General features: G+C 40.4%; 1 protein-coding gene across 1 annotated transcript; it reads right to left on the reverse strand.

Moving 5' to 3' along the window:
- Positions 1 to 13,989: 13,989 nt before the first annotated feature.
- Positions 13,990 to 22,905, reverse strand: PKIB (cAMP-dependent protein kinase inhibitor beta). Its single transcript, XM_052645592.1, has 3 exons — positions 22,860 to 22,905; positions 19,480 to 19,659; positions 13,990 to 14,057 (listed from the first exon to the last, which is right to left on the reverse strand). The coding sequence occupies exons 1-3, from the start codon at positions 22,903 to 22,905 to the stop codon at positions 13,990 to 13,992; spliced, it is 294 nt and encodes a 97-aa protein (XP_052501552.1).
- Positions 22,906 to 72,089: the final 49,184 nt, after the last annotated feature.

A 72,089-nucleotide genomic window follows, 5' to 3' on the forward strand; every position in this document is an offset into this window, starting at 1 on the left:
TTGTTAAGTTTCCTAGGAAACCATTTGGTGAAAAATCTGCAGTAACATGTTTTTTCTAATTTTGTATTTTTCTATAGCTGCTTATTTTGTTCCCCTTATTTTCCAATATCCATTCCTCCTCACATTTCTCTTTATTCATTATTTTTAGTATTTCTTCTCCTCTGGCTTTTCTCTTATCTCTTTTATTCTATTAATTAGCTAACTTTCTCTCCCTTAGGAAAGAGCTCAAAACAAATACTTGCCTTTAAAGTCGGCCTATTAACTAAATACCATCTGGTTAGTGTTTTGTTCCTCTGTAGAAAATCCACATAGGCCTTTCGTGGATCTAGAAATTCTACTCACTTTCGCTACCAGAGCATGGCTGTCTCCCCAACTAATTAAAATGCAGACTTAGTAACATAGACAAAACTGATTCAGACTCTAATTTCCACGTCCGCCTGCTTTCTCTGAAGACTGAGGGCATTTGAAATGAAATTTTTTAACACTGAAAAAACAAAGAGAAAGGGCAAAGAGGAGAGATTGCTTTTTTTGTTAGCAAGTTACCAGCTAAGATAAATTAGATATGGAAGAAACGCATCACCAGCGCTGGGAGGGGAGGTGTGAAGGCTGAAACGGTGTTTCTATGGACTGAAACTTCTGGCAGCATCTAGATCTGTTCTCTGACTTGGAGTTTTTTGGACCAATTTGGCTAGTTTGGGTTAGTTGTCACCCATTTCCCATTTGGCTTCCCAGGTGGCTCAGTGGTAAAGAATCTGCCTGCAATGCAGGAGACATGAGTTCCATCCCTGGGTTGGGAAGATCCTCTGGAAGAAGGCGTGGCAACCCACTCCAGTGTTCTTGCCTGAAATATTCCATGCACAGAGGTGCCTGGAAGGCTACAATCCATGGAGTCGCAAAAGAGTGGGACACAACTTAGTGACTAAACAACAACAAGGCAACTAAGAAGTTATTTTCCTGGGTCTACAACCCCTGACAGAATAATTTGCCCCCCTCACACCCCTCCCCACACCATCTCCTGGCCAAACACCTAAGCATCCATTCTGTAGGGAAGCAGGCATTCTCACAAGAAGAAGAGAACCATTCATTTAATTACCAGTAGGGGCTTCCCTGGTAGCTCAGCAGTAAAGAATCCATTTGCAATGCAGGAGACACAGGTTATATCCCTGGGTTGGGAAGATCCCTTGGAGAAGGAAATGGCAAACCACGCCTGGATTCTTGCCTGGGAAATGCCATGGACAGAGAAGCCTTGTGGGCAACATCCAAGATGTGGCAAAAGAGTCGGACAGGACTTAGCAACTAACCAACAGTCTTTAATGTATATTCAGTGTTAGCTGTTTTTGCCCCCCACACCCCTTCCCTCCACACCCCTTACACCATCACTGAGTGGGGAACTTTGTGTCCAGTGAAAGCACTCCAGAGGCATCAAATAGCTGTGTGTTGTGCCTCTTACCTCAGCAGGCTCCTTGTTAAGACAATTTGACTAGCATCTTCTTTGTGCACCCAACTTTCCCACACAACATAAAGCAGGATTTGTGGGGGAAATCCCCCCTATTTCCCTTCCTGCCCTTGGAAGACCAGGAATAATCACTTGGTTAACTCGAATTCGGTTTTCATGAGACCCACCTTTCTCCTAAGTGGAGGGGGAAGTTGTTAAGTGATAAAAGATATCTCAAATTAAATCAAGAATGAAACCACACATTCAAATACCATTTACTGCCAGAGGCTTTTCAAAGTTACAACTGAAAACAGTGCTTTTAACTCAAAAAAAAAAAAAAAGGTCAATTTTTAATCTAAGATTGCAGAGAACTGAGAACTGGTTTTAATTTTATTGTAATGAATAAAGCATTTGTGCATAGCTATCTTAGATTTTTAAAAGAAAGAAATCCAGTCAACGCTGTTAGACAGAAAGAAAGAACTTTTTGTTGCATAAAAGAAAAAGCTGGGGCTTTTTTATTCCTAAGAAGTGCATTTTTAAAATATATTAGAGCACCCTCTTTTGGTATCTAAGAGCATTGGTTGTTCAGTAGCTTAGTTGTGTCCAACTCTTTGAGACCCCATGGACTGCAGCAGGCCAAGCATCCCTGTCCTTCACTATCTCCCAGAGTGTGCCCAAACTCATGTCCCTTGAATCGGCGATGCCATCCAACCATCTCATCCTCTGTCCTCCCCTTCTCCTCCTGCCTTCAATCTAAACAGACATTAAATGCACACTTAATTTCCAATCTAAACTCAGAAAAAAATCGTGCTTAAAATACTGTGGGTTTTGCTTGCTGCTGTTGTTTTGTTTTTGCAATAATCCTTAAAATGTAAGTAGCAGAATTGGTAAAAAACATAACAACAAACCGGAAACCTGATTAAATCGGACTTAAAAGGAAAAAAACAATAGTGAGAAATGTGATGCTGGCTCCACCTAGTGTCTATTTTGAGTAATTCCCCAAAATGAAAATCAGTTCAGTTCAGTCGCTCAGTCCTGTCCTATTTGCGACCCCATGGACTGCAGCACGCCAGGCCTCCCTGTCCATCACCAACTTCCAGAGTTTACTCAGACTCATTTCCATCGAGTCGGTAATGCCATCCAACCATCTCATCCTCTGCCTTCCCCTTCTCCTCCTGCCTTCAATCCTTCCCAGCATCAGGGTCTTTTCAAATGAATCAGTTCTTCCCATCAGGTGGCCCAAAGTATTGGAGTTTCAGCTTCAGCATCAGTCCTTCCAATGAGTATTCAGGACTGATTTCCTTTAGGATGGACTGGTTGGATCTCCTTGCAGCCCAAGGGACTCTCAAGAGTCTTCAACACCACAGTTCAAAGGCATCAGTTCTCCAGCACTAGGCCTTCTTTAAAGTCCAACTCTCACATCCATACATGACCACTGGGAAAACCATAGCCTTGACTAGACGGACTTTTGCTGGCAAATGTCTCTGCTTTTCAATATGCTGTCTAGGTTGATCATAACTTTTCTTCCAAGGAGTAAGCGTCTTTTAATTTCATGGCTGCAGTTACCATTGCAGTGATTTTGGAGCCCCCCAAAATAAAGTCTGCCACTGTTTCCATTGTTTCCCATCTATTTGCCATGAAGTGATGGGACCAGATGACATGATCTTAGTTTTCTGAATGTTGAGTTTAAAGCCAACATTTTCACTCTCTGCTTTCACTTTCATCAAGAGGCTCTTTAGTTCTTCGCTTTCTGCCCTAAGGGTGGTGTCATTGCATATCTGAGGTTATTGATACTTCTCCCGGCAGTCTCGACTCCAGCTTGTGCTTCATCCAGCCCAGCATTTCTCATGATGTTAAATAGAAGTTAAGCATGGTGACAATATACAGCCTTGACGTACTCCTTTTCCTATTTGGAATCAGTCTGTTGTTCCATGTCCAGTTCTAACTGTTTCTTCTTGACCTGCATACAGATTTCTCAAGAGGCAGGTCAGGTGGTCTGGTATTCCCATCTCTTGAAGAATTTTCCACAGTTTGTAGTGATCCACACAGTCAAAGGCTTTGGCATAGTCAATAAAGCAGATGTTTTCTGAAACTCACTTGCTTTTTCAATGATCTAGCGGATGTTGGCAATTGATCTCTGGTTCCTCTGTCTTTTCTAAAACCAGCTTGAACATCTGGAAGTTCATTGTTCACATACTGTTAAAGCCTGGATTGGAGAATTTTGACATTACTTTACTAGTGTGTGAGATGATTGCAATTCTGCAGTAGTTTGAGCATTCTTCGGCATTGTCTTTCTTTAGGACTGGAATGAAAACCGACCTTTTCCAGTCCTGTGACCACTGCTGAGTTTTCCAAATTTGCTGACGTATTGAGTGCAGCACTTTCAAGCATTGTCTTTCAGGATTTGAAATAGCTCAACTGGAATTCCATCACCTCCATTAGCTTTGTTCGTAGTGATGCTTTTCTAGGGCCCACTTGACTTCATATTCCAAGATGTCTGGCTCTAGGTGAGTGATCACACCGTCGTGATTATCTGGATAGTGAAGCTCTTTTTTGTACAGTTCTTCTGTGTATTCTTGACACCTCTTCTTAATATCTTCTGCTTCTGTTAGGTCCATACCATTTCTGTCCTTTATCGAGCCCATCTTTGCATGAAATGTTCTCTTGGTATCTCTAATTTTCTTGAGGAGATCTCTAGTCTTTCCCATTCTGTTGTTTTCCTCTATTTCTTTGCACTGATCATCGAGGAAGGCTTTCTTATCTCTCCTTGCTATTCTTTGGAACTCTACATTCAGATGCTTATATCTTTCCTTTTCTCCTTTTTGCTTCTCTTCTTTTCACAGCTATTTGTAAGGCATCCCCAGACAGCCATTTTGCTTTTTTGCATTTCTTTTTCTTGGGGATGGTCTTGATCCCTGTCCTCTGTACAATGTCACGAACCTCCATCCATAGTTCATCAGGCACTCTTGTCTATCAGATTAGTCCCTTAAATCTATTTCTCATTTCCACTGTATAATCATAAGGTATTGGAGTTAGGTCATACCTGAATGGTCTAGTGGTTTTCCTTACTTTCTTCAATTTAAGTCTGAATTTGGCAATAAGGAGTTCATGAGCCACAGTCAACTCCCAGTCTTGTTTTTGCTGACTGTATAGAGCTTCTCCATCTTTGGCTGCAAAGTATATATAATCAATCCGATTTTGGTGTTGACCATCGGGTGGTGTCCATGTGTAGAGTCTTCTCTTGTGTTGTTGTAAGAGGGTGTCTGCTATGACCAGTGCATTCTCTTGGCAAAATATTAGCTTTTGCCCTGCTTCATTCTGTACTCCAAGGCCAAATTTGCCTGTTATTCCAGGTGTTTCTTGACTTCTTACTTTTTGCATTCCAGTCCCCTGTAATGAAAAGGACATCTTTTGGAGGGTGTTAGTTCTAAAAGGTATTGTAGGTCTTCATAGAACCGTTCAACTTCAGCTTCTTCAGCATTAGTGGTCGGGGCATAGAGTTGGATTACTGTGATGAATGGTTTGCCTCGGAGAAGAACAGAGATCATTCTGTCGTTTTTGAGATTGCATCCAAGTACTTCATTTCGGGCTCTTTTGTTGACTGGGATGGCTACTCCATTTCTTCTAAGGGATTCTTGCCCACAGTAGTAGATGTGATGGTCACCTGAGTTAAATTCACCTACTTGAGTCCATTTTAGCTCGCTGATTGCTAGAATGTCAGTGCTCACCCTTGCCATCTCCTGTTTGACCACTTCCAGTTTACCTTGACTTATGGACCCAACATTCCAGGTTCCTATGCAATATTGCTCTTTACAGCATCTGGCCTTGCTTCCATTACCAGTCACATCCACAGCTGGGTGATGTTTTGCTTTGGCTCCATCTCTTCAGTCTCTCTCGAGTTATTTCTCCACTGATCTCCAGTAGCATATTGGGAACCCATAGGCCTGGGGAGTTCATCTTTCAGTATCCTATCTTTTTGCCTTTTCACACTGTTCATGGGGTTCTCAAGGCAAGAATACTGACGTGGTTTGCCATTCCCTCTCCAGTGGACCACGTTTTGTCAGAACTCTCCACCATGACCCATCTGTCTTGGGTGGCCCTAACAGGGCATGGCTCATAGTTCCATTGAGTTAGACAAGGCTGTGGTCCATGTGATTAGATTGGTTAGTTTTTTGTGATTGTGGCTTTCAGTCTGTCTGCCCTCTGATGGAGAAAGATAAGAGGCTTATGGAAACTTCCTGATGGGAGAGACTGACTGAGGGGGAATCTGGGTCTCGTTCTGATGGGCAGGGCCATGCTCACTAAATCTTTAATCCAATTTTCTGTTGATGGGTGGAGCTGTGTTCCCTCCCTCCTATTTACCTGGGGCCTAACAATGGAAAAGACTGTTGAGAGTCCCTTGGACTGCAAGGAGATCCAACCAGTCCATTCTGAAGGAGATCAGTCCTGGGTATTCTTTGGAAGGACTGATGCTAAAGCTGAAACTCCAGTACTTTGGCCACCTCATGTGAAGAGTTGACTCATTGGAAAAGACTCTGATGCTGGGAAGGATTGGGGGCAGGAGCAGAAGGGGACAACAGAGGATGAGATGGCTGGTTGGCATCACCAACTCAATGGACGTGAGTTTGAGTGAACTCTGGGAGTTGGTGATGGACAGGGAGGCCTGGTGTGCTGCGATTCATGGGGTCGCAGAGTTGGACACGACTGAGTGGCTGAACTGAACTGAACTGAAACTGTGGTGGAGGTAATGGAGATAATGGCGCCTCCTTCAAAAGATCCCATGCATATACTGCTACATTCAGTGCCCCCAACCCTGCAGCAGACCACTGCCAACCCAAGCCTCCACTGGAGACTCCTGGACACTCGCAGGCAGGTCTGGGTCAGTCTCTTGTGGGGTCACTGCTCCTTTCTCCTGTGTGCTGGTGCACAAGGTTCTGTTGGTGCCATCCAAGAGTCTGTTTCCCAGTCCTGTGTAATGGCGGGGTTGATGGCCACCTCCTCCAAGAGCGCTTATGCCACACCCAGGTCTGCTGCGCCCTGAGCCCTGCCCCTGTGGCAGTCCACTGCTGACCTGCACCTCCACAGGAGACAAACACTGTACTGTACTGTCTCTGTGGGCTCCCTGGGTTCTGGTTGTGCACAAGGTTTGTTTGAGCCCTCTGAGCATCTCTGGGGGGAAGGGGGTTTCATTCTAACCGTGAATTCGCTGCTTCTACCATCTTGCTTGGGCTTCTCCTTTGCCCTTGGGCGTGGGGTATCTTCTCATGGCTGCTCCAGCACCACACCTCTCAGACCTCTCAGACCTCTCAGCCTCTCATGTAAGGTTAATGGGAAAATAAATGCAGACTTTGCCCTCTAGCAGGTCACCCAGCATCCAGTTCAGAGCAGGCTACAGCAGTGGCTCCCAAGTGGGCTCCGATTGGGTCAGGCATTGGTCATTTATTTAATTCTCTGGGTCAATGTGCAGCTAGAGGTGAGAAGCTCTGAAATCTTAGGGAGAAGATGCCGGGGTGGTGGGCACTGGGGAAGCTGACATCACTAGTAGAATAATGAGGCTCTAAGAAGAGGTTTGAAACTGCCAGTCTGGCACAGGCTCTCTTGTGGGTGGGCTTCCCTTGTGGCTCAGTTGGTAAAGAATCTGCCTGCAATGCGGGAGACCTGGGTTTGATCCCTGGGTTGGGAAGATACCTTGGAAAAGGGAGAGACTACCCACTCCAGTATTCTGGCCTGGAGAATTCCATGGACTCTATAGTAGTAAAACGAAAACAGTAGTGGAAAATTATTTACCTAAAGGCATGCAGTCAACTCAGGCTAAATTTAAGTCAAAATTCTGACATCAAACCCACATTTATTGATTGATATCCCTCTGTTTTTTTTCTATTGTTCTTGACAGTATTATAATATCAAGGAAAGATTTAAAAAGTAAACCCCCTCTACTAATAGAAAACCAATTTAGGTGAAAATTTTATCACGGACCAGGAATTTTGAATATCTAATATACCTAAAGCACTGTGAGAGCCTTCACAGAGCTGCTGAAGTCAATTCCATACACTCTGAGTTGGTGCAAAAGCTTTTTCCTAGCTTGTTGCTCTGAGAATGGTTGCCCAGACCTCTGTAGCCACCCCCACCGCCATCCAGCACATCGGGGCTTCTCTGCCTTCAGTGCTGCCAAACATTATTCAGACTCTGAACTACATCTGCAGGGAGCAAGGGAGATAATTTCATTTGCCTTTGTGGCCCTATTTTTAAGATATTTATATATCCTGGCACGTTATTTTTGTGTGTCCCACAGAATGTCAGTAAGCCCTTTCCATAATTGTTACCAGCCCCAGGACAAACCTGAAATGAGTAGACTGTGGGCGTGGTGCCTCTCGTTTTCAGTTTAGCTTTATCACCTTCGCTTCACTTCCAGGTACTACTTCCTACCCAACAGAGCCACAGGCTCCTCACCAATTGTCTGTTCCTTCAGGGTCTCAAAAGTTAATGGCAAATTAAATGGCAAGTGAGTTTGCCCTATAAAATCTTCTGGAATAAGGTAAAATATACATTAATGAAGGAGTGAATGAATGAATAAATGGAAAACAAATAAATAAAATTGCTCCTCTGCCCATGTACAGCTTTTCAGTTTTCTTAGGAATCCTGAGTGGAATTCAGACCCCAAATGTTTTTTTTGGTGGGGAGGATAATTGCTTTACAATGTTGCGCTCATTTCTGCCATTCAACAACATGAATCAGTCATAATTATATACGGCCCTCTTGAGTCTCCCTCCTGCCTCTCATCCCACCCTTCCAGGTCAGGGCCTCAGGCTGGGCTCCTTGTGTCATAAAGCAGCTTCTCACTATTATCTGTTTTATTTTACCCATGCTAGGGTATATGTCAATGCTACTTTCTCAGTTGGTCCTACCTTGTCCTTCCCCTGCTGTGCCAAGTCCATTTTCTATGTTTGCATGTCCATTTCTTCCCTGTAAGTTGGTTTATCAATACTATTCTTTTTCTAGATTCCATTTATATGTGTTACTACACAATGTTTTTCTCTTTCTGACTTTACTTTGTATAACAAGCTCTGTATAACAGATTCATCCACTTCACTATAACTGACTCAAATTCATTCCTTTTATGGCTGAGTAATATTCCATTGTATATATGTACCAACATCTAGGTGGCTTCCATATCCTGGCTATTGTAAACAGTGTTTCAATGCATACTGGAGTAAAGACCATATATGACAAACCCAGAACAAACATTTTTCTCAGTGGTGAAAAACTGAAAGCATTTTCCTCTAAGATCAGGAACAAAACAAGGGTGCCCACTCTTAACCACTACAATTCAATATAGTTTTGGAAGTCTTGGTCACAGCAATCAGAGACGAAAAGCAAATAAAAGGAATCCAGATTGGAAAAGAAGTAAAATTGCCACTGTTTGCAGATGACATGATACTATACACAGATAACCCTACAGATACCACCAGAAAACCACAAGAGTTAATCAATGAAATTAGAAAAGTTGAAGGATATAAAATTAAAACACAGAAATCCCTTGCATCCCTATACACTAACAATGAACATTTATTTAACTTATATGCAGAGTAGATGATGTGAAATGCTGGGCTGGATGAAGCAAAAGCTGGAATCAAGATTGCCAGGAAAAACATCAACAACCTCAGATATGCATATGACACCACCCTATGGCAGAAAGCGAAGAGGAACTAAAGTGCCTCTTGATGAAGGTGAAAGAGCAGCGTTAAAAAGTTGGCTTAAACATTGAAAAAAGTCAACATTCAAAAAACTTAGATCATGGCATCTGGTCCCAAACTCTGGGAAAGAGTGAAAGACGGAAGCCTGGCATGCTGCAGTCCATAAGGTCACAAAGAATCGGACATGACTGAGTGACTGAACAGCAACAGTGAGAAATCAGAAAGAGAAATTAAGGAAATAATCCCATCCATCGGTGCAACAGAAAGAATAAGATACCTACGAATAAGCCTACCTAAACCACGGGTCACAAAGAGTTGGACACAACTTAGCAACTGAACAATAACAACAGGGACCAAGGACTTGTATGCAGAAAACTTTAAGTCACTGATGAAACAAATCAAAGATGACTCAAACAGATGGAGAGATATCCCATGTTCTTGGATTAGAAGAATCAATACTGTGAAAATGACTCTATGGCCCAAATCAATCGACAGATTCTTTGCAATCCCTATCAAACTACCAATGACATTTTTCACAAATTTAATGAAACTTGTGGATGAGATGGTCTGAGGCAAAGGGGCCATTGAGAGCAGTATAGGAAAAGCACATGCTGGTCCTGAGAGCCCTATCCAAGGCCACAGTTGTCATTTTCTTACTTGAGTGAATTCCTGAGGGCCCTCTTGAATCCATTTTCTTCATCTGAAAATGAGAAACTTCATGAACCATTTTTGTATGACCATTATTATGAAGCTTCAAAAGGGTCGGCAAGGGTGCTTAGTAATCACCAGTCACTCAAAGGATGGCTATAATGATAATTTTTCCTATCACTGTGTGCTCAACGAGAAATCTGTTCTAGGCTTTTAACAGTAACAATACATTCTCTAGCCCTTTGTTTGAGTCAATGCTTCCATTTTTAATAAGCGGCAGATTTTGATGTTCTGAGAGTTATCATTAATAAGTCTGGAGAAAAAAATGGAGTGCATTCTAGTTAATCAGTCCTAGGTTTAGCTAACGAGGTACTGCTGGTGGACAGAAAAGAGAGTGAGGGATTAGCAGAAAAATCTACTTTGGTAAACAAAGAAAGAACCAATAAGACCTAGGGCATTTACCTTGAAGTCTCCATCACCCTTTATGCTCATGCAATTACTAATAGCAATTAAGAATAAGCTTTGGTATGTATCAGGCATTTTCCTTAGCAGTTTACCACTTAAATCTCATAATAATTTGCCATTTTATACAGTTAGGAAGTTGAAAGACAGAGAGGAAAATAACTAAAGTCGTGAGCACACGTGGCAGAACTGTGTAATTTGAACTGGAGGTGTCAGATTCCACAGATGAGGCAATAAGCCAATGTGCCTCAGTAATTCTTCCTCTCCTCTCTCTCTCTCTCCATCATCTGCCCAAGCCACCACAGCTAGTAACACTGAAAGTTAATGCTGTGTTGCCTTTCGCAAATAAGATACCTCCCCCTGCAGTCACTCTCATTCGGAGAAGGTTGAAACCTTTCCAGTCCAGATCACACACACACACACACACAAAATCTCTGGGCACATGACGCAGAATGGTTTTTGTTCTTTCTCCTCCTATGTACAGAGTCAAGTTTCCAGATAGTCTCTTTCTAGCTTTATTATCCCCTTTTGTCTTGGTTTCTCTGACAGTATTAATTAAAACTTTATACAGTTATTAGAGCAAGTGGCTTGTAAAGAGACAATAGCAAAAATGAGCTTGGAGACTTTCTTGAATGAGCCCCAACTAGGGGCTTTGTTTAATGTGACTTTGCTATGACAAAATACCATAGGCTCCCAGAAATAGTTTGATTTTTTTTTTCAGAAGATGGTTGGTAAATCCAATTTTGTCTTTAAATTACCACTGACCTCTTATTCTTTATCTGGATTCCTTCTCAGCCAGAAAATCCTTTCATTGGCAAATATTCAACAAGATTGATACTTCATGTAAGATAAAATATTATATGCATAAAATGAGAGATTTATATGTTTTGTAATGAAAAAGTGATTTAGGACACACATGATTAAGAATATGTGTCATTACTAGCAACAATGAGGGGGGACATGGCTTCATTTCTGGTCTTCTAAATGAAAAAAAAATCTTCTAAATGAGAGATAAATACTCTGACTCAAGATCTGTTACTTTTTCTCTTCTACATTTTCATGGAAAACTTACTCATTTAAATACTGACTCAAAACTCTGTTTTGTGTCAGTAACTATCATAAAACACTAGGGAGGTGACTCATTGTTAAAAGGTAATACTCATCACTTGTCAATGGTTCATTAGCATGACTGAATAGGCACTAATGTGGTAATTATCATGAATTGTCAATTTCCATCAGAGTGTCTTCTCCCAGTTCTAAGATTGAGAATGCTTGTGAAATCACAGAGAAAAGCAGAAGATAGCTAAGTTAACAAATCCACCTCCAATGCCAGAAAATAATGGCAAAAACATCTACAATAAAAATGATGATGGTGATAGCTAATATTTGCTGCTGCTGCTGCTAAGTCGCTTCAGTCGTGTCTGACTCTGTGCGACCCCATAAATGGCAGCCATCAGGCTCTCCTATCCCTGGGATTCTCCAAGCAAGAACACTGGAGTGGGTTTCCATTTCCTTCTCCAATGCATGCAAGTGAAAAGTGAAAGTGAAGTCTTCGAAACACCATGGACTGCAGCCCACTAGGCTCCTCCCACTCCAGTATTCTTGCCTGAAAAATCGCATGGACAGAGGAGCCTGGGAGGCTGTAGTTCACAGAGTCACAAAGAGTTGGACATGACTGAAGCAACTTAGCATATACCATATATATATATATATATATATATATAGCACCCTATACATTATGTACTATTACTAATGTCATTCCAAGAAGATAAAACTTAGAGACATGATGTAAATCATGCCCAAGATCATACAGCTAGAACTCAAACCCGGGTCATCTGAATCCAAATCCATGTACTTGACAGTTTTGTTTTTCAGCTTCAGTGCTCCTGACACCTGTGGTCAGATAATTCTTTGCTGTGAGGGTCTGCCCTGTAGGACTGAGCAGTTTAGCGGCATCGCTGGCTCTGCCCACTAGATGCCAGCAGAACATTCTCTCCCTGCCCCTTCCCCTACTAGTGGCAGCCAGAAACACTCCAGATGTTGCCAAAGATACTCAGGAGGCCAAACTGTCACTCCCCTAAAGCGCCACCCTAACCCCCGTTTGTGTGCAGGGCTTAGTCACACAGCCATGTCCAACTCTTCGAGACCCCATGGATTCTAGTCCACCAGGCTCCTTTGTCCACGGGATTTCCCAGGCAAGAATACTAGAGCGCATTGCCATCTCCTTCTCCAAACTCCTCTTTATACTGACAATATAATGTCACATCATTAAATAACTTCCAGAAACCTAATTTTTACGGCTCTAAGACATTTTATTGAATGTAAAATTAGCACTACACCTAAGATACTACTTTTGATTATTTCTTAAAGAAAAATTTATTGTTTAAGAACAACAATATTCTTTGAAATCTACCCCTTTGTTGTATTCTCAGATTTAAAGATGAACTTTGTCAATGAAATGAGGAGTGCGAGGTGTTTTATATTGCAAAGACTATTCACTTCGCTCATTAAAATGTCACCATATTCCATCTGTTACACTGTAGGAGATAAAATGAAGAAGACTTGGGTTGGTAATAAGTTTCTTTAATAGTGAAAGAGTTTATTTGATTACTGTATACAGACATGGCCTAAGTCAACAATCAAATAAAATACTGCATGCAGATAGATCTGAAAATAAAAATAAATCCATTAGTCAGATTTTCTTTAAAAATTCAGAATTCTATGATTCTCCTAAAATATCTAATAAATCAAAATTTACTAAAGCTTTGGCTTTGGTTTCATTCCTTTTAAAACATATAATTAAATATATGTTAAAAGCAAGTATTTTGCTATTTCTGCCTGTACCATTCACTAAACACTTAAGTGCTTACTATTATGTCAGCTAGTTTAGGAAAGATATAAAAATTAAGGTCTGCATTCCTGAGGAAATTATTTAAGAAACAAGTCATATACACAAAACCCTGAAAATAAGAAAATACAGTACAAAGCAACTAGTGAAGTGTTCTGTGTAATTCACATTAAAGAAAAATATACACACACACATATGCACACTGAAATTAAGGAAGATAGTGAGATTCATTTAATAGGCATATTTCATATAAACTATTCATCACAAATTTTCCATTTAAGAGTCCACATGAAAAATCACAGTATGCATAGACTAGAAGCAAAATACATCAGACAAAAATTTTCTAGAGATGTTTGAGCTGTCAAACTTACTACTATTTTTCCAAATCTGTTTAAGGTTTGGTGGGGGAAAGGTTCATTTTTGGATAAAAACATACTTTTATCTATCCTTTTTTGACTAATCCATCACTTTTCTCACCAAAAAACACAATTTCTTACAAATCCCATACAGTTTTAAATTAATAGTGTTTGGTTTATATTTACAAGAAATGATTTACCTGTTACCATAAAAATGGAATTTAAAATATATCTGGCTTAAGAAATCCAAAAGAGAACAGTGGATTTAGCTGGGTTTATAGACAAAAGATATGTATTTAAATGATCATACATCCTTAACCTCTCTCTTGGGTGCAGTTTGGAAGTTATCTGCCTTTTAATAACCTACATTGGACATCATGGTTGTAATCCAAGTGAGTAGCATCACAACAAAATTATCTAATACACACATGTTGCTTAGGGCTGCAATGTTACCATAGTTACTACCAGATCAAACATCTCAGGAAAGCAGGGCCACTAAGTCTTTCACTGTGCAGAAATTCAGCACTTTTGATGGGTAATGAGCCTTCATTTTCCTTCATCTTTGGGCTTTTCCAATTGATCTTGTGCTGTTTCTTCATCTTTCTTTTTCACATCTGAAAAACAGATAAATTTTCATCACATAGAGAATATATTGAAATCTACTTTGTATTATATTGGGGAAAAAAACCAGTTTTTCCTTCATGCACCCTAGTCACTTTCTACTTCATTAGGACATACTTCTTTGCCGTCCATGTAGATGTAGAAACAACACCAAGAAAAGATGTATGGGTCTGTCTCCTAGTTACCTTTCTCTCTTATTCTCCAGAATATTATATGCCAGGCAACCTTCAAAGGTATTATTATAATCTCCATTTACAGGCGATTCTCTTGAAGCATTAACAGGTTAAATGACTTGCCTAAAGTCACTGAGCTAGTGAGTGACAAAGCCACAGTTTGGATGCAGACTGATGGATCACCTTGCCCTTCCCCATCTCCCAATGCTGGATCACACTATCTCAGCTTCCTCACACTTTCCACCTCCTTTGCTGCTAAGAGTTAACCTCATTTTCTACTTCATAGGAAAAAAAAAAAAATCAAAACCATCAGATCAGACAAGCTCAACTTTCTGCCTCCAAACCTGTAAAATTACCCCTGCAGTCTAGACGTATTCCTTTTGCCCATATGACCATGGAAGACGTGGTCCTTGGGACTGGCTCTGGCTGTTGGAGCCCCGTGCAAAGTGAAAATACAGCACCCCTTATTCAAAAAATATGGAAAAATTTCAAGATGACAACCATAGAGCAAAACCAAGGATAAGCCTCACCTGAGCCCAGAGAGGGCCCTGAGCAGCTGCCAGGCCAGCTCACCCTTGGAGCTGGTGCTGCCTCCACTGATCAGATCTAGTTTCTTCATAATCCAGGATCCTATCCATTTCTGCCTCAACAGTATCCTCGTGATCATCTCTCAGCTCCTCATTTCATCTGACTTCCACTCTTTCTCCTGGCTCCTTCATTTCCTCAAGTCACTGCCATCTTCAAACTGACAACGGCCTCCACTTACTGGTTTTTCTTTTACCCTTCAAAATATATCTTTGGCTGTCACCAATTAAAATATGGGTCCTATCAAAATCATCAGGGGCATCTTTGAAAAGAAATCTGATAGACTATTCTGTTCTCCAACCTACATTCATCAAGTATTTATTAAGCACATGCTACTTCCCTGGTGGCTCAGATGGTAAAGAATCCACCTGCAAAGCAGGAGACCCAGGTTCGATCACTGGGTTGGGAAGATCCCCTGAGAAGGGAATGGGTTACCCACTCCAGTATTCTTGCCTGGAGAATTCCACAGACAGAGGAGCTGGGCAGGCTACAGTCCATGGGATCACAGTCAGACATGACTGAGCAATGAACACATGTACCAAGCAGTGAAGAAAAAACTATACGTTCCAACTCTCAAGGAAATTTTCATGAGAAATATGGACAATATCTAAAATGAGTAAAGTGTATGCATGTGGGAAGTGCTACAGTGGAAATTAAAGAACAGGAATTGTCAAGAAGTCTTGGGGCCTGGGTTGGCTGGGAATGTCTCGCTGAGAAGGGGCCGTGTGAGTCAAGACCTGAGCAGGTGAGGAAGTTAGCCGGGTGGGTAGCACGGAGAAGAGCATTCCAAGCAGAGAAAACATCAAGGTCAAAGGCGGGAAAGAACTACCATGGGGACTGTGCAGAGAAAGGCCAGAAAATGGGGTCACAGGAATACCAAGAGACTAGACCTCTAAGGGAGAAAATGGCATATTTCTGAACCAATTTTTGAAAGTAGAGCTGACGGCACTTGGATGTCTCATAGGCATCTCAAATGGAGGAAGCAGAAATCACTCCTCTAACCCTTCAAAACTGCTTTTCTTCCACGTTGGCCCTTCTCAGTATATGGCATCACCGTCTATCTGTTGCTCCAGGAATTATCCTCTATTTCTCTTCTTCATTACTTGTAGTCACCTCTACCACATCAGTTCATCATCAAGTACTATGAATTGTGCCTATAAAACATATCCCAAACCCACCCAATTCCATCCATCTTCACAACCTATTCAAAGCCATCATCTTTCACTAGATTTCTGCAACTGTTCCATGGGTAAAAGCTTAACAAACCCTTTCTCCTTCTCTAAGGGAAACTTTGATTTGAGATTAATTTTCTAGCTCTGTTATCCTGGAAACCAGATTATGTTGGAATGTCAGCATGGTTAGTAAGTATATGGTAGAAATGACCCAAATGGTAAAATACACCTGTACACTGAGAGACACTACATGCTAACTGGTAGGGGACCAGAGCACTGGGGTTCGATAAAGCTCATGACTCTGGTAACTGAGCATGTCTCTTGCGGGGTCCATGGACTTAACTGCAAAGTATTAACTCCCTGGGACACGAGGCTTCTAACCCACCATTGCTCCCATTGGTGCAAACCTTGTCACCTTGCGCCTGAGTTAGTGAGTGGTGGGGTGGGGAGGACAGAGACTAGCCCCCATGACTGCTTATACGGACTTCTGAGAGGACCCCACAGAAGGAGACGATGTCATGTGGCTCTTCTGGCCCACTGCGTTTCTAAACCTGTATACTTTTGAGCAGACTGGCACCAAATGTGGGCTTATGAGCCTGAATGTTTAGTTTGGCCCCCAAAGATATCCTAATGGGGAGTGCACCTCCTAACTCCACTATACCTGTTATTTCTCTCCTACAATCCATTCAAATATTTAAACATGGATATTCAAATATTTAAACATGAATATCATCTCCCTCACATTTAGAAGAAAATCCTCTTTATTCGCCCAGGTTTCTAAAGCCCTATTCCTTGCTCACTCTCCACTGTAATCTCTACTCTCCCTTCCCAGCTGCTGCCCTCCAGTTGCGGTGGCCAGATTTCATGCTTCTTGACATGTCCATCTCATTCCACTCTAAGAGCTTTATACAAGCTGCTCCTTCTGCAAAGAATGTCCTTCCCTCTTACTTTCCTGCTGGGACCATTCAGTTGTTATTCAAAATATTCCACTGCCATCAGATTTCAGTTAGGACTTCCTGAATTTCTCAGTCTAAAGGAGCCACCCAGTAACTCTCTACCCCAGCATCCTATTTTAATTCTCTGATAGAATGTATCTCCAGGCAAGAATACTGGAGTGGGTTGCCATTTCCTCCTCCAGGAGGAAGGGATCTTTCTGACCCAGGGATCGAACCCGGGTTTTCTGTATTGCCCCACACTTGGCACTAAGATAAATGATGGATCAAATGAGTAGTTAGAGACGGTGGAAGGTGAGAAAGGCCCTCTGTGACACTTAGTTTCCTAAGCTGCCATCCTCTGTCACCTCTTGCTGATATGTTATAAGGCATCCTTGTCCTCCCTACCATAGTTATAGGTATAGATATAGGGATAGATTAAGATATAAGATACAGGGATAGATTAAGACAAATTGTGAACTACGAAGATTTTAGGCAGGTTCATTTCATGTAAGATGCAGGATGTCTGACAACCTAGATTTCTTCCCATTTAAGAATAAAAAAAAAAAAAAAAAAAAAAACAGGACTGATCTGAGGGAAACTTGAAGATCTTTCCCAAAATTTCTATTTTTAAATGACTAAAACCATTGAAACCATAGTGTCTGAGACGGACCCCAGATTTTTGTTATTATCAGCAATTGAAAACTGCAACTGCTTTAAAAACAATTTTAAATCCTGAATGGCTGTATTTAGCTAAGAATAACAAAAGCGGACTTTAAAGCTATTTATACATAACTTTGTTAGTGACACACTGTCAATGCCATCTACATATATAAACTAACTTCCTTTTGTGTATTCTTTAACATCTGGTGTTATATGTTAATTCACTTTTAACATTTTGATTTTCTTAATACCTTCGACTTTACTTAAAAACGATTTAAAGGAAAGTATAAAAAAAGAAACAGTATTCTTTCAGATAACAGTCTCTCCCAGTGATCAATAAATGGAGACTCTACTAACCTTCGTACAGTATATTTGTTCTCTTTTGTTTAACTAAATAATGTCAATAAGCATTAAAGTTCTGTGCATGTGTTTAGGGGCTATCCACGTTAATTACACCCATTACACGAACACGTAGCTTATATTCTCTACCTCGCCAAGTTAAGGATGGTCCTTCATGCCCTGATAACCATAATCATATTACACTTTTGAACTTAAAAAGCCAGAAACACTACACATATTTTTTCTTCTTTAATTTCCTTCATCTTTTATCTTATAATTTATGGGTATGTATATACTTTTTTCTATTATTTACAGTGTCACTTAAGAGATGTAAAATGACTTTTAGAAAAAAGTGAGGTAACTCAACCAAAAAGGTGGGTCCAACCAGACTTCAGGGTCTGGCCACAGTCCCTGGCCTAACAAGGATAAAAGTATTTCATAGAGATCATACCAGAAACATTTGGGAAGTCTGTAACTTTACCAGGGAGAAAGTCACCTCCTGAGGCAAAGAATTAAGAGCCCTCCTTCTGGGGCTCATATGAATAGGGTAGAAGTACGGCATCTTCCATCTCTCTCTTGCCTTACTGCCACTAGGAATAAACATCTACACACAAACTGGAGACCACTATGAAGTCTAAAATGGTGTACAGTATTGTTATATTTATTTTCACAGAAGTAAACTCTAGAAGCTTTAAGAACTGTATATAAGCAATGGGAAAAGACTCAAGATTTTCCTACAGGGGTTTGATAGTTCTTGCTTTTTCTGAATCCCACTTTTTCTACTGGTTAGAGAAAGATCTGGAGAAGGCAATGGCACCCCACTCCAGTACTCTTGCCTGGAAAATCCAATGGACAGAGGAGCCTGGTAGGCTTCAGTCCATGGGGTTGCTAGGAGTCGGACACGACTGAACGACTTCACTTTCACTTTTCACTTTCATACTTTGGAGAAGGAAATGGCAACTCACTCCAGTGTTCTTGCCTGGAGAATCCCAGGGACGGGGGAGCCTGGTGGGCCGCCGTCTATGGGGTCGCACAGAGTCGGACACGACTGAAGTAACTTAGCAGCAGCAGCAGCAGAGAAAGATCAACCTTTATACAAACACCCACTTAAAGTTCTCATCTCTAATTGACAATAAATGTATTCTTAGATATTATAAATAGAAGAGCTTGTAGAATACCATGATGGAGCAGAAGCTTCCACAGTGACTTGCCAACGGATGGCAGAAGGAAAAATTATTTCTGAGAGCATCTCAAAAAATTTTGTAAGCTGGTTGAAAGAAGGGATTATAATTGTCTACCTTTGTATTCCCAAACACTAGCACTGTGCATAACTATATACGTATTCAACGAATAAATAAATGTTCAGTTTCCACATTTACACCAGGAGATTAAAGAGAGAAGTGCACTTTGTGAAACACTGAAAAGATCTACTTAGCTTAAAGCTGAGAGATCTTAGTGAACAAGTTTAATTAGTTAAAAGGGAGACTGTTCCCGAGGAAATGATGAGGAAGCGATAACTACCACTGATTCTAAGAGGACTTTGAGTGTTACCTTCCTTCACGGATAGGGCTTCCAGTTTGACGGGCAACTCCTCCAAGGTCCCGCCTGCAGCCGTTGAACCCTGGATGTCTGGGACAGCATTTCGGCGACCTGCCCGTGCTGATGATGCAAAATTGCTGACCACAGGCTCCACATCTGTCATTTTGGGTGAATCTGTCCTCATAGTAACATCTACAAATAGAATGTGCACATGAAGATGAAAATGAGCCTATTCCAAGATCCACATTCACACTAAAGGTTAAAAGGCATGGCTACATCAACAACACAGAAGCCTTGAGAATCTAATCACGGACTGCACCCTGCATCAAGGTCCTGGAGGTTCTATTTGCTCATTTGTACCATCACTGAATGGAACAGGAAGGCCTCAGAGGGAGCCAGATGGCTATAAATAACTGCGGAGCCCAAAGGAGCCACTTGGATGCTTTAGGGTGCAGTAATCTCTTGCCTTTTGTTCTGCTTTTCTATGGATGGATCAGCCAAATGAGGGCTTGGAAGGAAATGCAAACCGATTTGTTTGGCCACTCCCATGGAGACTCTGCCTGCCAGTATTTGCTTGTGGTGCTTGTTCAGGCTGAAACCAAATCACTATAATTTGTAAGGAGCAAACAAAACACACTGTTCTCCCTCTTTAGAAATAAGAAATTGAACTTTATCTCAAAGCCTTTTTACCCCAGTGGCAGCTGTTTGTCTATCTGCTCTAACTTCAGGCATAATTTTCAACAGTCTCATGTTTGTGTTTGGGAAGGTAGAACCTGTGTTACCTTTTCTTGCCTTCAAGTGGACATGGCAATTACTAGTACCTTCCTAAACATCTTTTATCATCCTAGTAATTGCCTCTACGAAAGAATTCTCAAGAGGCCATTCACTATAAAAGGAGGGAGGTAGCAGACATGGCTTATTCTAAAATGAGCCCTCTCTTTCATATGATGTTTTCTAATGAAAACTTTCCTAAGACGTCATCAATGAATAGTATCTCAAAAGCAGCAGCTGCAGCAGGAATTTTCTTTTTGAGAACCCATTAAATGCTAGGCTCTCAGCTGGGCCTTGAGAGAACAGAGAAATGATTTAGTCTCCATTTTTAGGGAACTTGCACAATCCAAGGGGAGAAGAACAGATATACATACTAGGATAGATAACATCCTAACACAGGATGGGCAGAGTATCAACCAAAGGATGAAGAAACTCATCTGTGGCACCTAATGGCTGAAATAGATGAACCTTGACCTACACGAAGCAAATCTAACCTTTCACTGTAGTTAGAAGGGAGTCTTTTCCAATCAGTTAACTGCAATTCAGGAAATGGTAAACATGAAGTGAAAAGAGTCACAAATTATGGTGCGTTTGATATCACTTTCTTTGGTTCAGAGCACCCCAAAAATGCACATGGAGCTTCATGTGGGCCCAGCTAGTCTCATCTCCAAAGGAATCATGGTAAAGCTGAGAACAATGCTAGATTTTCAGACATTATTTTGGACTTCTAACTGTTGGGTGTTTGCCAATTGTCTGGCATTGACAACATCAAGTAACTGGACTATTAGTCAAAAAGAACACTCCATGCTAGACTCTCAAGATGATATTGGGTAATTGAATTAACTTCTCTGAGTTGCAGTTCCTCACCTATATAATTAGCCTGACTGATTCACAGGATTCTAGTGAAGAACAAATGAGATAAAGAGCATGGAAATTCTTTCTAACTCTAAAACCATATGTCTGATTATTGGTATCATTATTCATCTCTCACTAAGTTTTATTTATACCACCACCTCTTATGTATCCCCTTTAGTCCTAACAAGAAACATCTTATTGAAAGACCTCTTGAGTTTTAAAAGAGGGAAACCAGAATTTATTCAATACTGCACAAACATTTTCACATGTATTATCTCAGATAAACCTCCCAATAACCCAATGAGGTAGTGAGGAATAACTCTCACTATATGAATGTGGAAACTGGGGCTCAGAAAAGTGACTTATTTTAAGTTGAACAACTGCTAACCTACCACACAAGGTTGCAAATTCAGTTTTGGTTCATTCTGAAAGCAAGATGACATGGATTACTACAAAACTATCCTTCTAAACTCTGGTGATATACACAGACAGCCATACAACAGCCAATTTTGATTCTGCCCTTCATTACTTTTTAAATAGAAAAAATTATATACAGTTGACCCTTGAATGACACAGGTTTAAACTGCACAAGACCATTTATATGTGGATTTTTTTTCAATTAATATGGTCTACAGTGCAAACTATAGTACTTTGGCCACCTCATGCGAAGAGTTGACTCTTTGGAAAAGACTCTGATTCTGGGAGGGATTGGGGGCAGGAGGAGAAGGGGACGACAGAGGATGAGATGGCTGGATGGCATCACCAACTCAATGGATGTGAGTTTGAGTGAACTCCAGGAGTTGGTGATGGACAGGGAGGCCTAGCGTGCTGCAATTCATGGGGTCGCAAAGAGTCGGACACCACTGAGCAACTGAACTGAACTGAACAGTGCTACACAATCCATGGTTGGTTGAATCCTGGGGTAGAGAACTGTTGATGCAGAGAGTCGACTGTAACATTATACACAGGTTTTTAGATGAATAGCGGTCGGTGCCCCTAACCTCCATGTTGTTCAAAGGTCAATTCTATATACATTTGTGTTGAAAGAGAAAGAGATTCCCTATTTTTGCATAGGTATTCCTTTCTGGCTTGAACTTTTGGTTATCCATGTGCCCCCCACCCTACCCTTATGATAGACAAATTTCAATTAGAGATCACTTCTCTACAGCTTGTGAGAAACACTTGACATTATTTAGGGAACAGACCCCATGTGCAGACCCCCATTCTGTCCTCAGCCAATTAACATCACACGAGAAGCCACGGCCACAATCAACTGTTTATTTCTAGGAAGCATCTTCATGCTAAATTCAAGGAATACCTTGATTCTCACTGTCCTGACAGTCCAAAATCTTAATGCTAAAGATAACAATAGATATAAGAATATTAAGATACACTCTTTAAAATACTTAAATGTTATATATTTTATGCTTAGCAAGATGGGATATGTCAAAGGAGTCTTGAGTTAGAATTTGCATATTGAAAGAAAACTTCCAAAATGTGGCCTGATGGATGGGTCATCAACATGAAAGAAAAAAATTCTGAGCTCCAAGATTTTTTGTTGCTATTGACTCCTATTTTGAAAGTTTTTGCTTTTTCCTTTATACTATTATTTCTGCATAGGCTTTCTAAATTAGTCCTTTTTTGCTGATTGGTGTTAGAAAACAAGACCGTCACAAAACTATCTAAGTTTGTCAATGTTATACTCATTAACTACCATTTTAAGTTAAAACTGGATATGCAGAAGGTCAAACAACAGGTAACTTTACTGCAGAACTTTCCTTGGTCTGTTTCCGAACTCTCACTGGGCACCATCTTCCCTTCAGAGCCTGTGACTGATGCTGAGTGACCAGGATGTTAGGCTCCACCACAAGACAAGCCCAGCCCCACAGGCTTTCTATAGTGAAGTCGTCTGATTTCGGTGACTTAGAGAGCACTGGGAAGAGCGTCTGAATACACAAGGTGATTCTTAACTGGGCTCTTTTAATTCCCTGGTAAGTTTGTTGCAGCATTAGATATAATCTGAAAGTACATCAAGAAAAGAAAGATTGAATAAATCATATCTATTATATTACTGGATATTATATGACTCTTAAAAAAAATGTGCAAGATCCAGTCAGATATACTTATGGAGAGATGTTCCTGATACAATGTGAAATAAAACAAGCTTAAAAATCAGTATTGACAGCATGGAATGAAGGGGAAAAAAAAGTAATGAATATAATGTCATTTGAACTTAAAAAAAGAAGAAAAGTTCTAGTTAGGAATTTAAGGGAGAATATTAACCACTTTTGGTATCTCCTTACATATTTTAACCTGTAATAAAGTGTTAAAATTAAATAATATGTAAAGGAATCAAAACACATTCACCTAGAAAAATTATGAAATACACAGATACTGTAACATACACAGGCTCTAAAAGTAATACTTTGACAATTTTACCCAAAATAGTGTATCTTCAAGTGAAAGTCTCTCCCTACCCCAATTAGTCATCTTACGTATCTATTGTTACTATCCTATGCAATACCAATTGGATATGCAATCAATATATATACACATATACACACGTTATATATGTGTGTGTGTGTGTGTGTGTGTGTGTGTGTGTGTCCGACTCTTTGCGACCCCATGAATCGCAGCAAGCCAGGCCTCCCTGTCCATCACCAACTCCTGCAGTTCACTCAGACTCGCATCCATCTAGTTAGTGATGCCATCCAGCCATCTCATCCTCGGTCGTCCCCTTCTCCTGCCCCCGATCCCTCCCAGCATCAAAGTCTTTTCCAATGAGTCAACTCTTTGCATGAGGTGGCCAAAGTATGGGAGTTTCAGCTTTAGCATCATTCCTTCCAAAGAAATCCCAGGGTTGATCTCCTTCAGAATGGACTGGTTGGATCTCCTTGCAGTCCAAGGGACTCTCAAGAGTCTTCTCCAACACCACAGTTCAAACGCATCAATTCTTCAGCGCTCAGCCTTCTTCACAGTCCAACTCTCACATCCATACATGACCACAGGAAAAACCATAGCCTTGACTAGACGGACCTTAGTCGGCAAAGCAATGTCTCTGTTTTTGAATATGCTATCTAGGTTGGTCATAACTTTCCTTCCAAGGAGTAACCATCTTTTAATTTCATGGCTGCAATTACCATCTGCAGTGATTTTGGAGCCCAAAAAAACAAAGTCTGACCCTGCCTCCACTGTTTCCCCATCTATTTCCCATGGAGTGATGGGACTGGATGCCATGATCTTCGTTTTCTGAATGTTGAGCTTTAAGCCAACTTTTTCACTCTCCTCTTTTACTCTCATCAAGAGGCTTTTGAGTTCCTCTTCCCTTTCTGCCATAAGGGTGGTGTTATCTGCATATTTGAGGTTATTGATATTTCTTCCGGCAATCTTGATTTCAGCTTGTGTTTCTTCCAGTCCAGCGTTTCTCATGATGTACTCTGCATAGAAGTTAAATAAGCAGGGTGACAATATACAGCCTTGACGTACTCCTTTTCCTATTTGGAACCAGTCTGTTGTTCCATGTCCAGTTCTAACTGTTGCTTCCTGGCCTGCATACAGACGTCTCAGGAGGCAGGTTACATATATATTTATACAGGGCTTTCCAGGTGGTGCTGTGGTAAAGAATCCACCTACCAATGCAGGAGATGCAGGTTTGATCCTTGGGTCAGGAAGATCCCCTGGAGGAGGAAATGGCAACCCACTACAGTGTAGAGGAGCCTGGCAACTACAGTCCAGAGTTGGACATGACTTAGCAACTGAGCATATATACATATATGAGCATATATACATATATACAAAGTAGAGAGAATTGCTCTCTTCAATGCTTTGTGATGTTTAAGAAATATATAACCCACAGAAAGATGAGGAAACACTACTAAGAAAAATAAGAGATTAACTTCTAGGTTCTTTTAGTTTGCTGGGCTTAAAGCTAATTGTGTTTACGCTTGCTAACCAAGGCAGCTGACTCACTAGCAACTCTTCCGCTTTTTCTTCTACAGAATTAGCAGTGGAACCTGTATGAGTTCTGCTTTGTCAACTGTGGCTGTTCACAGGAGCTGAAACCATTTGGACGTTGGGAAGTTTCATAGAAGTCCTTGCACAGCCCACCGCAAGATAATGCGATTTATAAACTCTTGGGACACAATTCTTCTCCACTGAAAATACACAATTTCCCAGATGCCTTAACAAAAGACCATTACACAAGCACATATACACAGGTCAGGATCTTTGCAGTCTCCAAAATATGAAAACGCAACACCACACAGCTGAAGAAGACAAAGACAGCTAAGCTTATAAATGGAACACTGGAAAAAATATATATATGTGTGTACTTATATATAAACCACTAGTCAGCTCCCAGTGAGCTCAAAATTGCCTGCTAAGGGTATGTTAGTATGTTATAAACATAATGTAAACCAGTAGAAATTTTTACAATCTCTTTCCCTTTCAACTGATATGGTCCATCTTCTTAGCTCACATTCATTCTTTTCTCAAGCTTCATTATTTGATGCCAAGGCCACAAGGAGGTGGATAGCTTTTTTTTTCCTAATCTCTGCATCCATATCAGTCACCTCATCTCTTACAGTGAAACCACCACTCATTCTGCATGTAGGACTTGAAATAAACTCCTCAACCACTAAATCAGTTCTCTGGAAGTATGAATCAGACTATCTGAAAAAAACACTTGAACAAACAGAGGAAGAACATGTATTTTGGAAAGCCGGTGCTTTTCTGGCCAAAAAAGACAGAAAGAGGGAGACACACGCACACACAGGTCTCAGCTAATAACCAAATCCCTCATGTCTCTTTCTTCTGCTTTCAATGTTTTAATGTCTTATGCTAAATTTTTTTTGGTTTGATTTTCTGTCTTGGAACATACTAATCTCTTCCAAACAAGGTAAAAGAACAATAACAATTGTCTCTTAATGTGGACCGATGAACACAATTATTCATCCCGTCAACATTTAGCAAGCTCTTACTATATCATAAGTGCCAGGCCCTGCACTAAGTTCACAGCATACAAATGGGAACCCATAGTCTGGTAAGATCAAACACACTCTGACCTTTTCAGTTTACTTCTTGATCTTAAATCTTACTCTTTGGAAATTAAGTAAAAGAATCTGCCTCTAAAAAGTCCTTTAATATGTGCTGCTGTGCTGTGCTTAGTCGCTCAGTCATGTCTGACTCTTTGAAACCCCATGGGCTGTAGCCCTCCAGGATCCTCTGTCCATGGGATTCTCCAGGCAAGAATACTGGAGCGGTTGCCATGCCCTCCCCCAGGGGATCTTCCCAACCCAGGGATCGAACCCAGGTCTCTCTCATTGCAGGTGGATTCTTTACCAGCTAAGCTACCAGGGAAGCCCATACTTTAACATATCTCTTATTAAGCTAAATATCAAGACCATCTGAGGCTGAACAGAGCTTACATGGAATGTATACATGTATAAAAATTATTTTTTTTAACTTAGAGACCTTTCTCTCTTTGTAATTCCTCCACATATGCCATTTCCATGCTTCCAGTACAAGGGAAAGTGAATTCTATCTTTTGTCTACTGACACACACATTTTCCCCCTTGTGCTTAGGTTCTTCCCAATGATAAGAACAGACTCTTCAATATATATTTGTAGGTGTGTGCGTAGCCGCTCAGTTGTGTCCAACTCTTTGTGACCCTCTGGACTGTAGCCCACCAGGCTCCTCTGTCTGTGTGGACTCTCTAGGCAAGAATACTGGAGTCGGTTGCCATGCCCTTCTCCAGGAGATCTTCTCAACCCAGGGATCAAACCCAGGTCTCCTGCATTGCAGGCAGATTCTTTACCATCTGAGCCACCAGGAAAGATCATATTTGTAGGTACATAGAAGGTATTCTTATCACAGAAAATTTTTGACAGCTTTTAAGCCTATAGAATTCAAAATGCACATTTTCCCATAATCTTGCAAATAAAGTAGTAAACAAAACTGAGTACCTTTCCTGCACAATGACACTTGCTATACTAAGCTAGGGCCACTTAGGATAATAATATAGACGGATGTGGACACAGTTAGAAAAGAGTAACTGCACCAAACCATGGGACTCCCTTGAGCGTGGGGGTCACAGTTAATAAGAGATTTGCCACGATCAGTGAGGAGGAATTCCCCTGCCTCACCTGGAGACCTGGAAAAGTTACATGGCAGGCGGCTCCCCTATGTGCATGGAGGAGGAGTGTTTCACTCCAAAAGAGAAAAGAGGACCAGACTTCACAGGGAAAACAGTCTCTGAGAAGGGCCCCAGAGAACGAGCAAGCAAGTTCCAGCAAGAGGCTGCCCTCAAACCATCCACTTCGCATCCTGACCCCTTCCAACCACACTTGGACACAAAATGTTCTTAGATTTCAAGGGGCACAAAGACTCTCCAAACTCACAGAAGCCCAATTTTGCACTAGTGAGAAAATCATACAATTTTGAGATACATATGGTTTGTCTACACCCTTCCTGTCTCAGAGTGAACACAGTGGCCTGAGAAGTCAGTTCCCCTTTTAATGAGATGGTGGTTTTTAAATGTCTAGTGACTTTTGATGACGTCAGTAGGAAGGAGAGAAAGGGAAGCTGACTCTGACCAATGTGGTCACAGTAGAGGTGGCTTGCTATCCCTCTGCCTGGTACATGGACTACAACACAGATGCCCAATAAATTCACTAAATGTTGAATTAATAGCTGACACCTATACCTTATGAGCAGGCAAACATAGTCAGTGAAGGTGTTTTTAATTATTAATACCATTAACAAAAGCTGAAAGTTCAATTATGAAATATTACAATGCAATTTGTTGCATTAACATTAAAATAGCTTTGGAGGTAGGCTGTGGACAATGGCAAATACAATGCCTTGCAGGTATAAGTAATGCTGTTTGTCAAATGCAGAGCAGTAGCTAATGCACAAACTCTTACCGAAGCACCCTCATCCAGGGCATCTGAGAGTTATACACTCCAGATACCAACGCTCTAGAAAAAATCCATATACATTAAACTGTGAACAGTCTTGCAGGACCATTCAATCCTGTCTGAAACATCTGTAAGACATCTGTTCTATACCAAAAGGTCCTTGATATTTGTTCATATTTCATCCGTTCCAAAACTTCCATGGAGACATTTACTTGGTCCATACAAAAGGTCCATATTTGGTCATGTCCAAAACCATTTGGCATCCACCAAATATGCTCACAGGTGCTTCCCAGGTGGCAAAGTGGTAAAGAATCCTCCTGCTAATGCAGGAGACCTGGTGTCAATCCCTGGGTCAGGAAGATCCCCTGGAGGAGAAAATGGCAACTCACTCCACTATTCTTGCCTGGAGAATCCCATGGACAGAGAAGCCTGGTGGGCTACAGTCTATGGGGTCACAAAGAGTTGGACATGACTGAGCACACACAGAAATTTCAAAGACCTTTAGAGGTGGACCAAATGTCTCATGGAGTTTTGGACAGGACCAAATGTCTGCTAACCATGAATAGACTTGTCAACAAAGTCAGTTACATCCAATCCATCAGCTTTCCCTTGTACAAACATGAAATCCTCTAACACCTTGAAAGATCGAATTTTATAGTTTTAACTTACCCAGCTAATTCTCCTTTACCGTTTTCATTCTCAACAAGAGGAAAAATAAAGCCCTTTTATCTTCTGCATTTATTTTCTTTGCCTACGATTACTATCGAGAGTGAAACAGTGATGATGAAAAAGAGCCTTGTAATGACTCTTCCAATTTAAAGGTAATTTAAAGTAATAACTTAAGCACAGACACTTTCAACTGCATACTTTTATTTCAGAAAACTTCATAACATATATGTATATGCTTATCTGTCTTCCAAAGGAAAAATGCATTGTGATACAGAAAAACAGTACTCTTTTTACAAAAATACATACATACTAATGCGCATCATAGCTATCAAAGTAATTACTTTCAGAAGCTACATATTTATTCCACCTCCCAAAATATTTTTGTGACTTCATACGTGCAACTCATTTTATATTCATAGAAAATGTAATGATAAAATAATACAGTATTTAAAATACAGTATGTTTTATATTTTAAACCATTAATATCACCTGCATGTCCCATTTGTTCATCCATTTCTTTCACTGCACTTCAGGTTCTTTTCAAGCCTCCTTAAGTAGTTTAGACCTGCATATATTCAGAAGAAAACTACTGCACATGAAGGTTTCAAAGCGGAGTTGTGAGCAGTGACAGCATTACTGAATGGCATTAGGACATCCTTGGAATGAGTGCCCTTAAATTAGCTCTCATGATTGTTGAGAAGTCCATATGGTGCAATGAAATGTCTGTTCACCTGAAAGTGAACAACCCTGATGCTGAATCCTGCTCTGCCTTCCAACAGACTTGTGACTTCCAACAAGGCTTCCCAGTTAATTAAGTCTCCACATTTATCTGAAGTAGGATTAAAAGTATCTAGTCTGCCACCTTGAACCAAACTAATGAATATAAATGATAAATGTGCCTAGTTAACAACTACCCAAATGAAATTTGTTTAGAAATCAGTCATATTAATTTATAGGCACTATAACAGATAATCATTAGGAACATCAATTACCCTGTTAAACCATGGTGTGGATGTGGCTCTAGAGACAGTGTCTGAGGTTGTGAGTTATAAAGACAAAAAGGAATTGACTCTGAGATACTGCCGGAAACTTGGTGTTTAAAAAAAAGAAAGAGCATAAAAAAAAAAGTTATTTACAATCTCCCTTTCTCCATCTTATTGTGCCACACACACACACACACACACACACACACACACACACACCTCAAAGTTGGCTACCTTTGTGCCACATCTATACCACATTAAGCCACCTGTCAGGGAAAGTCATATCTCCCTTATTCTGTTCATTAAGACAGTTTCTCCCAGAAGGTGAACTCTCCATACACTTGACGCAACAAGCCCTGTTTAGGTGCTTCCTTAACAGGTAATGTAGGATTGAAATTCTCAATTTCTTCAAGATTTCTGAAAAAGAATTCTTCACCTGAGTAATAACATGATGACATAATATGGTTAGGAAAAAAGGATCACAGATCATATATGAGAGGGGTCTGCCTTCGCAGAGAGACTTGTCCTGACCACACCGTTCAGTGGCATCTCCTCCCTGGAGCGCCTAGGCTTCCCTGCCTTGCTCTCCTTTCCCTGTGTCCTTAGTAGCTTCCAACATTATTACCATTCATTAGGACTGTACTTGTTGTTTACTGTCTGTCTCCCTCTACTCGGATGTAAGCTCTACAAAGGCAGAGGTTTTTGTAGATTTTTTTCACTGATAAATACACTAAAACTATGCCTGGCACTTAGTAGGTACTCCATAAAATGTGTTTATCAAGTGAAACAATTATCTTTCTACTTTTCTTTTTCAAAATGAGTTATTTTCTTTATGCATATGAAAATAATGTATGTTCATTATTGGGGGAAAATGACAATTTTGAAAAGCATCAAACAGGAAATACATCGCCTTATACCCCACTATGACAGCACTGTTAAAATTCTGGTGACTATCTTTCCAGAATTTTTTCATTGCCCACGTACACAAGCATATGATATACATATCTTATATGTATTTCAAAGTTAGATTATACTTATTTTGTATCATGTTGCTACTATAGCTTAGAACTACAATCTTATCCAGGCCAAAATAATTCTAAATTTTTAACAAAAGTTTTGAAAAAAGAAAAATTCTTAGTAACCTAAATTTTCAGAGTGTATACCAACTATGTAAAATATGCATAGCCAAAAGTCAAATACAATAGGAAAAGTAAGAATTAATAACTGAAATAATTCACAAACTTCCTAATGAAATTGAATAAATAATGTTAATATACAGGTAAGAGACTTTAAGTGCACAACTTTAAAAGTTCCAATATGATTTTTTTCTTCTATTTCCTCAAGTCAAAGAAAAATTCTCTGGGACATCTCTTAATGTCTTTTTGAATGAATTTAATCTTCATCTTTCTTCATCCTTCCAACTGAGAAAAGCAAGGAAATGATTGAACCTTTTCAAGTTCTGATTTGTTCTCTGAGTTCTCTTCAGTTTTTATTTTTCTTTACAGGAGAAGAAATCACTGTAGTTTCATCAAGACCAATATTCAGTTAAGATCACAGTGAGAAAAACTTTAAAATTGTTTTGAGAATTTTTCTGGGTCATACAGGCAAAAGAAATTCCCCATAAAATAGCAAGAAATCATACTATTGAAATATTTTTTTCATCAAATTATGTATATTTGCATCAACCTACAATTAATAGAAGGAAAATTATTTATATGAATGCATTTAGGTTTTACAAATAACTTTTTAAAAATAAAAAATTTTGTTATTTTTATGTTATATAAGCTCAACAGAAAAAAGTCCTCATGAAAAAACTGTACTAAAATATATTCAACTGACATAACAAAAATGTCCAAAATGTATACATAAATGTATATATATATATATATACACACACAAATTAATTTTAAAACATATGCACAGAAAAACATGGCAAGGGAAATATACCAAAATTTTAGCAGTAGGTTCTTTCCTAGTACTATTATTATAAATGTTTTATATTTTTTTCTTTGAACTTTGTGTTTTTCAAATTTTCTGTAATGAAGATTTTCATAATATGAAAAATGGCATAAGCATATGTTGAGTACACACTCTTTCAAAGCCTTTTAATGAGAATAAGCTCATGCAGTTCTGTGCTGTGGGGAAGTCATCACTGCCTTCATTGTAAAGGAAAGGAAACTGAGCATCATGGAAGTAAAACGGTTTGGCTACAAGCAACCCAGCTAGCAAGTGACAGAGGCAAGACCAGAACTCATTTTATCTGACACCTCATCCCTTGCTCCTTCTATCACATCTCACCAAATATTTGTTGAACAAAGCTTCAGTATTCATTCAACAAACTGTTAATATGCATCTAATATCTTCTAAACTCAGTGCAGAATTCTGGGTAAATAGTGCCAAATAAGACTAAAGACTGATAATCACAGTGGGGATGCACAAAAGAAGCATAATACAAAGTTCTCACTCTAGAAGAAAGAGTCTATGACCTAATGTACAAATAAAAAACATGCATATTAAAAGAAAGGGCTTCCCTGGTGGCTCAGCAGTAAAGAATCCACATGCCAATGCAGGAGGCAGGGGATCGATTCCTGGGTCAGGAAGATTCCCTGGAGAAGGAAATGGCAATCCACTCCAGTATTCTTGCCTGGGAAATCCCACGGACAGAGGAACCTGGCAGGCTTCAGTCCATGAGTTCACAACAGAGTCAGAACACAACTTACAGCCTAAACAACAATATTAAAAGAAATATAAAAATAGAAGTCAATGTGTGATATATTTAAATAAGTGGTATAAATGGAAAATACTATAACCAACATAGAAATGTTCTTGAATTTGTGGGGGTATTCAGAAAGACTTCACAGAAGCTGTAGAACACATACTGGGCCTTAATATTTGGGAGGATAGAAAGAAAATAAAAAGGTTTCACCAAGCCAAAGAAATATCTTTAGCTAAATCATGAAGGTGGGAGTGTAGAAGGCAAGTTACAAATAAAGGAAAAGGAAACACTGGCTATAATAGAGTATTATGCCACAAAGATATGGGAAAACAAGTTGGACCATGGTCAAAACTAGAACCCAAGTTGCGATGAATTTCACTATGAAGGAGACTGCATTTATTCCTGTGAGCCCTAGGGCACCATGAAAACTTTCAAGTCACATAATAAAGATGTGTACAAGGTGCACTGTCTGAAAATTGAGACTGATGTGAAGGAGATTAGAAGGCTATTAAAAAGAAACATTTGTAAGGAAACCCACCATAATAGAAGGAATAAGTTTTAAAAAAAGTGTTTCAAATGCAACAAACCAAGAATAGTTTCTTTTTTTTTTAATTTTTTTTTTTTTTTTTTACTTTACAATACTGTATTGGTTTCTTAAAAGGAAGAAAAAAAGACAACACCATCTTTCCTGAAGATTCATTACAAGGTTTGAGAATTTGATACTTTCAGATATGAAAATTCATTACAGAGTATGAGTTATTAAAATAGTGTAATATTCTTCAAGAACAGACAAATAGAAATATATACTAAAATAGATTCCAGAAATAGACACATATACATATGGTCCCTTGATTTGTGACAAAGGATGTAACCACTAATGTGGTGTCTGTTAACTACTGTAAGGATTTAAACTATTGCTGATGATCTCGGAGGATTCACAGAAAGATACCATCAACATTTTAGGTTTCTGTCAATCATGGAAAAAATGATTTTTAAAATAATATATGACTATATACAAATACAGTAAAATTCTAGGATTAGTTTAAAAATGGCTTCAAGTTATAGTGTCTTCCTGTGAATCTTGTCAAAGGAACTTGGTATAACCTTCACTTGATTTCAACAATTATTAACAGTTTGCTATTTTTAATCTCTTTCTCTAAGCATATACACATACACACACAGAATTTCGTTCAACCACCTGAAAGCAAGCTGCTAATAACCCAACACTTTTATATCTAAATATTTTAGCACATATCTCAAGAATTACATTTCCTCTATATTGGTGGCTGAGACTGTAAGAATCTGCCCGCAATGCGGGAGACCCAGGTTCTGTCCCCAGGTTGAGAAGATCCCCTGAAGAAGAACATGGCAACCCACTCCAGTATTCTTGCCTGAAGAATTCCATGGACAGAGGAGCCTGGTGGGCTACAGTCTATGGGGTTTCAAAGAATTGGACACAACAGAGTGACTAACACTTTCACTTCACTTCACTTCACTTTATATATCTATCAGTTCAGTTCAGTTGCTCCAGTCATGTCCGACTCTGCGACCTCATGGACTGCAGCACGCCAGGCCTCCCTATCCATCGCCAACTCTCGGAGCTTGCTCAAACTCATGTCCATCGAGTCGGTGATGCCATCCAACCATCTCATCCTCTGTCGTCCCCTTCTCCTCCTGCCTTCAATCCTTCCCAGCATCAGGGTCCTTTCCAGTGAGTCAGTTCTTCGCATCAGGTGGCCAGAGTATTGGAGCTTCAGCTTCAGCATCAGTCCTTCCAATGAATATTCAAGACTGATTTCCTTTAGGACGGACTGGTTGGATCTCCTTGAAGTCCAAGGGACTCTCAAGAGTCTTCTCCAACACCACAGTTCAAAAGCATCAATTCATACTATTATATTTCCACAATGTTCTTTATTGTACACTGCAATTATGGCACACATGCGTGCTAAGTCACTTCAGTTGTGTCCAGCTGAATTAAGACATAAAGTCTCCCCTTTTGCCTGGATATAATCCAGCCTTTAGGAATTTCTGCATGGGGACAGTTACTGGTTTTTGCATATCTGAAAAAAATCTATTTCATTTTCATTCTTTCAAGGTAAGCCACTCTAGGTTGAAGCTGCCTTCTACAAGCACTTCACAGTACTAGCCCACTTTAGTTCATTTTTGCTGTTAAGAACTTTTCGGATTGTAATGATTAATTATGGTCAATTTGAAATCGGCTACAGGGTACTGAGATATTTGCTTAATCATTATTCTGGGTGTGCCTATGAGGTATTTCTGGATGAGATTAACATTTGAATCGACAGAATGAGCAGAGCAGATTGCGTGCCCCAATGTAATCTAATCCACTGAAGGCCTTACTGGAACAAAAGGCTGAGTAAGAGAGAATGTGCTCTTTGCGTCTGTATTCTGCTAAGGTATATATCCATGTCCCCCTACCTTCAGATTCAGACTTGACTGGAACTTAACACTATCAGCTCTCCTGCTTCTCAGGCCTTATATGCAGAGCAGAACAACACTATCAGCTCCTGGGTCTCCAGCCTGCTGACTGCAGGGGGTGGGATTTTTCAGTCTCGATAATAACATGAGTCTATTATAATAAATAGTCACAAATAACTTAAAGGGCTTCCCTCATAGATCAGTCAGTAGAGAATCTGCCTGCAATGCAGGAGTGAAAGTGAAAGTGAAGTTGCTCAGTCGTGTCCAACTCTTTGCGACCCCATGGACTATAGCCCACCAGGTTCCTCCGTCCATGGGATTCTCCAGGCAAGAATACTGGAGTGGGTTGCCATTTCCTTCTCCAGGGGAATTTTCCCGACCCAGGGATCGAACCCAGGTCTCCCACATTGCAGGCAGACGCTTTAACCTCTGAGCCACCAGGGAAGCCCGCAATGCAGGAGACCCATGTTCAGTTCCTGGGTTGGGAAGATTCCCCTGGAGAAGGAAATGGCAACCCACTCCAGTATTCTTGCCTGGAGAAGCCCATGGACAGAGGAGCCTGGCAGGCTGCAGTTCATAGGGTTGCAAGAGTCAGACACGACTTTAGCAACTAAACCACCACCATTAAAATAAATAGATATATATTTACATCTAATACATACATATATTAGGTCTTCATCTGTGCCTAATCTGTTGTATAAGCTATATATCGTTTTAATTTCTAATTATTATATTTTTCATGTTAGACAATGTGTTTTTCAACTCTGCTTTGTTGTATTATAGTATCTTATTCCTTAGTCACAAATAATTTAAATATACTCACTTCTCTTCAAATATACTAAACATTTTTTTTGATGCTATAAAAATAATTCCAATGTCAGAATTCTTTATAGTCTGATTGTTGTTTATCGTTTATGTAGACTCTCTCATGGTGAATCTCCTTTCCTTGCATGTTTTACGATTTTGGGTTGTGATCTCACGTCTTTTTTTTTTTTTTTTTTAAGAGTTTTCTTTGAAATTACATAAGACCTGAGTTAAAGTATTTTTTTCTACACAGGCTCTGAATTTGCTGCCACTGGGTATCTGGGGCACTACCAAATTGGTTTGCTTTAAATTCTCAGCATGGAATTTTTCACATTATACAGACTGCTGCTGCTACTGCTGCTGCTAAGTTGCTTCAGTCATGTCCAACTCTGTGCGACCCCATAGACAGCAGCCCATGAGGCTCCCCCGTCCCTGGGATTCTCCAGGCAAGAACACTGGAGTGGGTTGCCATTTCCTTCTCCAATGCATGAAAGTGAAAAGACTACAGAGCTGTAAACCTGAGTGAGGTTCCACTTTTGGTCATAAATGATGCAGATATCCCTATTTCCCTTTGCCAACTGAGGCAAGGCCAAGACTGGCAGGTATTCTTCCTGCTTTCCTCTGAAGGTTAAGGGTTTCGATATTACTCTTTGAGCAGATTAAACCTTTATCTCAATCTGATTTCTCAGCTTGAGTGAGTCCAAAGTTTCTTTCCTTTTCCCCAGATCACAGCTCTTTAAAATAGAAGCTGTGAATCACTAGGAAACCCAGGGAAGCCTCTGGGTACAGGACTAACCTGCCTCTAGACCTGTGATTTCTTATTGTTCTGGGTTCATGAAGTATTCTCTTATTTGCCAATATAAACAGTCACTTAGAAAGACTTTCAAAAATATTTTATCCTACATTTTAGGGTGCTGCATCCTAAGATTTTTTAAAAGGACATTAAGCCTTTGAAAGTGTCAGTAAAGGGAGTTCTAAGTTTCAATAATTTTTGATCCAAGTAATAGCAAGATATTCATTTCATTCAGTCATAAAAAAATGTATAATAATACAATGGCATTCTTTAACAGAACTTATTTTAACTTGCAGATCCCTACTCTTCCTTCATAGCATAAAACAGTCTTGTGATTCAAAGTAAAATCATTACTTCCACATTAAAATTTCTTCTCTCTGGTGTACATTTCCAACCACTTCACGATCATCCACAAGATTCATTTTTCCAGGAGATGTAAGGCCTAAAATTAAGCCTCAGTATTACAAGCTGACTTGATATCTACAAAAACTAGAAGGGCTTCAAATGGCTGAATCCTAAGTTTCCCTCCACACTCTGCTCCTGTGGATAATGTACCTTAGCTAAATAACCCTCTTTATCAGAGGCACCACGCACAGTTCCTGCTTATCCCTGAGTGGTGGTTTGTGGTTTCCTATCAGCCTACAGAATTATTCAAACAAGTCAATCACAGCCTCTTGTGAGAACCAGAAGGCACCACACCCTCTCGTTACTATAAAGTCTGCCTCCCACAGTCCTTGGTTTTTCACTCTGCTACTAAGTACAGTGCCCATAAGGCTCTGCACAGCATACAGTGTCCTCCCTGGGCTGTGAATATATGTGACTAATTGTGTGCTGTTAAGTGTTGTGTGTTTAGCCATCCCCATATCCTTGAGACACTAATCTTTCCCTAATCAGTGACGTGAATAAGAGGCAGTAAAAACCCTGCTTTCGACACAGAGAACAGACCTATGGACACAGGGGATGGGGGAGGAAGGAGAGGGTGGGATGTACGGAGAAAGTAACATGGGAACACATACATTACCATATGTAAAATAGATAGCCAATGGGAATTTGCTGTATGACTCAGAGAACTCAAACCAAGGCTGTGTAACAACCTTGGGGTGGGATGGGGAGGGAGGTGGGAGGGAGGTTTAAGAGGGAGGGGACATAGGTATATCTATGGCTGATTCATGTTGATGTTTGGCAGAAGACAACACAATATTGTAAGGCAATTATCCTTCAATTAAAAAGAAATAAATTTAATTGAAAAAAAAAACACCTCTGCTGTCATGAACCACACAACATACCCAACCGAGGACACCTAGTCAGTTTTAATTAACTGTTCTCGGTCAACTTATCTGCTTCCATGAGACGATGCAGATGGCCTGAGATGGAACCAGCGGTTTCTGGCAGGTTTGAACCCTGTCCTGTGCTGGCACCTTGCTGTGTTTGTCAGTCGCTGCCCTCTTTTGGCCCCTATATGCTCTGTCTCCTAGGTGAGAACTGTTAACTGACTATACCCAGCACAGACACGAATGAGCGACGGAACTGAACTGAACTGGGCTCAATGGTGCTGGCAGGTTTAGTCCATACTTGGCAGGTGGTCTCTGAGGCTCCCACCTGTAAAGGCATGAAAACACAGTTGGTTCTTCAGTCTTGTTTACCAAGGTCTGCCTAGGTCACTGAGTCTAGCCTGGTGACTGTCACCGGCTGCCTGGAGAAGCTATACAGACACTGTAACTGTGCGCCTGTGAGACAGGCCCAGAGACAACATTTTGTGAGGTTTGTGAAAAGAAAGGAGCCCGACACAGAGTTGAGCATGGTATCCCAGTGATGCTGTTCATCAAAGGGTAGTGACCTTGCTGGTTTCCTGTGCAGTCACGTCCCTTGCTGCAGTTGCTTGTGCTCTCCTGAAACCCAGGGTTATCGAGGTGTACACGGTGGCCTGTGACCCAGGGGCTGGTGAAATAAAAAAAAGGGTGGGAGGGAGGAAGGAGCCCTTGGTACCCAACTGCTGTGCTGTGCTTAGTCGCTCAGTTATGTCTGACTCTTTGCGACTCCACAGACTACAACTTGCCAGGCTCCTCTCTCCATGGGGATCTCCAATACTGGAGTGGGTTGCCATGCCCTCCTCCAGGGGATCCTCCCAACCCAGAGATCGAACCCAAGTGTCCCGCACTGCAGGTGGATTCTTTACAGTCTGAGCCACCAGGGAAGCCCAAGAATACTGGAGTGGGTAGCCTATCCCTTCTCCAAGGGGCCTTCCCCACCCAGGATTTGATCTTGGGATTCACATTGCAGGCAGAGTCTTTACCAGCTGAGCTACCAGGGAAGCCCCACTCAACTGCTGTCCTGAAGTAAAACCCACAGCCAGTGCACCTAGGCTTTGCTTAGTACTGCTGCTTTCCAGAACACCAGAGAGCGGAGCTTGCAGTCAGGGGCCTTACGGCCTCCATCCGAGTCATGGATAAAATGACTCTACTTGATGTGGACCCTTACCCAAGGGGTACTGACATTCCCTGGAGGAAGAGGTGCCCACTGATGAGGAAGGCCATTCGGCTCCTGTTTCCCCATAACCCCCCAGAAGGTCTGTACCTCCGGTGAATGTGCAGACACAAACTGAAAACTGCAAATTTACAAGGCTAGAAAATGAAAATATTTCCAGGAAATTGGTACAGAGGAAAAGAGAAAAGAAAAACAAGACAGGAAGCCCACGCGCTAGGAAAGGGACCATAGCAGAGGGTGATTTTGATCCATCATGCTTGGGCTGAAGGCCCAGCACTCTTTCCCTGTACCACTCTGCTGCCTATGTCTATTGCAACAAAGTTCCTGACTCTTGGGATTATAGGGAAACCCTTGTGGTATCAGGAAAAGGTTAATTCAAACCCAGTCTAAGCCCAGGGTCTTAAAACCATATAAATCAACCATTTCAACTCTGATATTACTAATTTGAAGGTCTCTGGCGAAAGTAACTTACAAATGTAATCAAGGTAGAGAGGATCATCCCTCACTCCCAAGTATATCCAGTGAGCAAAAACAATATAAACAAAATAAGGAAAGAAAGAAGCCTTGATACAAAAACAACCTAAAACAAAAGTCCACAATTTGACCCAGCTGAAAATTCAAAATTTACTGACTGAATTTACATAGCAATTGATGAGAGTTCATTCATCATTCAAAGGCTCCTGTGCCTTTCCAAATAGGCTTAAATTAACTCTAATATCTGCTGAAATTCACCAAGTGACAAACCTTTATGGTTTTAACCAATACTAGGGCTACAATTACAATTATACCTGAGAATCCCATTAATTTAAACATCATATCTCCCATAATGGGGTATTTACTTAGGAGAGTCACTGAACGTAAAAGAGAGGACAAATAGGTATGCCTCACCTTAAACTTCAGAAATTTTTGTCTTGCTTAAATTCCCCACGGTTATAGCACTCATTGCTCTAAAATATCTCATGGGCATGGACATGGACACTCTGACCCAATGAAAAATAAATGAAAATCAAATTAAGGCTTTGACACTTATAAATTGGCTTGACAAAATAAGAACCCATGACTTCCCCCACCCCTTCCCCCAGTTAAAATAGTTAACATGACTCAAGGTAATTTAAAACAAGGTCTACAGGGATTAACATTTGTTATATAAGAAGAACTGAGTGAAGGGTTGTTATCCCCACTGCTTCTCCATTTAACAGTCCTATCTGGCCTGTTCTTGAATGTTGAATAGAAAAATGGTACCCCAAAGTGGATTGCAGCACCAGTAAAACCATGGTCCCACCCCAATAAGGCCTCTACACCTAATAACTTGATTATTTAAATTGCTGACTTGTCCAATCAGCAACTGGTAAATATTTTTGCTCCTATAAATTTGGCTAAGAGAATATGTTCTGTACAGTGCCTAGTTCAATAGCCTCTCAGCCATGGTTTGCCTTGACCACTGAAGGAACCCAAGCCACCATATATACCCATGCAATACTTCAGCATCCTTACATTGCACCCAGTCTCTACAGGCAAGATCTTAGCTACTCACCTTTCTCCAGCTATGACATAATATCAGTGACATCCTCCAAGGAGATTTGCTTGAGATACTCACCAAGGACATACAAATGCTCACAAAAAGGGGATGAACCATTGTCCCACACACAGTGTAAGGCACTGCCACTGCCATTAAATTCCTGAAAGGTATTAGGTACACGGAAGGTTCCCAACCAGACCTCAAGTACAGCTGCCTTCTCGTGGTCTCACCTCAGGATATTTAGGGTCCATGCCTATTTAAACCACATTGTGTCCTTCTTGAGGTTATTTCAGTCACTCCTACCCTCTCTACTACTACGTCACTTCAGTCGTGTTCAACTCTGTGCGACCCCATAGCCAGCAGCCCACCAGGCTCCCCCATCCCTGGGATTCTCCAGGCAAGAACACTGGAGTGGGTTGCCATTTCCTTCTCCAATGCATGCAAGTGAAAAGTGAAAGGGAAGCCGCTCAGTCGTGTCCGACTCTTAGCGACCCCATGGACTGCAGCCCACCAGGCTCCTCCGTCCATGGGATTTTCCAGGCAAGAGTCCTGGAGTGGGTCGCTAGTGCCTTCTCCATACACCTCTCTAGGGCTTGGGAACTCCATGAAGCAGCGCTCAGCCCCATCTGCTGCAGCTCACCACTGCTTCTCTGTCTCTCTAAGGTTATAGAAGGTAAGAAACCTTGTTAAGATGCTCAGTTTCCCTGGGAATCAAGACCTAGCTCTTTCTACACTTGGATTTCCTAGCCCCATTCAAATTTCTACTGCTTCATCCTCCTTTGGCTCAACTCAGGGCATCCTGGGCACCACCCCGAAGAATCAGACAATGCCAAGAGCCTCCTCGCATCTTGAACTCTTCTCCTACCAGACAGTCAATGATTCAATTCCCTCGCAGAAACAGGAACTCTTATGTCATCCAATACTCTCTCCCATTCTAAGGTCTGTTCTCACTTCTCTAGTCTCACACAACTCAAAAAAGATTTTTCTCCCCAAAAGTCAAATTATTTGCAAATAACAATTTGTTTTCATTTTTAAAAGGTAATAAGAAAGTTAGTGACCTTTTAATCTAGATAATACCACTCCTCAGGGAGCAGTGTCTATAGAAGGCATAAAAAGAAGTGTAAAGAAGTAAAAAAAAATACTAGTTGATAATTAACATAATTATCATCTATATGCATTTAAAAGAGCTACTCTTAATAGAGACTTTACTTAACAAGGTAGAAAACTGCCGCATATACGTTATTTTATTTAATCCTTATAACAAATGTCAGAGATACAGAGGTGGGGATTATCTCAATGATGTAACTGAAATTCTGTCTTCCAAATATTAGGAACATTCTTTAAATCAGGATTTAAAGCCCCATTATGTGTGATTCCAAAACATGGGCTTTTAATTATTTCATTACATTACCTCCTTTTTAGAATCCTAGGCACTTATAAAGTGAGAAGAGATTACAATAGAATAGTAGGGCTTCCCAGGTGGCGCACGTGGTCATGAATCCGCCTGGCAATGCAGGAGACACAGATGTGGGTTCGATCGCTGGGTTGGCAAGATTCCCTGGGGAAGGAAAGGGCAACCCACTCTAGCATTCTTGCCTGGGAAATCCCACAGACATTGAGAATACATGACAATAGAATAAAAGTAATTAGAGTAGTGAAACTAGGAACCTAGAAGTCACATAAAACTCACCTACTATGCCACTTCCCATACACGTATTTTCTCTCAGAACAACATATTTTCCATAATGTTAAACCAAACTCAAAACAGTATTCAAGCAATTCATCTGATATAAAAACTTTAATAATTCAATTTTGAATCTTAAAAATGAAGATCATATGATTGAAATAATATGAGTAAGTTTGAATAAAAATTGTTCTTTGTACTTATTAACTATTATATAATATACCTATTCAGTATAATTATATAATTTGTGAACACACGCATTCAGATGCCTTTAAATCTTTTTATAGAATAAAATGGAAGCAAATTCCTATGGCACGTGGTATGATTTTATCTTTAATTACTGTTATTTTTAGTTGTGTCACAACAATTAGCAGAATTCACTGAAAATAGAAGTATAAATGTTTCTTTAAATATTCCAAGATTTTTTTGGTTTGAAGACTTTATTAATTTTTTGCTGTACTTTTTCTTTGTCTTTGTTTTGGTTAAAATACAAAAATAAGTTTGTACTACACACAGACATTTTCTGATTACCAAGTAGAGAAGATCCCAAAGGATACAGCAAAAAAAACCCACTATTAGATTCCCTAGGAGTAACTGACAGTTGACTGCACTGTATTCACCAGATCTTTTAGTCATTTTTATACAGCAAGACAGATAAAAAAAGCATCTTACTATAGAATTCTGAACTCTCCCTTTGAAAGCTATAATTATGATTTGGTGACTTTCTCCAAGCTGTCCTAGCTATACATACGTTGGCCCGAATGTCCTTTTATTCAATAACACTAAATGATCAAGCATTTGCGTTATCCATCTGATCTAACAGTGACCACTTTTGAATTTTTTTTATGAGCTTTAGCTACTGCTTTTTATAGCTTTGCCAACATAATCATATTACATCCTGACACCAGGCAGTGTAAATTAATTCCTCTTCTTTGTTATGAGCCACTCCACAAAGAAGAACTAGATTTTTCACCTTAACACTTGATTAAATTGTGGGAAAAGAAGACCAAAAAAAAAAAAAGAAATGAGGTCTCTGGGAAAACTGTATCTCACCTACACCAGCCTGGAGACTAACACAGTGAATTTAAAACAAATTAGCTCTTCTTAAGATTTTTTTAAAAAAATTCTAATGAGGGAAAGCAGGAGAAATATAGAGGAAAGACGGTGGGTAAAAAGTCTATTTACCTAGAATTAATCTATGCCAGATGAACTAGAGCAGTATTTCCCAAATGCTCAGAAGACTCACATGGGAAGTTTGTTAACAATACAGACCTCCCAGCGGCCTCCCTTAGAGCCTCAGATCCTGGGTGTTTGACACCATATGTATTGCAAATACCCTAGGAGATTCTTACTATTATACAAGCCTGAGAACAACTGAACTGGAGTAAAAGTTAAGTCAGAGTCGCCTCCATCTTTCTTTAATAATACACAGAAAAAAAAATCCATAAATGATGTTGCTTCAAGGTCTAACAGTATGTGTCACCCAAACGAACAGACTGTTTACTGGTGGTTTTAGCAAAGTATACCAACACATACACATAGCCTTGGAGATCTACTTATCCAATTGCAGACCCTGTTAAAATCACCCTGTAGTATATTAAAAATCAAAATTATAAAACTAACTTTGTCCAGACCTGCTCTATCAGGTGATGGCCCTGGCTATACAGGTCATCCTCTGGACTGGCTCTTTTACCTTTTACTCTGATAACCAACCCTAAAATTAACCACTAAATCCATTTAATATGTTTTCAGTATATGTTCTATGTTGGTGAATTGTTTTACCTCCAGAAGATCATACCTCCTGGTAGGCAGGAACAATAGGGTCTAAGTATGGACAGTGGATGGAGAAGGCAATGGCATCCCACCCCAGTACTCTTGCCTGGAAAATCCCATGGATGGAGGAGCCTGGTGGGCTGCAGTCCATGGGGTCGCTAAGAGTCAGACGCGACTGAGCGACTTCACTTTCACTTTTCATTTGCATGCACTGGAGAAGGAAATGACAACCCACTCCAGTACTCTTGCCTGGAGAATCCCAGGGATGGGGGAGCCTGGTGGGCTGCCATCTATGGGGTCGCACAGAGTCGGACACGACTGAAGCAACTTTGCAGCAGCAGCAGCAGCAGCATGATCAGTGGATAGTAAATCTTCAATGAGTGCTTTTTGGGTGAACTTCTCATGGATCTGACCATGCAGTCCCCGTTATATGCAGATCCTATCTGTGCAGATAGGAAGCTCATGTTATAGAATTTGGTTAAAAAAAACCAAACACTCTGTATTGGCATTTTAAGCATTGCTGCTTTAAACCCTATGCTGGCAGTGTTCCTGAGCCAAGCAAGACCTTTCAAGTCATCCTGTCACTCTGATCCATTTCACATCAAACTTTTACTGTTATTCTTTGAGATTTGATTAAAGATAATGATTAATTTTAGTATGCAAAAATTCCCCCAATTCCATTGTAATTTAAAATAACTGAAGAAAGTACTAAAGAGCTGACTTTTTCATATATTTCAGTTTGCAATAAACTGAAGAGAACTGTCATTACAGAAAACTCAAAGAGCCTCATTAGCAGGGAAAGGAAGCATGGATAGATATACGGATACAATAAAAATAGCTGGAACAATTACTCACTAAAGCTTGTTGACCCTGGAGAGTCATTCTGAGAGGCCAGAAGATCCTAGATGTATTGACTATGATATCTCTAAGTCACTCAAAGAGATTATAAAAACAAAAAAAATGAACTAAGAGAAAGGCCAAGTTTGAAGATCTCATTTGATTCAACTCTGTAATTTGGGGGAGCATCACTTACTGACGTGCATCTCTTGAACAAAAAATATCAAAAGTAATCTTTTGAAATGTGGTCAACATAAAACAGCTGTTTATAACAAGGCAAACACTGAGAAAGAATGTGTGTGTGCTCAGTCGCTCAGTCACGTCCGACTCTTTGTGACCCCATGAACTGTAGCCCGCCAGGTTCCTCTGATCATGAGATTTTCCAGGCAAAATTACTGGATTGGGCTGTCATTTCCTTCTCCAGGGGATCTTCCTGACCCAGCGATAGAACTCACATCTCCTGAATCTCGGGCACTGGCAGGCAGATTCTTTACCACTGAGCCACCTGGGAAGCCCCAGGAAAGAAAGTAAAAGTGAAAGTCGCTCAGTCAGGTCCGACTCTTTGCGAACTCATGGACTACATGGTCCATGGAATTCTCCAGGGCAGAATACTGGAGCGGGTAGCCTTTCCCTTCTCCAGGGATAGAGCCTTTCCCTTCTCCCTATCCCAACCCAGGGATAGAACCCAGGTCTCCCACCTGCAGGCAGATTCTTTAACAGCTGAACCACAAGGGAAGCCCAGGAATGCTGGAGTGGGTAGCCTATCCCTTCTCCAATGGATCTTCTTGACCCGGGAATCAAACCGGGGTCTCCTATATTGCAGACGGATTCTTTACCAACTGAGCTATCAGGGAAGCCCGAAGCCCCAAGAATGAATACTTGAAGGCAGAGAGTAAGGGAGACACGGAATGAACAAATTCTGGAGAACAATTTCATTACAACAGTAAGTCCAGCCTCTGGTCAACTGCAGATTCTCCCAGACCGAATGCTTTGCACCTTTCACCATCTTCCCTCATCAGTTTCCTCTTGTTCTCCTCCGCAGGCCCTGCTTCTGCCATAGACCTTCCCATGCCCTCTTTGCTTTCATCCTACTCAAACTAGCGTTTGGAAAATATTTACTTAATTCATTCACAGGCATATGATCTGTGTAAGGTTCCCTGCAAGGATAATGCCAGACAAAGTCTCAGACCAAAGAAGCAAATTGTTAATGGTGGCACTTCCACAAATTAGCTAATGGATAAGGAGTGGCATTTGGGAATGATGTGGAAAGATTTTACTGAATTATCAGCATTTTACCTTCTGCATATTTGTAAGGTTGGTTGGGGGTATTGGAGTCAAACCTACGTTCTTGATACCACGATTTGCATGACATCGGCCAGATTCTTTAACTTCTTTGAAGCTTAGTTTCTCTAATTGATGCCACGCAACATTTCTTCAATGACTAAACTGAACTGAAATCGCTCAGTCGTGTCCGACTCTTTGCGACCCCATGGACTGTAGCCTACCAGGCTCCTCTGTCCATGAGATTTTCCAGGCGATAGTACTGGAGTGGATTGCCATTTCCTTCTCAATGACTAAAGTGTCCCCTTATTTTTTGTTTGCAGTGTAGGCAGGAGAAACTAGATCCTACAGTTTTATTTCTAGTAATTAAGTAGCTTTCAGTTGTTACTTGTTTCACTCTTCTTACCTTACATGCTTAAGGCTATCTAAATGCCCCAATTATTTGTTAAAAATAGCCAGGAACGAAAGGGGAAAGCAGTGATTAAAGCATATTCTAATTCATTCATAAGCCAATTTGATTCAACTGTTAAGAACCTAGAATCTCTTATACAGAGTGAAGCAAGTCAGAAAGAGAAAAACAAATTACCGTATATTAACGTGCGTGTATGGAAACCAGAGAAATGGCACTGATGAACCTAGACGCAGGGAAGAAACGGAGACTCAGATGCAGAGAGCGGACTTGTGGACACAGCGGGGGAGGGAGAGAGTGGGACGAGTGGGGACAGTAGCACCGACATAAATACACTGCCGCGGCTGCGGCTAAGTGGCTTCAGTAGTGCCCGACTCTGCGACCCCAGAGATGGCAGCCCACCAGACTCCTCTGTCCACAGGATTCTCCAGGCATGAACACTGGAGTGGGTTGCCATTTCCTTCTCTGATATATATACTATCATGCGTAAAATAGATAGTTGGTGAGAAGCTGCTGTTAATACTCAGGGAGTCCAGCCTGGCGCTCTGTGATGACCTAGAGGGGTGGGATGGGGGATGGGAGGGAGGCTCAAGAGGGAGCTGATAATATGTCTCATTATGGCTGATTTGCATTGCTGTGCAGCAGAAACCAATACAACATTGTAGAGCAATTTTCCTCCAATGGAAAAAAAATTAAATACCTGTGGACAAGGTGTATTTGTTGCAACAACCTCAAAACTTGGAATTTTCTGAGCTGGATGGATACATTTTACTAAAAACATTTCACTTGTACCAAAAAGTGTGAGCTTAAAGAAAAACCAAATCAGTATGTGTATGATAGCTCTTGTTTCACTTGCATGATGAGGACTCTGGTTCACGTTACTCTCCTGTCACCAGGCAACTGTCCCAAGTCTTGGAGATGCTGACTCAAATTCCAAGCTACCTACTCCACCTTACAGTACTGAGGTTTCTGAAAACCTCAAAACCCTGCATGCTGGCCTCTGCAGGACAGTGACGATACATAATCAATCACACATCAGAGGGTACAGAGAAGTGTTCTGGCATTTTCAGAAGGCTTTAATGCACGTGTGGAAATGATGAAAACAATACATGTGTTCACAGATTTGGGGATTTTTTTTTTGTTTGTTTGCTTGTTTGTTCTTTACCTATGTCACTTTGCCCAGCAAAACGTCTCTTGAAGCCTGCATAGAAAGCAGAAATACCAGTCTTCTATTAAGTTGAATAGTCTCCATATTTTAAAGCATTTTAACTGCCAAGATTAAAATTCAAAACCAGTAAATTCTAAGTCAGAAGGCTTTCTGAAACACCATGTTTCCTTGAAGTATTTTTCATTTAAGATAAGCTAACCCAGTCGAAGCAGAATGTTTTTGCTATTTTCCCCCCACAGGCATTTGTTCAGCTGAGGCCAAGCAGAATGGCCACTTTGGTGCTGTGTTCTATACACGAGGTAAAATGTTTTGAGCTTAAGAATGTTCTCTTTCTTTTAATCCTTTCTATAACCTGACTCCAAATTTATCTGAGAAACATATGTTGAGTCATTCTCATCTCTATTTTTCATATCCACTGTAGTAATTATAACTGTAAATAGAATTTTAAGTCTTCTCAAAACTGCATTTTTAAAATATTAGCTGCACTCTGGCAGTCTCTCCCTTTAGTTTATTCCAGTGGTAACTTCCATTTTTAAAATTAAGGGTGGTATGGAAACATATGATTCATTTCCTAATTTTATCACCATCTATAACTGGGGCAAGTGCCTAACTTCTCATAACACATTTTTAATGACCTGTGAAGTTCAGTAGCTGGGTGAAGATTAATAAGTGTGTTTTCTACACTTAAAAATATATAGAAATATTTCAATAGGCTAATTTTAAAAACTGAAATGTAACATTCTGCACGAGACTCAAATGCCTATCTGCCCTTCACCTAGTCAAGTTTCTTCTTCCTATTTTACAATTTAATGGAATTAATAGAAAGTCAAATTAATCAATGCTATTAAAAACTGTCAAAAGAAACACAAACAATGACAATCTACAAATAACTTTGAGATATCTGAGAATTTGGGGGCTGGAACTCTGGTCATCGGCAAATTAATAAATGAAAATTAAACAAACAAACAAAAAGCAACCTTGAATTCAAAGAGGAAGAAACCAGATTATTGGTATGATAGAGATCCTGTTAATTTCAGAATCAAGTCTAGATATCACATCACTGGACATCTGGGCCAGTACTTATCCCACGGTAATCACGGTTTCTTTTTTTCAACAATAAAAACTACTTTTTAATATCAGACCACTAGTGGATATTGCTATTGCTAAGTCACTTCAGTCGTGTCCGACTCTGTAAGACCCCATAGACGGCAGCCCACCAGGCTCCCCCATCCCTGGAATCCTCCAGGCAAGAACACTGGAGTAGGTTGCCATTTCCTTCTCCAATGCATGAAAGTGAAATGTGAAAGCGAAGTTGCTCAGTCATGTCCGACTTAGCGACCCCATGGACTGCAGCCTTCCAGGCTCCTCCATCCATGGGATTTTCCAGGCAAGAGTACTGGAGTGGGTTGCCATTGCTGATATGGCAGTTGTAATTTGTAAGCAGAAAAAAGACCCAGCCTCTGAGGTATATGAGAGAGAGAAAGGCACCTCTTCTGTTACCCTAGTCTATGGTGGTCAGGGCTTCATGTGCTTAGAGGAAAGTTTCTGATAATAAAGGCTAATAGGGAAACACACGTCCATATCTTGACCTTCAGCCTTGCTTAGAAGTGATCCCTCTTCTTCTTCTTAGAAGTGTGTTCTTCTAAGGCTTCATGAAAAGAAAAGCATTCACCCCTTAGACTGGAAAGTCCTCTTGCTTAGGAGTATACTGTTGGAGTGGAAGGAGGCTTATTTAAGTGAGAGTTTCACTTTGGAATGAAGAGATTCAGATCCTTCCAGTTACTTACTGTTGTAACTTAAAAGTTGTATTTATTGGGGTATAAATGCCAAAAAATAACAATCGTAACATAAACTGATCTATGCATAGAGAGATTCTAGCCTAGATTCCAGAGAGGCAGAATAAGACTGAAGTAACCTTGCCTGCAGAACTTGGGCAGACACCTGAAACAAAGGAGTAGGCTGGCACTAAAGAGAGAGCCAGCCAGTAGGGGACCCCTGTGAATGGGCACATTTAATGGACTCATGTAGTAATGATGCTGAATATCTAACTCCAGGCGTCCTTTTTCTACATAATGATTTTCCCCTGTTACCCTCAAGTCTTTGGTAAAGTTTACTTCCCAGGGGGCACAGTTGGTAAAGATTCTACCTGCTGACTCAAGAGGCACAGGTTTGAAACCTGGGTGGGGAAGATCCCCTGGAAAAGGAAATGGCAACCCACTCCAGTATTCTCGCCTGGAGACAACCATCTTAGTAATATCTCAGCTTTCGGCAACAAAAGGAGTACCCTGAGGACAACCTAAGATGACAGAGACTAGAAAGAGTTGCAGCAGCATCAAAAAGCTTCTGGAGACATCAGGAAACAGTGAAGAGGGAGACCAGAGCACCAGATCAGAAAAAGTGACAACTAGCACCCAAAACAGACTCACAGAATCTAAGGATTCTCAGCAATGCTAGGCGTGGGGAAAACAAACAAACAAAAACGACTGTACATCCTGGAGTGTGGGAGCTACAAGTATGCTTATTGAGGCAAGATGACTCCTCAAAGATGACTCCTCAACAGCCTATATGTTTCAGGTATCTGTTGATTGAGAAAATATTTAACAGTTGGAAAGGTACTATGAAATAAATATTTTAAGGAAATTAACTCATTTTTGTAATAGTAATCTATGTACATTTGAAAATTGTAGTATATATGATTGGAGATGAAAATGGTAACCCATTCCAGTATTCTTGCCTGGGAAATCCCATGGACAGAGGAGCCTAGAGGGCTGCAGTCCATGGGGTCCCAAAGAGTCAGACACTACTTAGCAACTGAACAACAACAAGTATATATGCTATGGGATGACAGTGTTTGTGTAGACACAGATGTATGGCTTTGTAGACCTCTCTACTAATTCTATAGAATTCTAAAGGACCAGAATCCCCATTATTGGCAGACACTGCCCTGTATCATAAATCATGGCCCTACAGGCCAGCACCCCTGTCTCCTGTAACAACCATAACTTTAATCACTAACATGTCAGCTTTTCTCCACCTACTTTTAATTCCCCGCTTCTTCCATTTGGAATAATAAGGCTATTCGAGTTTTAAAAACAAATATTTAACACTTGTATAATCTAAGCCCCTCAGATAGCTCTCAAGAGATGGAAAAGCTAGATAACCATGATTGCCAGTGTTCAGTAGACATTTCCAGGGGGTCTCAGAATATGAGCAGAATAAAATGTAAAACAATCTCATGAGAGAGTCCTTCTCACAGTCCCATCATTTTTTCAGCCTGGAGTCCTGGGAGCTTCTTTTGAGTACCTAGAGCCCACCACCAGTCTCTGGCTGTGGGCTTTCACACTGATGACCTCCTTCCTAGGGCTTATCCAAGCCTCATTTGTTAGACTGTGATAGTCACATGCAGAGACCCATTCTTGAGGGGAAAAACATAAGCTATCACTTCTGAAAACTCTAAATTATTTTCAGCAAGGCTGAGATGGAAAGTCTCATTTAATTAGCAAGTGCAATAAAGATGTGACATTTAAAAACAAATTATAACACATTTCCATCCTTCATTGGAACACTGAATGATGACATATTGTTCTTTTATAGTTGCCATTTCCAAGTTTTAATTGCCTTGGTTTAATTGGTTTAATCCCCAAAAAAATGTCAATTCGGTAATTACCCCTATGCTGTTGGAATTAGCTTCATTTATCGAGCAAAGGAAAACTGACTTCAGATAGGGGAAAGCAAATAAAATGTAGTATCAGGGGAAATACTGCATCACTGAGGTATTAAAAAACAATATTGTACGTGACCCAAACTCAGTTTATTTTACAGGAGTCAAAAATAGGTTCTTTTTCAATTCTGAACAGTAATATACCAATACAAAATCAAACATAAATTAATCCAGAATCATGTTCACTCATTTATAAATTTATTAATTCGCTTGGAAAATATCTTCTGAGTGCCAATGATATGTGAGGCAAGAATCAGAAAACTACCTTCATGGACTCTAATGGATGAGAAAAAAATAATCAACACAAATGTATGTATGAACACAAACTGTGGTTAAGTCTTAGACGAAAATTTATGAGGACCTGTGTGAGTGAATCAGGACCTGATGCACTAATAATATGAGCAGAGATACGGAGATAAGAGCAGCTGGTATAGAAGCGGAAAGAGAGTATTTCAAGCAGAAGAGAAGGGCACAGCACATTTCAGGAACTGAAGTAAGGCCCGTGTAGCCCAAACGCAGAGAAGAAGGTAGGAAATACCATGAGACAGAGTAGCTCACTTAACAGGGGCTACATCATTGCGGCATGTTAAGGATTCGGTCCACTCTTCCAGAAGCGCTGGGCAGCCACTGAAGTCTTTTAACAACAGTGTGACCATCAAAATTGAACTTAAAGAAAGATCACTTTGGTTACAGCAAATGGAATAGGTTGGAAAAGAAGAGTGGATTCCAGAGGTGAGTTTGGAGGAATTGCAGGTTTCTAAGTGAGAAATAATAAATTAGAAAGTAAAGTTTATGCCTTCGATTTAACAACCCAGAAAGTCTGAAGTTATTTGGGTTTCACAAGTGACCTATTTTCACAGAATTAAATGTGTCAGAGCTAAAAGGAAAACAGAGTGACAGAATAGAAGGCATGTGTGCTTTAGGATGAAATACACCCAGCTGAGCATCCTGGGCTGAACTTCTGCCTCTGTTTCTTGTTAACTGAGGGACGTTATGTGAGGCACTAAGCTCTCTGAGCCTTGGCTCCCACACCTTTTGAGTACACATAATAATACCTCCCACAGTTGAGAAGATTAAGTGGGACAACGTGTGTGATACTGTCAGCATGGAAAGCCAGTTAATGTTGAAGAGCCCAGGACACACCAGCGGGTCTCATCCCCTCCTGTTAGAGATATTCATCTTCCTTTTGAAGCTTCTTCCTCCTCCTGAGTTTTCTCTCTCCCACCCAGTTGCACACGTCAGAAACCCAGCAGACACCCTCGTCTCTCACCTTCCATGACCATGGAGTCATGCAAAGTCTATCCCCTAAAGAGCTCTTGAACTGATGGGCCAACGGCTCTGCTTGGCCTCGTTCACTACGCCAGTGAAGGGCGCCAGCCTGTCTAGATTAGATGGCTCTCTTCACTCATTATCCTGCCTCCATTCTGTTGCCCTCTAATCCATTCTTTTCACACTGTTCACGGGGTTCTCAAGGCAGGAATATTGAAGCGGTTGCCATTCCCTTCTCCAGTGACATTAGTTTGCCAACAAAGGTCCATCTAGTCAGGGCTATGGTTTTTCCAGTGGTCATGTGTGGATGTGAGAGCTGGACTATAAAGAAAGCTGAGCACTGAAGAACTGATGCTTTTGAACTGCGGTGTTGGAGAAGACTCTTGAGAGTCCCTTGGACTGCAAGGAGATCCAACCAGTCCATCCTAAAGGAGATCAGTCCTGAATGTTCATTGGAAGGACTGATGTGGAAGCCGAAACTCCAATACTTGGGCCACCTGATGTGAAGAGCTGATTCATTGGAAAAGACCCTGATGCTAGGAAAGATTGAGGGCAGGAGGAGAAGGAGACGACAGAGGATGATACGGTTGGATGGCATCACCGACTCAATGGACATGAGTCTGAGTAAACTCCAGGAGTTGGTGATGGACAGGGAGGCCTGATGTGCTGCAGTCCATGGGGTCGCAAAGAGTCGGACACGGCTGAGAGACTGAACTGAACTGAGTCCATTCTTTACACCAGCCAAGCAAACATGACTATCTCAGCTCTCTGACTACTCCCCGTAAGCCAAGAACATGTCGCCCAGTTCCTTAGCATGACTAGCCACACCCTCCCTGATCTACACTCTGCTTACTCCCCAGCCTTAGGTCTTGCCTTCATGACCTCAGGTAGGTATGTGAAGGGAACTGCTCCCCATCCAGGGCTTACGACTCCCAGACACACTCCCTTCACCTTCACATTCAGGCCACTGGCTGGAGCATCTCCTTCCAAAGTTTCTCTTGACTAGGTCAACCTCTACTCAACACTGAGCTTCAGCTCAGGAAACACTTTGGGAGGCATTTTGGCTTCACTTGACTGTATCCCAAGTACATGGTGGTGGTGGTTTAGTCACTAAGTTGTGTCCTACTCTTGCGACGCCATGGACTGTAGCTTGCCAGGCTCCTCTGTCCATGGGGTTTTCCAGGCAAGAAAAACAGCCTATAACATGAACTTCATTACATGAATGAATTGAGCAAGCAGTCAAATGAAGTCTAAGGCGTCTGACTGGACTGGCCAAGGCCACATAGGTTAGGCATGATACCATGAGGAGAAGACCCAGGCCTTTGGCTACGTGTTGCAGTGTTCCCTTCTCTCCATCATGCTGGCATTTGCCTTATTAATCTCAATTACATTTGCTCTCTTCATTAACCCTTCAAAACATTCTCTTCACGTGGTTGCAAAATGTTGTGCATTTATACTGAGGGTTATAGTTTTTGTGCTCAAAGCCGACCAATGCCTTCTCTTACCAAAAGGCTTCCTGGACTCCCCTGAAAAGTAGTAGCCATGGCTCCTGTGATGCTCTCGAGCACTCCCGCAGCATTTTGTATACTGCCCTCCCTCCTTGTGATCCGGTGAATTTTTCTGAAACTAGGACCATGCTGGATTCATTTGACATCTCTGACACCCAAGACTGTTTTGGGGACACAGTAGTAGTACTTAATATTTGTGGACTGTAATGGCCTCCCTGGTGGCTCAGACAGTAAAGAATCTGCCTGCAATGTGGGAGACCTGGGTTTGATCCCTGGTTTAGGAAGATTCCCTTGGGGAAGGGAGTGGCAACCTACTCCAGTATTCTTGCCTGGAGAATCCCTTGGACAGAGGAGCCTGGAGGCTACAGTCCATGGGGTCGCAAAGAGTGGGGCACAACTGAGCAACTAACACACACACACACACACACACACACACAGAGAGAGAGAAAATGGCTCTTCAGAGCTGAACAGTGTCCAAATAAGAGCAACTGAAGTGATGCCAAGGGAAAAAATGATGCAAGAAGACAGACTAAAATGATGATGGCTCTGTCATCTAGAGATTTGTTGGAGTTTGAAAAAAGGCACAGTTGGCTCTGCTAAGATGAAGACTCAAGAAGGCAATTGAGATGATGTTGTCATTGCTGGAACAGGCTGCCTCTCCTGGCAAGAACCTCAGTCCCCCAGTGACCTTCCTGCTTCTTTTTATTCAGGATGGAGAACTGGAGTCAGAAAAGAAAAAGTTCACTTTCAGACAGCTGGACAGGTAAGTAGGAAAGCTCAGTCACAGAGTGCTTTTACACTCTGGGAAGCCTACCCACAGTCAACGCTAGAAGAACTGGCTTCATAGGTGGCACAGGTTCCTGACGTGGCAGTCAGCTGGTGTGATGGAAATGGAACTGAGCTGGGGGTAGAAATCCAAGTGTTGATCCAAGACTTGCCCGTGGCCTTGGGCAAAGCTCTGGGCCTCATTTTCCTGCTCTGTGAGATGAGAGGTTTGAACTAGATGGTTTCCTACAGTACTTTCTCATGTAGAAATTCTTTAGTACAGGGGGTAAGCACTTGGATTTACTAATGCAGCTATACAACCAAGGGTAAGAAGACTGTAAATCTGGGTAATGACTGCAAATGCAGACATCTAATCTCATCCTTTCACTCCTGTAACTCGATCTAGACTAGTTGAAGCACATATCCATAATGATATTCCCTCATCCACACACAGCAAGAACAGCCAAAAGTTTTATGAATAAAAAATTAGAGATAGAGTAAGGCTGTAAAGCAGCAGTTTGCAAATATCAAAATCAGTGTGGCAACTTTCGAAAAACAAGCTCTGATGCCTTGCACCAGATCTACCAAATCAGAATCTTTAAGATGGAACCCTGGGTATTTTTTTTTACAAGGCTCTCACATGTCTTTGGTGATCAACTAATTTGGGGCTCATTTACAAAGGAAAAATAGTGTTTTTCAAAGGGTAGCCTGTAGATCATTTTTATGTAAATTATCTAAGATGCTTGGCAAAAATATCTGGGAAGATGGCCCCAAATCTGCATTTTAACAATTCTTTCAGTGATTTTACAAATAGCTTACATATGCTGACAAGTGAAATAATCATACAGGTCTTCAAATGAAGACCTCAAAGTCTACTGAACAATACAGTGAAGACAGGAAGTTCTGACTGCAAGAGAGGTCTATTCATCATTATTATTTCTATCATATTTCATCATCTTGTTTACTCCCATAACAAAACTGTGATACAAGCACTTTTATCCTCATTTTACTGACAAACTGAAGGAATAGAGAGTTCAGGTAATTTCTCCAGAACCATGAGATTCATAAATGGATACAGGAGAACTGAAAAATAATGCCACATAGCTAAAGAACAGCCTATACTGCTATAGAATGTGGAATTAAAGAGTTCAGTACAACCTTTTAATTAAACCATCTGCTGAGATCTTATCTAGGGAAGCAAGTTAGCAATATGCCTCAGTTCCTGATGGTTAGCTTTATTACCTACATCATAAATGTTTATGTCATTAAAAATAATCATAGATTAGCCAAGATGTAAGGACTAGTAACTAATAAACAACAATTTAAGGGATGCCCTCGAATCCTAAAATGATCCAAGGTAGTCATCACTTGTAGTCAACAACCTTTGAAACAAATCTTAGCTGGTGAGAAGCACAGAAACATGCTGTGCAGGGTCTCACCCACTTGGTGAGGAGCCCAATCACCTCCAGACCTTAATTATCTAACTCTGCTTCATTAATCTATCTTTATACCATGGACCCTAGACTGTATGCCTTTCAACATGCTAGAACAGGACTACATTAGACTCAAAACATCTTTCAGGGAATACAATATAAAATGCTACTACTACAAACACATATTTTTAGGACAAAACTCTCTGCCCCCATTGATTCATCTCAATTTGTCTAATAAAATTTGTTTGTGAAAAGATGTGCTGGTCTTGATCTCTTGCTACACCGAAGTAAAAAGGATCTCCCAGATTCCCCATTCCTGTGTTGACCAGTACTTGGTATCGCACAATAGAAGGTATTTCATAAATATGATGAAACCAAATGGATTATAGCTATTACGAGCTCTAACTTTGATTTTTTAAAAACAATTCATTAAAATCATTAATGGAAAAGACAAAGTTGTCCAAAACCACACAATTTTTAACAGAATTCTAATTCTTCCCCTTTCCTCTGTTCATATCCTACTCTTCTCCTCTTCCTTTCACATTGATGTTACAGCCTTTCTAAAATACGTGAACACACAGATATTTTCACAAAGCGGAAAAGTAAGAAAAATGACATTAAGAGAAATTGCGAAAAAAAATAACTAAACATTCAGTAGTTGTTGACAGATTTGTTGAAGGTTTTCTGATTGAGGATTTGTTTTCCTTGTTTTGTGTTTTGAAGGGTGACTTTTCTGTGTGCTTTGCTCCCATTCAAATTTTGCATGCCGACTCAGATTGTATCACTGTATCTTGTCAAATGTGTTACTGAAGGAGCCATTTCTTCCACAAAATCAGTATCTAATTTCCTAAGTAAAGATGAAAAAAATACTTACAAATATCTGATTAAAATACGCTGCTATTTCTAAGACAGCTGTAGGAAGAAACTCTGACAAACCCTTTCTCCTGTAAATTAAAAAAAAAAAAAAAGACTATGAAAAAGCAGATAAGGTGAAAATCCATTTAGATCACCAAATTTCAATCATTTTGTCCTCTTTTAACTTTAAACTGGTAAACATGACGACTTGTTTGACTTTCTTGAGAAAAGTAGAATCTCTAATTCTACAACAAAATTCTCTATTAAAAGTCAAAAGGGTTCATTTCAAATAACAAGTGTTAGTACCTAGGATTGCCAGCTACAAAATGCAATTATACTACAACAGTATAGTAACAGCAATTAGGGATGAATGTCAAGTTGAGAAAGTCATCACGCAGGCTCCCTCCTCTGTGCTCTAAAACACTCTAGTCTATCTCTACTGTTGAACCTATCACCTATCTTGTTAATTTCTGATTAGTGCCTGCCTTCCCTTCCCCACCTCACACAAATTTCTTAAAGCCTTTTGAGGGCACAGACTGTGATTCATTCGCCTTGCACATGGTAGGGGGGATCCAATAAATATTAGTTGAATGTCAAGGTTTGTGAGGCGCTTTTCAGACTCAGAGCTGCTTGAACGCATATGTATCACTGCGGAAGAATTTTAAAACCCAGAGCAGACATCTTTCAACTGTGTTCCTCTACTCAGCTTCCTATATGGTTTCCTCTGTTCCTCTCACTGTGTATCTGAAACTGTTTTCCTTCAAATGAGTCCTATTTGTTCAGATGAGATAAAGGGAACTGAGAAGAGGAAGAGAAAAATAAATGAACAAATGATCGTATGGGAAGTAGTAATAAAGTAAAAATTTTACAAGCTTCAAAATTTATGTAATACAATGCAAATATGCACCCCAAAAGAGCAAGATTAAGAAAAATACTTTTGTAGTCCTAATTTTTCAAACATTTGCTTACGGCTCTCAGCAAAGATCTAGTAGAAACTGCAAATAGGAACCCAGTTTAAAATCAGTTAGGTAAAAAGCTTAACACTGTTAGTCTTTAAAAAGCATAACACTGTTATTTCTTAAATAACACTGTTATTTATTAAATGTATATTTAATAAATCTCCGTAATTTTACACCTTTTCCAGGATTAAAATTTGTTTTTATTTTATGAATTTCCACCTATCTCTTCCTATTTTACTAGAATCAAAAGAAAGAAAGACTGACAGTTATTTTTCCCTCTTCACTTCTTTGCAGCTTATGCTATATTCAAATATATTCATGCAATGGACTTTAAAAATAATATCCATATGAATTTTTGATTCTTCACAGACATCAAAATTCAGATTTATGGGTGATATGCTAAACACAAATACACTAGAGATTACAAGACTGAGAGACTCTCCACTTACCCTTTAAACTATCAATTATCAAAAACTACCAACAAAAGAAAAGTAATTTCTGAAAAGGCTTTAAGAAGAGTGGCATGCTTTTAACATCACCAACAAATTGTTTTGAGCACACATCTCCTATATATGAAAATTCATGTTTATAAATTATAAGTACCACTATTCTAATGAAAAATATAATTTGTTATATTATCATTGACATGTATGTTAAATACATTAACAGAAATTTAAGTCAAATAAGAATTCTGTAAATATAACTTCAGTGTTCTATTATGTTCTTCCTGAACTTCCAGGTTGGATGCAGAATTTAGAAGACCTTGCTACTATGTAAGATCTAATTTCTCTCCATTATCTCTCCTGTAACTACAGTTAAATCTAGGGAAAACCTGGTGATATACATGTAACTACTAAGAGATTCGCAAGGGAAAAAGGCTAATGGTTTCAGCAAATGTTATTACAAGCTTTTCAAGAGGAGCAAATCAAGATGTGAGTGGATCAGCAGAAATTCATCATATTAGTGTACACGCACATGCAGGGTTGTGAATTAGCATAGATCTTGCAAATCAGCTAATTCAGTGATTTTCAAACTATTTTAAAATATTTCTTTCCCAAATGAACTCTTCAGCAGGTGGCCAATATGTAAGACAGATACCAACAGAACTGCTCTGGCTAAAACAGCTTCAGTCTCTACCCACTCTGTCTTCTTCCACCTCAACTCTCCCTCCACAAACGTAGTTTGAAAATTACTCGACAACACTGCCACTTTAGAGATAAAGCTACCATGCTGAAGAGGGAACAAGAGTAGCTGTTCTGAGACAAGGAAACAGATAAAGCAGCTGAATGATTGACCCTGGACACTGGACTGTCTTTCTTGTAGATGTCCCTGCCTTGTTTTCATGGCCTGGCTTCCCTGCACATCCCCATCAGATCTCATTTCCAAATATACATTTTAAAAGTATGATCTGGTAAGATTTAAGGTACTCTTTTGCTTCTAGGGTTTGATAAAATAATGAATACTTATCCTTTTCTTTTAAATCTATACTAACTTGAAAGTTTTCACGACTTGAGCAGTCAGGCATGTCAGTATGCAAATTCTGCATAAAGAAGGATCCTGTTCACTTCAGACAGATCTAACACTGCACTTATACAGCTGGGCTTCATGTACATCACCCTAGCCCTGGACCTGCCTGATCTGACAATTTCTCCAAAAAAATGAAATACAAATATAAAGATGACGCCTGCTTAGTTATATTAAATAAATGTCTGCCTCTATCATACCTAGGATTGTAGGACTGAAGATGAAGTTGTTTGAGAACAAATACGCAACTAGAGAACTCCACGATAATACTTAGTCAATGGTTGCACTGAGCTGTTCTACAATTTCAATGAGCTACTATACCTAGTTATAGCTGCTTCAAGGGGCATTAGTTTCTACTTTTGTTTTGTTTTTAAAGGCAAATCATAGTTCTAAAATGTATAAAGGCCTGAACATTCAAAATGTCAGATGAGGGGATGGAAGGGAGAGAACATATGTATACATATAGCAAATTCACATTATTGTACAGCAGAAACTAACACAAGACTATAAAGCAATTATACTCCAATTAAAATAATTTTCTTAAATACAAAAAAAAAAATCAGGTGAACTTTATCTGCTTCCTAAAAAAAGAAAAAGAAAAACTGACCACTTCGACTGCAAGACCCAGTTTTGAAAGGCTGTTTTCTGACGATGCAGTTAATCTCTCAAGCATTATAAAGATGAAAACAAACATCAAAAGATGAATCAATGTGACATGAGAGAGAATGGACATTCATGAGGATGTTTTCTATCCACAGAACTCAAATGAACTAGCTTAGGAAAACAAACGACTCTATATGCCTGACACAGAATAGGCACCCAACACATGTTCACTGGATAAACAAAGAAGGAATGAATGAAAGTTGAAAACAGATCAGAAGCAGGTAGAATAAGACCAGATTTTCAAGAGTTTTGAAGAAGACTTTATGCTGTGGGCTACTAAACTGAGGTTTAACAACAACAAAAATGGCTCTCTAAAAGAAAAATGAGTGAGTTGATAGTAAGCAAACAGCAAATCCAGCTGTAAGACTCTAGAAGTAATCTTAGCGTTGGCAATAAAGGCCCACCAAAGGGGGAGACAATAAAACTGGATTAAGGAAGGTGTGGCAGAGGCTTCTGCTTGGGCTCTCAATAGCTCTTCTGCTCTTCTCTAAAAAACAGAAAGTTCAGCCGGGTACACAGCTAAGGACCCCATTACCAAGCCTCCCATGCTGCTAGATGCAACCATGTAACTGGCTTTTGTCACTGAAACGTGAGCTGTGAGCATAAGTGATGTATGCATCTCTAGGTTATACCGTAAAAGAGAGGGGAGTGTGGCCCTTCCCTTCTCTTTTTCCTTTTTTGAAAACTTGATTTCATCTATATGGTGAGCCATCATTCACCACATGGACAACGACACCACCCTGGGGATGATATAGCAATAAGGTGTAAGCAGCCCGTATCCCTAACATGTCAAGCCTTACACCATGTCTGTACCATCTACCTGGGCTGTAATAAGACAGAACTAAACCTACACTGCGTTTAAAGAAAGTGAAGTCGCTCAGTCATGTCCGACTCTTTGCAACCCCATGGACTGTAGCCTACCAGGCTTCTCCATCCATGGGATTTTCCAGGTGAGATTACTGGAGTGGGGTGCCATTTCCTTCTCCAGGAGATCTTCCCGACCCAGGGACAGAACCCAGGTCTCCCACATTGTAGGCAGACACTTTACCATCTGAGCCACACTATGTTCAACCCACTATTACTTCAGGACTTTATTATAACTGTCAAACCAATATTTGAGCTAATTCAGATGAATAAAAAACATTCTGAAGTAGAAAAATCCACAGAATGTGGTGATAGGCCAAAGTGAATGAAGGAGGGCAACGAGTTGAAACAATTGCAAGGTTTTATGTTTAGGGAACTGGATCACAGAATCATTAACAAAAGAACAGATGAGAAGGAGAGCTAGTAAGTTTAGACGCTGACAATATTGCCAAGGGGACTGCAGAGTAAGTAACTGGAACTATGGGCCTGGCACTCAGACAAGAGGAGAAAATTAAAAACGGAAATTTCAGCAATTTTGTATTGTATATAGAGTTGAAAAGATGAGAACTGATAGAATCGCAGGTTAAAAGAGATCAGTGTGTATGTCAATGAATGACAGTGTGTTCTCACAAGAGGCAGGAGGGAGAAGCAGTAAGCAGCAATTAATGAGAAGGGTAATCAAAACCACAATGAGGTACCATTTCACGCCAGTCAGAATGGCTGTGATCCAGAAGTCTACAAGCAATAAATGCTGGAGAGGGTGTGGAGAAAAGGGAACCCTCTTACACTCTTGGTGGGAATGCAAACTAGTACAGCCACTATGGAGAACAGTGTGGAGTTTCCTCAAAAAACTGGAAATAGAACTGCCTTATGACCCAGCAATCCCACTGCTGGGCATACACACCAAGGAAACCAGAATTGAAAGAGACACGTGTACCCCAGTGTTCATCGGAGCACTGTTTATAATAGCCAGGACACGGAAGCAACCTAGATGTCCACCAGCAGACAAATGGATAAGAAAGCTGTGGTACATATACACAATGGTGTATTACTCAGCCATCAAAAAGAATACATTTGAATCAGTTCTAATGAGGTGGATGAAACTGGAGCCGATTATACAGAGTGAAGTAAGCCAGGAAGAAAATCACCAATACAGTATAATAACACATATATATGGAAAAAGTGTGGTCAGAGCAGCCTAAGGCTGGGAGAGATTCTAACACTAACAATAGTATAATGCTAAGCACATGAGCTTTAGAGCCAGGCTGGCTCTAGAACATAACCATAACTGGGCCACTTTAATGCAACTTTTCTTATGTATAATGTGAAAATTCTTTCTGGGGCTATTAGTAGTTCTCCTCCATTCTTCCATAGAGGAAGATAATAAAGCTGTTAATAAAGCTAGTGGATGCAATGGAATTCCAGTAGAACTATTCAAAACCCTAAAGGATGATGCCATCAAGGTGTTGCATTAAATATGTCAGCAAATCTGGAAGACCCAGTAGTGGCCACAGGACTGGAAAAGGTCAATCCTCATCCCAATTCCCAAGAAGAGGAGTACAAAAGAATGTGCTAACCATCAGAAAACTGCACTCATCTCCCACGCTAGTAAGGTCAACCTTAAAGTCTTGCATGCTAGGCTTCAGCATTATGTGAACCAAGGACTACCAGATGTCCAAGATGGATTTAGAAAAGAAAGAGGAATCAGAGATCAAATTGCTTACATTTGCTGGATCATAGAGAAAGCTAGAGAATTCCAAAAAAACACATCTACCTCTGTTTCATTGACTACACCAAAGCCTTTGACTGTGTGAATCATAATAAATACTGTGGAAAGCTGTTAAAGAGATGGGAATACCAGATCACCATATCTGTCTGCAGAGAAACCTGTACGCAGGTCAAGAAGAAGTCAGAACACTGTATGGAACAACCGACTGGTTCAAGATTGAGAAAGGAGTATGGCAGGGCTGTCTGCTGTCACTCTGTCTAATCTATATGCTGAGCACATCATGAGAAATGCCGGGCTGAATGAGTTACAAGCTGGAATCAAGATAGGCGGGAGAAGCATCAACAGCCTCAGATAAGTGGATGACACCACTCTAATAGCAGAAAGCGAAGAGGAGCTAAACAGCCTCTTGATGAGAGTGAAGGAGGAGAGTGAAAGAACTAGCTTAAAACTAAATATTAAAAAAACTAAGATCATGGCATCCAGCGCCATTAGAAGGGGGAAAAGTGGAAGTAGTGACAGATTTCCTCTTCTTGGGCTCTAAAATCACTGTGGATGGTGACTGGAGTTATGAAATCAGAAGATGTTTGCTTCTTGGCAGGAAAGCTATGACAAACCTAGACAGTGTGTTGAAAAGCAGAAACATTACTCTGCCGACAAAGGTCCATATAGTCAAGGCTAGGGTCTTCCCAGTGGTCACGTATGGTTGTGAGAGCTGGACCATAAAGAAGGCTGAGCGCTGAAGAATTGATATTTTTGAACTGTGGTATTGGAGAAGACTCTTGAGAGTCCCTTGGACAGCAAGGAGATTAAAACCAGTCAATCTAAAGGGAAATCAACCCTGAATATTCATTAAAAGGACTGATGCTGAAGCTGAAGCTCCAGTATTTTGGTCATCTGAAACAAACAGCTGACTCACTGGAAAAGTCCATGATGCTGGGAAAGACTGAGGACAGAAGCAGAAGAGGGAGTCAGAGGATGAGATGGGTGGATGGCATCACTGATTCAATGGACATGAACTTCAGCAAACTTTGGGAGATGGTGAGAGACAGAGAGGCCTGGCGTGCTGCAGTCTGTGAGGTCAGTCTGGGAGACTGAACAACGGCAAATGTAAAAATAGACCTTTTGCTCACAGAGTGTTCTGAAGATTAAGTGAGACAATGTCTTAGTATAAATACCTTAATAAACAATAGTCATTATTATTAGGATGCCCTTTGTAGCAAAGGAGAAAGAGCACTTTAGAAGGTTAATGAGGAGTACAAGATCACAAATCATTACTTTATTGGGGGCAAAGGAGTATAAACTCAGCTTCATCCAAAACCCAATTGTCAATTACCAACACAGAACCAAAAAAGAGCTGTGAAAATTTCAAACACACTTGGGTATTTTTTTCATTAATAAAATTGATTTATAGCCAACTTTTTTTCTCCCTTCCTCCTGACCTTCATTTCCTTTCAAAACTAACTCTGTATGAATTCCTGTGTGGTTTTGATCCCATTATTTCCTGGGCCAAAGGTTTCCCTCTTTAATCTACTTTGCCCTAATATTCTCAATCATGGCTATTTCTTCTTTCCACTGTCTAGGAAAAATACAGGTAGAAAAAAAATGTATTAGAGAAATCTTATTCTGAGGCATATATCTTTGTTAACTATTTGATAAGCTTCAGATTTAGGTGTTTCTACCTAAATAAAACACTGATTGTTAGTTTTATATTTTAGAATAGCATGAAGAAAAAATCTGAAGTAGCAGTTTGAGATAAATTCATTCTTAACAGGTCTTTGGAAGAGTTATTCTTGGAAACTATCTCTAAGAATTATCTCTGAAGAGCAAACCAGCCAAGACTTCAAACTCAGTTCATCAATAAAGAGGCTTAGGCTGAAATGCTCATTTCTGGTTTTCCCATTCGCCTTTACTAAGAGAGGCAGCCTAGCCTTGTTTCTTTTTGTCATTGTTGTTGTCATCACCATTTTGAGGATTTTTTTTTTTAATCCAGGTATATAGGTCAACTAAAAAAGCCCATCGCTTTTCTAATTCATAATCTGTCTAGAATTGGAGAGCCATTTAGAGCAGGCCACTGCATTCAACTGTACAGACTGCACTTCATAACTGGAGCCCAATACTCACAGTTGAATTTTAAAACGTTAACATCATTAAAGTACAAAAGCAGAATAAAGGAAAGTCTTAATACACTTTTCTACAAAGATGTATTTTTCCCTAGAGTGTTGCTTAGTAGACATACTAAATTCTTTACATTAAATATATTTATTATTTAAAAGATGAATTAACTTATTTAAATATGTTTCACTTTAAGACATTACATTCAAGGCAAGAAGATTATGGACAGAACAAAAAAAGAGACAAAACTCAACGAAGATATATTTAATGTCAAAGTTATCTCCTTCCTTCCCCTTCTAGGATTTGAGAATGACTACATGTCTCACACGGAGGCCAGTGACATTTACTACTAGCCGAATTTACACTTCCTCTATCGGCACCTTGTTCATGTCAGGATTTATCTGGCTCAGAGGAAAAAGGAAGCTGCAATGGTGAGTCACTAAAATGGTGATTCACAATTCTCAGGGAAGCAGCTGCTGCTAAAAGCTGTGCTTCACACATCAATCATTTGCTGACTGTCAGAGCTAGTTCAGGCACATTATCTGCTCGGCCTACTGAGTGTGTGGTTGTTGATATTTGCATCGCACTGCAGTGTTCCTGTTGTCATACCATGCTGCACTAGTTGAAATGACATCATCCTGTGGACCTTCAAAAATGAGAAACTCCATATCATCATGAAAATACAACCATCTCATGAAGGAGCTGATGAAAAGAGCAGTCATTCTAAATGCTAAGAGATTAGTTTATTTTCAGTAGTACGATTCTACCCACCTCTGCATTTCTCGGAGCAACTGACCTCAGTCAGTCACAGCCCAGCAGTATCATAAGTATCAGATTTGGGGTTATGTTTTGAGTGATGACCCCTCCTCCCCAAAGGAAATGCTGAAGTTCAAACTCCAGTACCTTAGACTGTGATCTTATTTGTAGATGTAACCAAGTTAAGATGAAGTCATACTGTTGTAGGGCAGACCCTTAATCCAATGCAACCAGTGACCTTAGAAAAAGAAGGAAGGAGAAGGGAGGTGGCAAGGCAGGGATAAATTAGGAGGCTGGGATTAACATATACACACTTCTATGTATAAAATGGGGCTTCCCTGGTGGCTCAGATGGTAAAGAATCTGCCTGCAATGCGGAGACCTGGGTTCGATCCCTGGATCAGGAAAATCCCCTGGAGAAGGGAATGGCTACCCACTCTAGTATTCTCGCCTGGCGAATTCCATGGACAGAGGAGCCTGTCGGGCTATAGCCTATGGGATCACAAAGAGTCAGACATGACTGAGCAGCTAACATGTATAAAACAGATAACCAAAAAGGACCTACTGTATAGCACTGAGAATTCTGCTCAATACTCTGTAATAGCCTATATGGGAAAAGAATCTGAAACACACACACACACACACACACACATCTATATATCTGAATTGCTATGCTATACACCTGAAACTTACACAATAGTGTGAATCAACTACACTTCAGTTAAAAAAATTTTTAATAGGGGGAAAATGTGAAGACATAGAGACACAGGAGGAATGTCATACGAAGATGGAGGCAGAGACTACAGCAATATGTCTACAGGCCAAGGAATACCTGGGTCTGCCAGAGGCTGGAGGAGATCAGGCAAGATCTTCCCCTAGAGGCTTTGGAGGGAGCACAGTCCTGACAACACTGTGCAATGGCAAATTACCAGTTTGTTGTATCGTGTTATGGCAGCCCTTTTACAGCATCCATCTGGGGATAGTGAAAGAGTATCAGCAGCTCCTAGAGCGCATGGTATAAAGTGTGTTGACTTAGGAAACAATAGTGACTTTAACATTTTTTTCAAGGCACATTTACTCAGACTTGTCTCAAATTAAAGCATCCCTAAGTTCGTAGATAACTGAGCATAAACCACATCAGGATCAGACTAACAGATTAAAAGCCATAACACTGGCTTGAGATGAACCAAATATCCCATAACAGCTTGGATGTCTGGTGCTTCCTGGTATCTCACGACCTTTTGGTATTAACAGATATAAAGCTGTCACCATCTTTACTCGTGCCTAGAAGTTCCAACACATGCAAAAGAACGAACAGATGCGTTAGAATCATTACAGAACCTGTTTCCATAATGTTTGCAAATCAAAAGAAGTGCATAAGAAATGTGTATAATCAAAATAAGGAAAACAAGAAATATGCTTAAGAGATTGAGCCATTAAACTAAACCTTCATAATCTTGCTTAAGCTTTCAGCTTCTTGCTCAGTTATGTCCGACTCTGTGACCCCATGGACTGCAGCACACCAGGCCTTCCTGTCCTCCACTGTCTCCTGGAGTTTGCCCAAATTCATGTCCATTGAGTGGATGATGCTATCCAACCATCTCATCCTCTGTCCCGCCCTTCTTCTCTAGCCCTCAATCTTTCCCACCATCAGGGTCTTTTCCAATGAATCAGCTCTTTGCTTCAGGTATTGGAGCTTCAGCTTCATCAGCATCAGTCCCTCCAATGCATATTCAGGACTGATTTCCTTTAGGATTGACTGGTTTGATCTCCCTGCTGTCCAAGGGACTCTCAAGAGTCTTCTTCAGTACCACAATTCGAAAGCATCAATTCTTTAGCACTCAGCTTTCCTTATGGTCCAACTCTCACACCCGTACATGACTACTGGAAAAACTACAGCTTAGACTATACAGACCTTTGTCGACAAAGTGATGTCTCTGCTTTTTAATACACTCTCTAGGTTTGTCATAGTTTTTCTTCCAAGTGTCTTTTAATTTCATGGCTGCAGTCACCATGTACAGTGGTTTTGGAGCCCAAGAAAATAAAATCCATCACTGTTTCTACTTTTCTCCCATCTATTTTCCATCAAATGATGGGACCACAAGCCAAGATCTTAGTTTTGATCTTGGAAGGTAGTAAAACATAGCAAGCTAGACTCAGACACCCTTGAGTTATGCTACCTCCACTACTAACTAGTTCTGTGTCTGTAGCGAAGCTATATACCATCTCTAAACTTCAGTTCAATCATTAGTAACTGAGAATAATAATGTTACCAACTTTATAAAGAAACCATTCAGTAATTATCAGCAACTATTCCTAAGAGTCAGACACGACAGAGAGACTTCACTTTCACTTTTCACTTGCATGCATTGGAGAAGGACATGGCAACCCACTTCAGTGTTCTTGCCTGGAGAATCCCAGGGATGGGGGAGCCTGGTGGGCTGCCGTCTATGGGGTCTCACGGAGTTGGACACGCCTGAAGCGACTCAGCAGCAGTAGCAGCAGCATTCTTATTGCCAAGGGCTACCCAGGTGAAGAGGTGAAGGATCCACCTGCCAATGCAGGAGGAGCAAGAGACACAGGTTCAATCCCTGGGTTGGGAAGATCCCCTAGAGGAGGAAATGGCAACCCACTTCAGTATCCTTGCCTGGAAATTTCATGGACAGAGGAGGCTGGGAGGCTATGGTCCATGGGGTCACAAAGAGGTGGATACAACTGAGCACACACATTCTTATTACTCATCTCAGTCTTAGCTAAAGTTGCCACTTCACTCATGGAAGAGGTATTCCTCCAGGCCTCTGCTTTCTGTTTTTAAACCAGAAAGAAACAAAGCCAGCTGCAAAATGGGTCAACTCTAAACAGTACCCATAATGCCATAGCCTCTCTTTCTACAACTAGACAGAAAGAGTAAATCCTTTGCAGATATTGTTGGTAAGAATCTTTCTAAAATCTGTTAATCCCTTTCTCCCATTGGGTAAATAGAAGATACTGGACATGGCAGTATCTTTATACATCTTTCAGCCTCTTGCACCTTTGATGGTCCTTATTCAGAGTATCACATATTATTAGGATGATTTTTTATATAGTACTTTAATATAGCAAAATAGTTTCTTGTAATTTACAAACCATGCTCATAATCCCCTTATGACATCATTCGATATTTTTGCTTCACTATGTTTTACTTCCATATGTGGAATTTCAGGTAGTTAAAAGGCCAGCCATCAAACCCTAACTCACTTCTTGTCAAACTAAAATAAATGTCAAAAATACAGAAATTGATATTTTCAAAACCTCTTCCAAACTGTCAAATTTTTGAACCTAAGATAATTCAATGGGGGAATAGAATTTCTTTTCAACAAATGGTACCAGGACAACCAGATGCAAAGGAATGAAGTTGGATCCATACCTCATACCACATATGAATTAACTTAATGAAAGTCGCTCAGTTGTGTCGACTCTGCGACTCCATGGACCGTCCATGGAATTCTCCAGGCCAGAATACTGGAGTGGGTAGCCTTTCCCTTCTCCAGGGGAGCTTCTCAACCCAGGGATCAAACCCAGGTCTCCCGCATTGCAGGCAGAATCTTTACCAGCTGAGCCACAAGGGAAGCCCTTGATTATCTTAAAATGGTCATAAATCTAAATGTAAGAGCTAAAACTATAAAATTTTTAGAAGAAAATAAGAGTAAGCCTTCATGACCTTGGTTCAGGCAACAGACACCACACACACCAGTGACAAAACGAACACAACATTGCAAAGCAATTATCCTTCAATTAAAAATAAATATCTTTCAATTAAAAATTAAAAATAAATTAGGGCTTCCCTTGTGGCTCAGTTGGTAAAGAATTTGCCTGCAATGCAAAGACCCAGGTTCTATCCCTGGATCTGGAAGAGCCCCCTGGAGAAGGAAATGGCAACCCAACTCCAGCATTCTTGCCTGGGAAATCCCATGGACAGAGGATCCTGGAGGACTACAGTTCATGGGGTCCCAAGAGTCAGACACAACTCAGTGACTAAACCACCACCACTGCTGCTACTGCTGCTAAATCACTTCAGTCATGTCCGACTCTGTGCGACCCCATAGACTGCAGCCCACCAGGCTCCCCCGTCCCTGAGATTCTCCAGGCAAGAACACTGGAGTGGGTTGCCATTTCCTTCTCCAATGCATGCAAGTGAAAAGTGAAAGGGAAGTTGCTCAGTCATGTCTGACTCTTAGCAACCCCATGGACTGCAGCCCACCAGGCTGCTCCGTCCATGGGATTTTCCAGGCAAGAGTACTAGAGTGGGGTGCCATTGCCTTACCATATATAAATTAAACTTCACCAAAATTTAAAACTTTTGTGCACCAAAAGACACCATCAAAAAGTGACAAGGTTACTCATAGAAGCGGAGAAACTATTTGCCAATCATATCTGATAAATGACTTGTATCTAAAGTATACAGCAATTATTACAACTAAATCAACAAAAGATAACCCAATTTAGAAAATGGGCAATGGATATTAAAAGACATTTCTCCAAAGAAAGTATGCAAATGGCCAATAAGGACATGAAAAGATGCCTAACATCATTAGCTGCTAGAAGACGCAAATTAAAACCACGCTGAAATACCACCTCACACCCACCAAGATGGCTATAATAAAAAAGATGGACAATGACAAGTGTTGACTAGGATGTGGAGAAACTGAAAGCCTCCTTCAGAATATAAATATAAATACAGAACATAAAATGGAAAAGCTTCATTTCATTTTTCCAATGAAGCTTTTCCAGCGTCACGGGAAAAAAAGGTTGGCAATCCTTCAAATTATTAAACAGAGGTATGGTGGCACAGATGGTAAAGCATCTGCCTGCAATGCAGGAGACCTGGGTTCGATCCCTGGATCAGGAAGATCCCCTAGAGAAGGAAATGGCAACCCACTCCAGCATTCTTGCCTGGAAAATCCCATGGTCAGAGTAGCCTGATCGGTTACAATCCATGGGGTCGCAAAGAGTCGGACATGACTAGGAGACTTCACTTTCACTATATGACCAGCTATCTTACTAACAGGTATATATATACCAATGAATAATGAAAGCACATATCTACACAAAACCTTTAACAGGAATAACATTTTATTTTTTATTTTATTTATTTATTTATTTTGATTTATTATTATTATTGTTATTTTACTTTACAATATTGTATTGGTTTTGTCACATATCAACATGAATCTGCCACGGGTGTACACGTGTTCCCAATCTCAAACCTCCCTCCCACCTCCCCCCACAACACCATCCCTCTGGGTCATCCCAGTGCACCAGCCCCAAGCATCCTGCACCCTGCATCGAAACTAGACTGGCGATTCGTTTCTTACATGATAGTATACATGTTTCAATGCCATTCTCTCAAATCATCCCACCCTCGCCCTCTCCCACAGAGTCCAAAAGACTGTTCTATACATCTGTGTCTCTTTTGCTGTCTCACATACAGGGTTATCTTTCTAAATTCCATATATATGCATTAGTATACTGTATTGGTGTTTTTCTTTCTGGCTTACTTCACTTTGTATAATCGGCTCCAGTTTCATCCACCTCATTAGAACTGATTCAAGTGTATTCTTTTTAATGGCTGAGTAATACTCCATTGTGTATATGTACCACAGCTTTCTTATCCATTCATCTGCTGATGGACATCTAGGTTGCTTTCATGTCCTGGCTATTATAAACAGTGCTGCATTGAACATTGGGGTACACATGTCTTTTTCAATTCTGGTTTCCTCCGTGTGTATGCCCAGTAGTGGGATTGCTGGGTCATAACGCAGTTCTATTTCCAGTTTTTTGAGGAATCTCCACACTGTTCTCCATAGTGGCTGTACTAGTTTGCCTTCCCGCCAACAGTGTAAGAGGGTTCCCTTTTCTCCACACCCTCTCCAGCATTTATTGCTTGTAGACTTCTGGATTGCAGCCATTCTGACTGGCGTGAAATGGTACCTCATTGTGGTTTTGATTTGCATTTCTCTAATAATGAGTGATGTTGAGCATGTTTTCATGTGTTTGTTAGCCATCTGTATGTCTTCTTTGGAGAAATGTCTATTTAGTTCTTTGGCCCATTTTTTGATTGGGTCGTTTATTTTTCTGGAATTGAGCTGCAGGAGTTGCTTGTATATTTTTGAGATTAGTTGTTTGTCGGTTGCTTCATTTGCTATTATTTTCCCCCATCCCGAAGGCTATCTTTTCACCTTGCTTATAGTTTCCTTTGTTGTGCAGAAGCTTTTAATAGGAATAACATTTTTAAACTGCTTCATAACAATATCCTTCATAATAGCCAAAAAGAGGAAACAAAGGGAATGTTCATCAACTGATGAGTGTATAAACATAATGTA

The sequence above is a fragment of the Budorcas taxicolor genome, chromosome 9, assembly GCF_023091745.1.
Source record: "Budorcas taxicolor isolate Tak-1 chromosome 9, Takin1.1, whole genome shotgun sequence".
In the NCBI taxonomy this organism is placed as follows: domain Eukaryota; kingdom Metazoa; phylum Chordata; class Mammalia; order Artiodactyla; family Bovidae; genus Budorcas; species Budorcas taxicolor.

What these genes read in the sequence shown, in the direction of transcription:
- PKIB (XM_052645592.1), bottom strand. Translation starts at nt 22,905, where the DNA reads ATGGTGCCCAGTGAGAGTTCGGAAACAGACCAAGGAAAGTTCTGCA. An exon ending in AGACCAAGGAAAGTTCTGCA is followed by an intron (nt 19,660 to 22,859) that starts GTAAAGTTACCT and finishes TTCTATTTGTAG; the next exon opens with ATGTTACTATGAGGACAGAT. An exon ending in AGCCCTATCCGTGAAGGAAG is followed by an intron (nt 14,058 to 19,479) that starts GTAACACTCAAA and finishes TCTGTTTTTCAG; the next exon opens with ATGTGAAAAAGAAAGATGAA.